Source organism: Xyrauchen texanus, chromosome 47 (genome assembly GCF_025860055.1).
Source record: "Xyrauchen texanus isolate HMW12.3.18 chromosome 47, RBS_HiC_50CHRs, whole genome shotgun sequence".
Lineage (NCBI taxonomy): Eukaryota > Metazoa > Chordata > Actinopteri > Cypriniformes > Catostomidae > Xyrauchen > Xyrauchen texanus.
The window spans coordinates 22307137-22379225 of record NC_068322.1 but is presented as its reverse complement, the minus strand read 5'-3'; the positions used below and the strand labels follow the sequence as shown (position 1 = coordinate 22379225).

At 41.6% G+C, this 72089-nt stretch overlaps 1 protein-coding gene across 1 annotated transcript; it reads left to right on the top strand.

The window, feature by feature from the left end:
* Nucleotides 1-18090: 18090 nt before the first annotated feature.
* Nucleotides 18091-43119, top strand: b4galnt3a (beta-1,4-N-acetyl-galactosaminyl transferase 3a). The gene is made up of 20 exons (XM_052121122.1): nt 18091-18263; nt 20144-20229; nt 20357-20398; nt 22605-22694; nt 22787-22877; nt 22966-23066; nt 25540-25607; nt 25723-25798; nt 25900-25966; nt 30485-30628; nt 30720-30826; nt 31347-31447; nt 37126-37181; nt 39377-39554; nt 39668-39903; nt 40245-40398; nt 40489-40561; nt 40701-40854; nt 41356-41482; nt 42725-43119. The coding sequence occupies exons 1-20, from the start codon at nt 18125-18127 to the stop codon at nt 42822-42824; spliced, it is 2190 nt and encodes a 729-aa protein (XP_051977082.1). The 5' UTR covers nt 18091-18124; the 3' UTR covers nt 42825-43119.
* The last annotated feature ends 28970 nt before the right edge of the window (nt 43120-72089 follow it).

The window sequence follows — 72089 nt, the reverse complement described above, 5'->3', positions numbered from 1 at the left end:
GTGCTTTTTGGAGCTTCAAAGTTCTGGTCTCCATTCACCTACACTGCATGGACCTAGAGAGCTGAAATATTCTTCTAAAACTCTTAATTTGTGTTCTGAAGAAAGAAAGTCATAGACGGATGGCATGAGGGTGAGTAAATGATAAGAGAATTTTCATTTTAGTGTGAATTATTTCTTTAAGTAGCACATTGTATTGAGATACAATTTTCTGCACTGATTTAGTTCTTGTATCTTTTCAGCCAAGAAATAGTTGTGTTCTCATTCTAATGCATGATGCACCATTTTATGAAGTTTGTGACTGGTGGAATGTTCTGCTGAATTATTGCTCTGCAAATGTTGATTCTTTTCTATCTTGGGGGCTGTGGCTCAGGTGGTAGAGCGGGTCGGCTGCTAACTGTAGGGTTGGTGGTTTGATTCCCGGCTCACATGACTCCACATGCCAAAGTGTCCTTGAGTAAGACACTGAACCCCAAGTTGCTCCCAATGGCAGGCTAGCACCTTCCATGGCAGCTCTGCAGTCATTGGTGTATGAGTGTGAGTGTGAATGGGTGATTGGGACACAGTGTAAAGCGCTTTGGTAACCTCTAAGGTTAAAAAAAAGTGCTATATAAGTACAGACCATCTTTATAAAGGCTGATCATAACTATAAATTATTTTATCATCTCTACTTTCCTGGTAATTTATTATACCAATTAACACTCTCTATATCAGGGGTCAGTATTATTAAAAAAATGAACAATATTTAAAAAATGTCACTGTTTTATTCTATTGCATTAATACTTTTAAAGCTACTCAAGTTATTCAGCTAAAAGTAGTGATTGGTTTTCTCATTTTCTTGTCAATGTTGTTTGATTACGGTTTTTCTCAGTCGCTTTGGTACATTTCTCGAATCATCCTCGACATTTGCAAAACAGTAAGTGCATTTCTCAAAACAATTCGTACATATAGCAAAACACCATGGATTACTGCAAAAGCCAGTCTCTTGCTCAAAATCCTTAGTTCATCTCTCAAAAGTAAATATCTGTGTCAATGAACATGTCAGTGCCATCAGAATGACAAGTCCTTGTGTCATTGTGTACGGATAAGACAGTAAAATTGCTTAGTCATGTTGTCAATATAACAGTGTACTCTGGAGGGATGTTCTGATGTAAACTATGGCTAAAGTTTTGATGACAATTATTGTAAATTGTAGGTTACACCTTAGTGTATGTGGGAGTTTGATTGCAAGAGACTGGACAAGATTCACATTTACGCTTTTACTCTTTGTACTGTAATTTGTTGACAGACCATGTCATTGTGATACAGAAAGGAAAAGACAGCAATGCTGTAGGAATTACAGTGCAGTCTTCCTACACCTCCTGACGTTCCTGTCTGTTGGGCCACAAATTCTCATCCCCATCACAACTAATATCTTCTCTTGCGATGCAGCATGGAAATGATCTTTTAGAGTGTCTTATCCAGCCTCTGCAGGCATCTGCTGTGATGTCATCACACGCTGCATCCATTGCAGCCAGAAGGGTCATCTGTGTATGTGGCTGGCGATCATATGCTTTCCATCTCCATGCTGAGAAAAATTCCTCAATGGGGTTAAGGAATGGGGAGTAGGGTGAGAGGAACTCCATCAGTGCCTGATGTTGGAGCGATGAAACTGACATTGTCCCAAACTATCACGTACTTTGGCAGGTCATCTCCAATCTGACCCCTCTCTTGTTCAGGGATGAAGATCCCTGTAGAGAGTGTCTAAAAAGGTGACAAGACGCTCTGTATTGTATGGCCCAATAATGGGAATATGCGTTAGCACACCATTCTCAGAGATAGCAGCACACATGGTTATGTTCCCGCCCCGTTGGCGGGCGCATCGACTGTAGCTCTGTGGCCGATGATATTTCGACCAGGCCTTCTGCGTTTCATTAGGTTGAAGCCAGCCTCATCCATGTAGATGAAGCTGTGCGGTGGATCACTTGCGGTGGTTGACACGTTCATGACACCGTAAAGTAATTGTTTTTTCACTTAGAAAAGCCCTTTCAGTTTGTGGCCGGTTATGTTCAACTCTAAACTGTGCTAGAGGCATTCTCCACATCCACTGAAGTTGGTGCCAGATATGCAGCTGCCCTTCAAGTTTTTTACATGTGATTTGAATTGATGGAATCACGAAACTCTCGTAACCAATCACGTTGATAGAAAAAAATTGAATCAGGACAGACAAGTAGTTAACACAGACGGTGGGAAAACAGCCCATTAAAAGTACTGTTACAACACTTAAAATATACTCAAGTAAAAGTAAAAGTATGACATTTTTAAACTACTTAAAGTAACATTTTTGGGGAAAAGTACTTAATTACAGTACCGTGAGTATTTGTAATTCATTCATTTACACCCCTGGTAACCGTGAGCACCAGCAATTAAAAGCATTATCCCGCTAAAGGTCTGTAGCCTATGCAATTATGTCCCATTATTTCAATGATTCATAATTCAATGCCAGAAATAGTTTTTTGAATGTCTGTGAATGTTTGTTAACTCTGTTTGATTAAATGAATAAAATGTAGGAACAAACACTTGAGTATTTATTAATAACACAAGTAACACCTCAGTTCCTATTTATGGTTTATAATGTGTTTTAACTTTAGAATAATGGTCCAGGTAACCTTAATCGTCCCAACCGTTCAACAGACGACGCCATCACCACCACCCTCCATCTGGTCCTCACCCACCTAGATAAAAAGGACTCATACATTCAAATGCTGTTCATAGACTTCACCTAAGCATTCAACACAATCATTCCCCAGCACCTGATTGGAAAGCTGAACCTGCTGGGCCTGGACACCTCCCTCTGCAACTGGATCCTGTACTTCCTGACTGGGAGACCTCAGTCAGTCCGGATCGGGAACAGCATCTCCACCACCACCACACTGAGCACTGGGGCCCCCCAGGGCTGTGTGCTCAGTCCACTGCTGTTCACTCTGCTGACTCACGACTGTGCAGCAATGCACAGCTCGAACCACATCATTAAGTTCGCCTATGACACGAACGACAAGTCAGCATACAGAGAGGAGGTGCAGCAGCTAACGGACTGATGTAGAGCCAACAACCTGTCTCTGAATGTGGACAAAATAAAAGAGATGGTTGTTGACTTTAGGAGAGCACAAAGTGACCGCTCTCTGCTGAACATCGACGGCTCCTCTGTGGAGATCGTCAAGAGCACCAAATTCCTTGTTGTTCACATGGCGGAGAACCTCACCTGGTCCCTCAACACCAGCTCTATTACCAAGAAAGCCCAGCAGCATCTCTACTTTCTTTGAAGGCTGCGGAAAGCACATCTCCCACCCCCCATCCTAACTACATTCTATAGAGGGACTATTGAGAGCATCCTGAGCAGCTGCATCACTGCCTGGTGTGGGACTTGCACCGTTTCGGACTGCAAAGCCCTGCAGAGGATAGTGAGGACAGCTGAGAAGATCATCGGGGTCTCTCTTCCCTCCATCAAAGACATTTACATAAAACATTGCATCCGCAAAGCAACCAGCATTCTGGATGACCCCACACACACCACTTCTTTTAACTATAAATCTTGCCAAATGCTGTCTTCTAGACGCAATCATGATTTGAAACTTGATTATTCTTCCTCGCAGTTGACGCATGTGCAGAGCGCTGTACAGATGTAGATGCACTCTGAGACTGCCTCAAGCATGGGTATGTGTTAATGAGCTTCAAATCATGACAGAGCCAAATCATGGAGCTTCAAATCATGACTCAGAAGATGTGGATTAAACCACATGAGATTACCTTAATGCTGCCTTTATGTCCATTTTGGAGCTTGAAAGGATTGGACCCTCTTGACTTGGATTTTCTGGACAAAACCACTTCATATATCCATTAAAACATCTTTGTTTGTGTTTGGCAGAAGAAAAAAAGTCATGCAAGTTTCAGGCGGCATACCAAACCTTCGAATGGCGAAATTCCGCAGGTAAAGGAGGCGTGAGCAGATGTTGAAATAAGCAAAAAAAATCGAATAACTGCCAAGCAGCCTCTTTTTGTGCTGCACTTTATACTCTCAGAGAGTGAAGTTAATAAGGAACTCACCGCTAAAATAATATCCTAGTCCATTGTGAATATTTAGTGCAGCAGTAGTAGACTTGTGATGGATCAAAATGGTTACACTTTGCATTATAATGTTCCGTTTGTTAAGTGTGTATAAAGGGGTCAATTAATGACCAGTAACTCATTTACAAATCATTATAAATCAACATGCATTGTAAATGCAAGTTAAAACAACATGAATAAAAAGGGCGTCTTTCATGCAATACCTGCCAAATAGTCTCAGTCTCACTTGGCTTTGTGTCCGATGATTAAATTTCAGTTTGAGCAATGGAGCTATTGTCCCATGGGATCTTGGCTATGGCGTTGAGAGACATACAATCCCTTTCATCTTCCCCTCTTTGACCTAAAGGCCTCAATCCTGATCAGCTCTGTCCTCAGGTCTACTTCCTGGATTAAGTTGCCCCAACTGTATCAGCAGTCACCACCTCCAATGTATCAATGCCTTTTGAGGTTAATTGAAGTGTAATTTGGTTTTTGTACAGTTTTGGAGTCTGCTTCTATTTCACTTTTCTCAGAGTAGAGCACCACTTTAGCTATTCTTATGTCTTCCATCCGGGATACATGTCCTGCAAAGTGTGCCTGCTGAATAAGAATGATAGACTCTGTGCTTGGGATCTCTGCTCTCTTCGGGATGGTGTTATTTGTAATACGGCCCTACCACACTACGCCCATAATATTCCAGAGGCAACATTGGTGGAAGCGCTCCAGTAGTCAAAGTTGTCTTTTGTACTGCACCCATGACTCAATACTATTCAAAAGGGGGTGGAGATCACGACTGTTCAGTAGGCCTTGATCTTGGTATATAAATGGAGTGAGTGATTTTGCCAGATCCATTTGTGTAAATGGGCAAAAGAACGGTTTGCCTTGGAAAGTCGGTTTTTGACAAAGGGTTGGCATCATGTCTAAAGCATTTGAGAAGCATAATGTGGACAGAAATACTGTGGTACCCACTGATGCAATTGGTGAGGTTTCTATTGCAGCCCCTGATGTCTTGTCGGATGCATTTGCACTGCATTTGTCTGTTAGACATACAAACTAATCACAACAGAGAAACTGTTAACAGATTTACCATACTTGGGCAGACTTTAAGCTGTAATGAGGTTTCTTGGCCACTAGATGGTGGCAAAAGATTTCCAGTAGTCATGCCTACTGGTGGTCTTCCCACACATTGCATCTGCTTCAACACTGACAGTGATATACTGTAACACAGAGCTGGATTCTGTCTGGTTACCAGTTAATATCACAGGAGTTTTCCTGTGATAATATCTATAAATTATAAAATGTTTATCAGGAAATGGCCATTGAGAAATATAATTCAGGTACATTTAATTGTCAGAAATTGTGATGGGGCACATTTGCATCCAAATGGATATTCATTTGCATGGCTTTACATTAATTTACGGAACCTAGACTGCAAATTGCAGAATGTAAATAAAAGCCTATATTGCTGATAAATAGGTTTATAGTGCATATTTAGTTTATAGTGCAGGTTTAGTGTATGTATGTAGAGGTCTTCATTCCCCATGGGGCCCGATCCGATTTTTTGGAGCACGGGATTACATTTCCGAGCTGAAGGTGGTAGTGGATGGACCGCCCATGAGTTGTGTATGGGAGCGGACAGTCAGAGAAAAGCATAAAAGAATCAGATGTGGATATCTATTTTATATTATTAAAGGAATAATTCACCCAAAAATTTACTTTTGCTGAGTAAATGTATCTTGAGTTTCTTTCTTCGTCAAAACAGAATTTTGAAACTTGCAGGAGCGGGATGGAAAAAAACCAGTCCTGTGCAAACTTCTTCTACATGGATGTGTAAATGAAGGCCTCAGACAGAGTCCACCCACAGACTGTTTACTGACTGTCTGATGCATATTGTTAAAAAAACAAAAATCCACTATTTTAAATATTTTGTTGTCCAGAACTACAAAAGTCATGGTGCAGTTTGGATTCAAATGAAGAACACATCATTTGCACATTATTTGATTTGGCTATGGGTAAACTTCTCTCGTCTATCATTTGCCTTAAAGAAATAATGCATGTATTTTTGTATATCATTCATCACATATTAAAACAATTGCAGTAAGAATCTCTAGTGTTAATGAAACAGTAGAAGAGTAAGGGATTGCAAAATGAATGAAAAGAAACAGGGTGAGGCTCTGTAGACAGAACAATTAAAACTCCTTGAGGAGTTCTTTGTAGCCATATCAGTTTGTGTTTGATAGTTTGGGGAAGGAACAAAGGCGGTATACTAAGGAGGTTCCTAATTATACATTCGCCTCCTGGCGTGTCGGTCAGAACACAGGATAGGATTCAAACAGTCAGGTTCCATTCAAAAGGGGTTTATTTTCACAGGCACATGACAGGTTTTATATTTAGGTAAGGTGGATATGAGGGTATAGCAGAGTATTCACACAGGTGTGTGTGTGTGTGTGTGTGTGTGTGTGTGTGTGTGTGTGTGTGTGTGTGTGTGTGTGTGTGTGTGTGTGTGTGTGTGTGTGTGTGTGGGGACCAAATGTGGGGACCAAATGTCCCCATAAGGATAGTAAAACCCGAAATGTTTGACCTTGTGGGGACATTTTGTCGGTCCCCATGAGGAAAACAGCTTATAAATCATACTAAATTATGTTTTTTGAAAATGTAAAAATGCAGAAAGTTTTCTGTGAGGGTTAGGTTTAGGGGTAGGGTTAGGTTTAGGGGATAGAATATAAAGTTTGTACAGTATAAAAACCATTATGTCTATGGAAAGTCCCCATAAAACATGGAAACACAACATGTGTGTGTGTGTGTGTGTGTGTGTGGTTCTACAACAGAAACAGAAAGAAAGAAATAGGTTAACATACCATCTCTGTACTGTTATACCTCTAACAAATAACAGGAGATTATGTAATTATCAATAACAATATACATAGCATAACATAATAATATCAACTTGTAATGCAATAACGCTTATCGCAACATGCTGATATGGCGTTAATATGTAAACAATAAAAAACACGAAAACGAAAGTAAACCGCTGATCGGCAATGAGCATCACTTAATTACCTCATTTATATGAACATAATAGATTCATTCCAGTCATCATCTACACAGTGACATGCACAACGACATATTCTGCAATATTATTGCCTCAGGAATCAGATATAATTGAACATTAAACATGTGAAACACGGCGCAGATGACACTAAAATAACGGGTAACACCAGATCCCAATACACTTAATATCAGCAGGTAAACAGCATGTTAACATTCATGAAATGATCTGTGGATTAATCAGAACATATAACAGGGAAATAATCACTTACAATCACTCATGGACGCACACTTTAACACCCACAACAAGCTATCTAGCACATATCACGGGCATGTATTTTGTCTGCCTCGTTCCGCTGTATAATGCCGTTGATTGACAGGCGCTCTAAGCCCCGCCTTTCCAACATTGCCGCCCCCAGATTTGTGTGCAAATATGTCCCTTTGGAGTACGGATACCCCCTTGCTATTTACTACTGGCCTGGGGATCGTCCTCCCCTTCGGGAATTTCAGGGAGAACTATTAGGCGTGCTATGGGCCGAGTGTACACCTTGTCCTTTATCTCTATCTCAGCTGTTCTGACATGACCATCTTTACCCGGGAAGACTCTCTTAACTTTCCCGATGTGCCACAGGGAACGGGGAAGTTGAGGGTCAGCTAACATGACTACAGTACCGGGTGTGATGTCAGGAGATAGTTGCTGCCATTTCCCTCTCGTTTGCATGTTTGGTAAGTAGTGCCTTATGAAGGAAGCCCAGAACCTGTCTGCTAGCACTTGGGAGTGCCTCCATCGGCGTCTCGATAGGAGCTCCGACTCAGGATACACTACTTGCGGCAAAGCTCCGTCAGGTCGCCCCATTAGGAGACAGTTAGGGGTGACAGCATCTAAGTCGGCCAGGACAGCCGATACATAACCTAGTGGCTTTGAGTTCAGAATAGCCTCAACCTCTGTCAGCACAGTCAGGAGCACCTCCTCAGTCACAGATCCTGCTCCCAAGGTCGATGCGAAGGGCAGCCTTGATGGACCGAATCTCCCTTTCCCACACCCCTCCAAAGTGTGGAGCTGCTGGAGGATTGAAGTGGAAACTGATCTGTCTCTTGGCTAACAGTCTCACGCAAGTCATGACTGAGTTGGTTGAAGGCTTCCCTGAGTTCGGTCTCCCGCCCTTGAAACTAGTGCCCTGATCAGAGTACAACTCTGCCGGCTGGCCCGGCGCTAATGAATCTCCTTAGTGCCATCAGGAAGGCATCAGTGTCCATGGACGTTAGCACCTCCAGGTGCACTGCTCTTGTGGTTAGGCACTTAAATAGGAGACCCCATCGCTTTTCTGTTCGCGGCCCACTTTGACTAGGAAGGGGCTGAAACAGTCCATTCGGTCGAATAGAACGCCCGGCTTGTACAGTCGGAGACGCGGCAGGGGCAGATCACTCATTTTCTGCTTTGCTGGCTTCGATCTCCACTTACAGCACTCAAGACAGTTCCTTTGATGCTTCCGAACTGCCTCTCTACCCCTCAGGATCCATACTCTCCTGCGGAGTTCAGCAAACACTCGCTCGGGTCCAGGATGGTGGAGTCGATTGTCGTAGCCCTTGATTAGGAGTTGAGTACTGGGATGTTTGGGATCCAGTACCACAGGATGTACAGTGGCAGGATCAAGGATTTCCACCCGTCTTAAGCGGCCTCCGACACGGATGAGCTGGTGGTCTGGGTCAAATTCTGGAGAGAGGCATAATAAAGGGCTGGTAGGGCGAACTGATTTACTGGCCTTCAGAGCCTGGTACTCTTCAGGAAAACTGCCCATCTGTGCCCTCCTTAGAACAACTGTTTCGGCTTCTCTGTAGGCACTCGCCGGGGGAGAGTCATCCTGCGCAGCCGCCCCATGCAGCTCTCGAGCGACAGATTCTACCATGTCCTCCCATCTATCGTACCTCCTCTCATCCGAAGCAGCTAGGGTCTCGGTCATGATTCCACAGAACAAGCTCCCTTTCAGCTCAGTGGTGTCCTCAGCTTTGGAAAGGTGCAGGGTTGGAGGAGAGGGCCACTCTGTTGGAGATCGTAGTAGGAATCCTGGGCCTTTTATCCATCGGTTAGGACTGGCGAAGTCTTTCAGGTTCCGGCCTCGAGTAAGATTGTCAGCAGGGTTATTTGCAGAGTCTACATATCGCCAGTTTTGTAGGTCAGTTAACTCCTGAATTTCCGCTACTCTGGTGCCTACGAAGACCTTATAGCGGCAGGACTCGGAATGCAGCCAATGAAGGACATTCATAGAATCTGTCCAGCAAGTAACTCGTCCAATTTCCAGATTGAGCTCCTCCGCGAGCAGTTTCGCCAGCTGTGCTCCTGTCAGGGCTGCACAGAGCTCCAACCTGGGAATCGATTGCTGCTTTCGTGGGGCGACCCTGGAACGGGCTAGTAAGAAGGCTACATGGAATCCTCCTTCGGGATTCTTTGAACATAAGTAGGTGACAGCCCCGTATGCCTTCTCCGAGGCATCACTAAAGATGTGAATCTCATGGTGGGTATCTGGCCAATCCATTGCGATAGGAGTGTAAAATCTAGGGAGTGTTATCTGTGGTAGGTATTGTAGCTCATCCTCCCAGGCTGTCCAGGCCCGCTGGAGCTCATTGGGTAGCTGCGGATCGTCCCAGTCCCGATGGCTGGCCCATAGCTGCTGCACTATAATCTTTGCCCGAGTGGTATAGGGAAGGATGAACCCGAGAGGGTCATACTGGCTCGCCAGTACCTGGTAGATATTCCGCATGGTCAAAGTCTTATACGTGATAGGTCGGTGCTTAAATCCCAGGCAGTCCAGCTTGCAGTGCCAACTCAGGCCTAAGGTAGACTCTTTTGGGTCAGCTCTGTCATGGGAGAGCCACAGCTCCAGCTCAGTGGACCGGGCCTCTTGGGGTAAGTGCTTAACGACCTCAGGTACATTGCTAGCCCACTGACGGATATCAAATCCTCCAGAGGCAAGAATCTTGCGCAACTTGTCCAATAACTGTTGCGCCTCTTGTGCTGAGGGTAGGCTCTGTAAACAGTTGTCTACGTAGAAGCATCGTTCTACTGAGGCTCTCACATCATCACCCGGGGCACTGTGCTTTACTACATGATGCTGGAGTGCGAATGATGCGCAGCAGGGGCTGCAAGTAGTCCCGAATGGCAGGACTCGCCATTCGTAGACATCAGGAGGGTCACCTCTTCGCATGTCACGCCATAGGAAGCGTAGTAGGGCCCGGTCCTCAGGTAGGAGTAGGACCTGGTGAAACATCCCACGGATGTCATCGCTTATTGCTACAGCATGCTCTCGGAACCGCAGGAGGACCCCTAGGAGTGAAGGACTCAACATAGGGCCAGGTAAGAGAGAGTCATTAAGGTTCAGACCCTCATATTGAAAGGAACAGTTAAATACTAAGCGGTCCTTATCATTGTGGTGAACCATGTGGTGCGGAATGTACCAGTTCTCACCTGAGGCCACATTCTCTGCCTCTGACAGTTTGACGGCCGCCCCATTGTCCTCCAACTTCTTGATCTCTGCCTTGTACACTTCCGCCATGGCAGGGATCTGGGCGAGCCGTCGCTCCATTCCTCGGAGATTAGGCATCACTGCCTCCTTAGGGGCATGGAAGAAAGCGAAAGTCTTTCCTGCGCAACAAGGGAGTAGCATAACGAAGTACACCATCCACCTCCACTCGGGTGATTGCTGCTTCCAGGAGGTGGATAGCCTCTTGATCCTCTTTAGATCTGACAACTTGTTTCTCGCAGTGGTAGGGTAGAACATCGACTTGCCACAGCCTTTCGACATCCTTCCGCAATGCAAGATCAGCGGGAGTGTAGGATAGGAAGAAGCAGTTCTGCGGGCCTATCTGACTCTTCACCAGTCTCGCAGGTCCTTGCAGAGTCCATCCGAGCCTAGTCTGAATAGCAGCAGGTCCTCCAGCTGGGCCTAGGCGGACAGGGGATATAGGTGTAATGAGGTGAGTATTATCGGCACCAATGAGCAGAAGTGGGTGCACTCTCTCAAAGGCTTGCAGTGACAGGTCCCTTAGGTGCTTGTACCTTTCCAGAACACTCTGAGGGTAAGAATGATTGGCCAGGTCTAAGCGCTCAGCTGTAAAGGCAGCAGTGATCTCGAATACATTCTGGGGCTTCATCAGAGGTGAGATATGGAAAGAGACTGAAGAGCCATTGACTATCTGCACATCCTGTCGGATGGTCCGTAGGGCTAAGTTCTCTGCCTGACCGCGGACCCCCAGCTCTTTAGCAGCAGGCGATAGAAGAATTGTCCTCTCCGAGCCGTCATCCAGAACGGCATAAGTGTCAAGGGTCTTGCCTTGGTAGCGGAGTAGGACTCTGACAACCTTCAAAAGTACCCGCTTGTCCGTAGCTGGTTTGTCTAGGTACAATGTGTCAGTAGCTGAACTAATTAAACAAGAACCCTCTGTCATAGGCTTGATGTTGACATCATGTAGGATCTGGAGATGCCGACCTTTACAGAGACTACAGGGTTTCTTAAGGGTGCACTTAGCTGCTTGATGGGCGAGTCCGCAGCGCCAGCAGCGATGATTCGCCATAATCCAGTCGGTGATCTGTTGCTTATTAAAGGATTTGAAAGTGGGGCATTGACTAAGGTAGTGATCTTCTGAATCACAGTAGGGACAGAAGGCTTTAGGTGCCGCTTTGGCGGCCCTCGAACTGACTATTGGAACTACAGGGCCTGTTGCGGCTGGTGGCTTAACAGGGCTAGCGTCTGTTCCATGGAGAACTGTGGCTGACCGTCTGGCAAGGACTCTGACCCTCCCACGGTCGGCCTGGGGCTCTGACTTTCGCCACCGTTCAAAGATGTGGGCCTCACTGCTCTGGCACCATGACTCATACTGCAGCCATTCTGAGAAGTCTAGAAAGTTGTAAACTGCCCCAGGATGGCGGAACATGTGTCGCCTGAATTCTGACCGCATCTCAGGGGGTAGCTTACTAAGCAGCCTCTCAACATGCGACCCGCACTTTAACTCTGATTTGCCCTCGGCACCCAATGTCTTTAGCATTCCTACGAGGGATCTAACTTGCAGGGCGAAACCATCAAAGGCTACAATATCCCCTCGTCGGATATCAGGGGCATCCATCACTTTGGCTATCCTCCTAAGAGCTAGTTTATATGGCTGTCCGAATCTCTCAGTAAGAGCTGCCATAGTGTCAGAATAGGGGAAAGGTGAATTGAGATAGGAATCAGCTACCAGCCTTGCCTCATCTAGCCTCAGATGATCCAGCAGTATTTGGTAACGGAAGAGCTCTGTAGCGTCAGGGGGTAGGAGGTTCTCTAGGGCGATTCTGAGTCTAGTGAACTCACTCGGGTCCCCTGTATTAAAGTCAGGAATTGTTGGTGTGGGACCACGATATGTGCTCTTTCTCCCCCTAGGATACTGATTAAGTGCTGTGTAAGCAGGCACAGGGCTCTTAGGCGGCTTATGGTCATAGCATGACCTTTCAGGAGGCAAACGTGTAACTCTAACAGGCTCAGGTGGCGGACCTGCATGATGGCTATGAGCAGGACCCCAACTACTGTAATCATTAGGTGGCAGACCTCCTCTATGGTAAGAATGACTGACAGTTTTACCTTCGTAACCTTTAGGCTGGAGGTCACGACGTGTAAGGCTTTACAGGTGAGCCTGCCTGTATCTGATCTTTTACTACTTGAATTTCACTGAGCATCTTGCCCAGTAAGTCTAGCACCTGCTCTTGGTGCGGCTCTACAGAGCCTTCAACTAGCTGATTAGGCACATTGTCACTTTCTCTCCTGTCTGCAGCCTGTTCTGAGGGAACTGTAGGGCTATAGCCTGCACTATAGGCTGGATGAGTGACTCTATTTGGTGTGACAGTGGGCACTACTAGTTGCGGTGTCCGCATGGGGCTCAGTAAGCGAGGCAAAAGCATTAATTGTGAGTTAACAGGGTCGGATATAGCACTGTGTGACTGCTGAGGATAATGTGGGGTAATTTGAGCACTCTGTGGCATGAACTGAGTCTGGTTCCCTTCCCAGGGTCGGTGATAAGAGGAAGACTGAGCTGTCGGAGCTGACTGTGTAGGAACTTGGAACTGTGACAACTCTCCGACTCGCTCTCTGTCATAATGGTGCCCTAGGTTGTAGGTAGGTGCAGACCACTCGTCCATAATGCTCCAAGAATACTGACTAATAGGGCTGGAGGCTCTGCCTAATAATGAAGGAACTCTCCCGACATCATCCAGCTGGTTACCCCCTCCTACCTCCTCATCATAAAGTGCCAAAGGCTGACTGGCCTGTTTCCGCCGTGTGGCTGTGAGCTCATAGTCCTCTAAGTATGCTGGAGGGTGAACATGCCGCTGAGGCCTCCCTCCATCTGCATATACCCCTTGTCGCTGCATATTAGGGCTTATGAATCCTCTTTATCCAGGGGAACGACTGAATCCGGCTCGAAGGACCACAATGTTTGATAGTTTGGGGAAGGAACAAAGGCGGTATACTAAGGAGGTTCCTAATTATACATTCGCCTCCTGGCGTGTCGGTCAGAACACAGGATAGGATTCAAACAGTCAGGTTCCATTCAAAAGGGGTTTATTTTCACAGGCACATGACAGGTTTTATATTTAGGTAAGGTGGATATGAGGGTATAGCAGAGTATTCACACAGGTGTGTGTGTGTGTGTGTGTGTGTGTGTGTGTGTGTGTGTGTGTGTGTGTGTGTGTGTGTGTGTGTGGTTCTACAACAGAAACAGAAAGAAAGAAATAGGTTAACATACCATCTCTGTACTGTTATACCTCTAACAAATAACAGGAGATTATGTAATTATCAATAACAATATACATAGCATAACATAATAATATCAACTTGTAATGCAATAACGCTTATCGCAACATGCTGATATGGCGTTAATATGTAAACAATAAAAAACACGAAAACGAAAGTAAACCGCTGATCGGCAATGAGCATCACTTAATTACCTCATTTATATGAACATAATAGATTCATTCCAGTCATCATCTACACAGTGACATGCACAACGACATATTCTGCAATATTATTGCCTCAGGAATCAGATATAATTGAACATTAAACATGTGAAACACGGCGCAGATGACACTAAAATAACGGGTAACACCAGATCCCAATACACTTAATATCAGCAGGTAAACATCACGTTAACATTCATGAAATGATCTGTGGATTAATCAGAACATATAACAGGGAAATAATCACTTACAGTCACTCATGGACGCACACTTTAACACCCACAACAAGCTATCTAGCACATATCACGGGCATGTATTTTGTCTGCCTCGTTCCGCTGTATAATGCCGTTGATTGACAGGTGCTCTAAGGCCCGCCTTTCCAACAGTTTGTCAATATTTGCAACAACACTATGTTCATCCTGCATGACTGCTATAGGAATTGAGCTATTATACTGAACACAATGAAGTCCTGGAAAAATGTAAATGAGTCCTAAAAACTCTGTTTGCCTTAAGGTCATTTATATGCTAGTGTACCTGAGAATGTTCTAGAAATGTGTGTGTGTGTGTGTGTGTGTGTGTGTGAGCGTGTATTTATCACTTTGTGGGGACCAAATGTCCCCATAAGGATAGTAAAACCCGAAATGTTTGACCTTGTGAGGACATTTTGTCGGTCCCCATGAGGAAAACAGCTTATAAATCACACTAAATTATGTTTTTTGAAAATGTAAAAATGCAGAAAGTTTTCTGTGAGGGTTAGGTTTAGGGGTAGGTTTAGGGGATAGAATATAAAGTTTGTACAGTATAAAAACCATTATGTCTATGGAAAGTCCCCATAAAACATGGAAACACAACGTGTGTGTGTGTGTGTGTGTGTGTGTGTGTGTGTGTGTGTGTACAGTGGTTTTCTCAGTCTGCCTCTTTTTGCCGATTAATTAATTGAATCAATCATAATTAATCGCTGATATCAATATTTGCTTTGAAAAGCCCTCAAATCAACATAATTGACAAGACATTAAATTGGGGGTACAGAAAAGCATTAAATATACATTACAGTGGCTTTAAAGTTAATATGTTGTTTGTTTAATTTCTATTTCATTGAACATACTATACACAGTTATGCAACTGTACATTTCGGCAGGAAGGGTTCAGTTATTTTAATTCTTTCTCATTTAATTAATAGACAAACCTCTTTTTGGATTAGTTGCTGCTTGTGATGTGGTTAATATTTGTGTGGAATGACAAGTGTGGTGTAGTCGGTTTAGTCATTTATTCTCGAATTTACATGCCTGCCACAAAGCACTGGTATATCGTTCAGAAAAGGAAAATGCAGTTTTGTTCCTCTTCTACTCCAATGACAGATTTCATTACAGTTGGTATCAGAGTTGAAAAGAGTTCAATTCTAAACCCAAATTGTTCTTGACTCTTGACTTTGTCCTTCTGCTAAAAGTTTTAGTTTAGTAAACATAGCTGATTCGTCAACATGTCATATGGGAGACACTCAGCAGTTGTCGATTCAACAAGATCTCCAGGAAAAAGGTTTTTTTACAATCCAAAATCTGGACAAGTGCCATTTGCAGCGAATTAAGTGTTGCATCCCTTTTGATATGCCGCTAGTGAGATTCTCTGTATGCAAAGAAGTAGAAGAAATAACACAGTTTTGCTCTCTTTAATGTTAGGGTTAGGAGTTTCATAATGTCATTACTAGTGAAAAATATGAATTGGAATGTTTGCTCATGTCTTGCGCTTGTGCAGTACGCCATTTTCATTCATTTTTAAAGATAAATTATGAACCGTTTAAAACAGCCCTACTTTGAGCTCTGAGGCTGTTAAGCGATGGCATTCTGTGTGCTTTAGTTCAAGCCATCAGTCTATGCTACTTCAATTTAGTTTCTTAGAAATCATGTTTAAAAGTGGAATTTCTGGTAGAAGAACTACATTACTAATTATCCCAATGATTGGGGTATTTACACTTGGTCACTTCATGCATTTTTACTGATCGGATGGCTATCTGATTATGAAAAGACAAGGTGTAAATGTCCTCCAAAATGGATAAGAGTCAGATGTTAATCCGATCACTCAAACCGCCTATGGGAAACACATTACAGATGCTATCTGCTGCATGCCTTCAGTCCATTTTCCAATGTAACAGCTCAAGAACGGGTTCTCGTAAGCAGAAGTGACAACAGTGATGAAGTAGAATGTATGGTGCATTGATGCCATTCTGTAAACATATCTTCAACAGGTTCAACAGGATTCTATGTTTATGTCCTGTTCTCTATTAGTCTCTATTAGTAATGTCAAAGTTACTTTTTATAGTACATAACGCAAATTTATAAGACATAGCAGCTTATACAAGTAAGAGACCAATGACACACATAGTGGATCAGCAATATTCATTCTCTGATATTTATCATGATGTATCAGTGATAATGTTTGTGAAACTTATATAATTTATGTTCTTGTAGTTGGATCTGAGTGCCCCGTTGGAGAATCGAGTCTCTTTGAGGTGGGTGTCAATCACTGTTTTCACTTTGGTCACTTTTTGCTTTAGACACATCTCTGGTGGTTTTGGTCAACCTGCACATTCCTGTGACCAATTGTCTGTGGTAATATAATGTGTACACTGGGTGGAGTAGTATCATAGCAAAACTGATTAAATCACAGTTCACTTTTCTGTTCACACATGATTAAACGTAGGGTGGAGTTTGCCTTTGAGGTGTGTAGTGTGCAAATGCTAGAGCCTGGGTGTCGTGCATGCTCCAGTAATTGGAGCTCTACATCAAATAGCCTATGTAAGAAAATGGGTTAGGGTTAAACTCTACCCCCTAACCCAAACCCCAACTCTAAACTAAACTAAAGGGTGTCTGTGGTATAAAGACAATTGTATGGCATGGTAGTAGTCCCTATACTGGTGCACCTGTCCCCATGACTTCATGCAATGCATAATACATATATGCAACTTGTGACAGCAAAATGGCAAAACAGACCATAGTTAGCTTAACAAGCACAGATCAAGTCTGTTTGATAATTGTATGCTTGTATTTGTATTTGTATTGTCCAGCATGTGCAGCAAAAATATAAGTAACTGTATTCCACTACAGTTACAATTTAAATCATTGGTAATTACAATACAGTTACATTCATAAAGTATTTTGATTACTGAAGAGATTAATTTGCATTTTATTGTCATTTGTTTCATTTAATATTTAGTCCTTTCAGATGGAAAACATTTCTACATATAAACGATGTGATCCAAAGTGCATTTGAACATCAGTGAAACACTTTCTGATGATGTGTTACATTCATACGAGCAGACAGAGAAGTACGTTTGGAGTAAGTTTGGAGCAGAAGAAATAGAAATAAACCTTGTGTAAATTGTTAGCTTTATGCTAAGCTAAAATGCTATTTCTAGCCATTTTACATGCACATGTTACCAGACACGATCATATTATTTAATCAAGAAAATTCACAATTTCACAAGATCATAATTTCTTTTTTTCTAGTAAGATCTTTGATATTAGAGCAAAAATCATATTCTTGATAGTAATTTTTTTATTGTTTTCCTGTAAAAATATCTAAAAATCCTTTAAACAAGATCAGTTTGATTGAACTTTTTTAGAAACAACACTACATAAGATATTTCTGTTTTTCAGAGAATGTATTTTTAACATGTGTATTTTGTGTTACTGTACTGACAGAGTTTATATAGTCAAATAATAATCCAAAGTATTTACAATATGTTACTGACCTTGAGTAGTCTAATAGAATATGTTAGAATACAGCATGTATTCTGTAATCAATAGTGGAATACATTTCAAAAGTAACCATCCCAACCCTGATTACTGTAAAACAAATTTTACCACTTACATTTAGAGTGCAGCCTGCTCATTTAACACGTCAGACAAAGTTGCTCCTATCTTGTTCGGCAGGTTTTTCTTTTCTTTTTTGTAGAAACATTGTATGTTTAACAAGCATAATAAAGGAGAAACAACATTCTGAGCTGAGCACTAAAGCAAAATGTTTGTCATGAGAGGTTTCAACCACCGCAAGGTGATGATGTATTCATTTTATGTACTTTTTCTTTGTTTTTTAATTTATGTTATCATAAGTTTGGGAGCATATTACAAGGACTTGAATTTCTTCCCCCCCCCTGCTGGTGAGTGCCTTTCATTTTCAAAGACTCGATAATTGTACTTATGTTTTATTCTCTGAAGTGTTATGCTATTTTATCTTTTCTTCAAACATGACATTTAGTGAAAGTAAATGAGTATTCAAAGTTTTGTGTGTGCGCTGTCCTAATTTGGAATTGGAGTGCCAGTTCATTTGAAAGAGTCTTTGACTGCCAAACTATTTGCTTGTTCATTTAGTCATTTATAAAAAGATTATAATGTGAATTGAGTGTAGGCACGATAACCTACAATTTATGCTTAGGTTTCCCCCGACACATAACCATGCAGCATATTAGAGTTTTCTGTCTTTATAACATCTATCAGATTACATATCATAGACTGATATAGTGGCATCTCTGTAATTTACTACTTTATTTTGTTCACACTTCTGATTCAAGCTGCTCTACTTGTCTTAGAAAGCAAATATTTTTAGTAGAAAATTTTGTAGAAAACACATTTTTTACAATCACAGAATATTATCAGTGCCTGTTTATCTGGTTTGGACACTTCTAAACTGGGATCTGGATTGTCTAACTTCTAAAGGGGATTATTTACTCACTCTCATGCACCTGTATGACTTTCTTACTTCTGTGAAAAACACGAAAAGAGATTTTTAGGGACAATTCTCAGTCTAAGTCAACATTCACTCCACATGCTGCTGTGTAGGTCTTGCCTACGAAAGTGGATATTAGCCAACAGGGCTTGGAAGGGTGTGCTGGCCTGGCTTTCTATCCCACTACAAGGAGGTGCATTAAAGGACTGGTACTGCATAATCTCACTGAAGCCTCTTTGCTTGGTGTGGTCAAGTGTAGTGAATACAGCTGCACCTGAAACATGTAGAGTAGGGCAAAGTCCACATTTTGACTATGAAAAATGTTACCAGAGAAAAATGGTCTACTCAGCATCAGAGACTTTCGTATGGTTTTCTTTCTAACGAAAAGCTTATTCTTTATCTCTTTATTGCATTGTTTTTGTGTTGTGTGTTTTTTTTCTTGTCTGTAGAGCATTTTGCTTAACGATTTATTTTTCTCTGTTGAGTTCGCCCATGATGATCTACGTCCCAGCATTGGTCCCAACGGCAAACGTAATAGCACCATATGCGCCAGTGGTGGGGCAAAGATCGTCATGGGCGAGCTCAGTGGAGAAAAAGATCTTGTTAAGCAAAAGGCTCTCTCTTGTGCTTTGCAGACAATAAAACACACAAAATAAACTCAATGCAATGGCATTTCAAATGCGGAAGATATAAAGGATAAGCTTTTCATTAGGGCACATGCAGGAAGGTAGTACATAATTGACTCGATGTTCAGATGAGTAGATTCAATGACGTAGCGTAGATTCGGCTGTCGAGAGATGAAATTGTGATCCTGAAGAGGAAAATTCTGATAAAATGGTTCTGCACTCCAGATTATATCCTCAAGGAGCATTAAGGGCCATGTGCCAATATATTTGAGGGATTTCAAAGGGCTTCAGAGATAGTTACTACTGGGAGGAATTTCCCATGGCATCAGCTACTGATGCAGCGTCGAAGTAACTGATTTTGAGCCTTGGTTTCCACCAAAAAAAAAAACATGGTTACTACAGTCTACAATATTGCTATAGTATAACTATAGTTTTCACGCATAAATATGTTTACTACAGTTATGGTTACTACTAAACAACAATGGTTACATTACTATAATATAACCATAGTTCTTTTTTGCGATGAAACCCAAAATAATAACTAGGATATGCAAAACTATTCCAGAAATTTGAGAATGAGAACAAACCATTCAAATTTATATTAATATTTGGCAAGAGGTGAGCATTTGCATACTTTTGCATTTTATGTTTGACTTGAACACCTACTTTTATTTCCTCATCATTTAAGGGCCTGCAGAAATACATTTAAAGGAAGACAACAAAATAGAATATAAGATACTAGATTCTAAACCTCCTGGTGCTGTGGTGATCAAGGTAAGATAGTTGACCTGTCATTTTCTTGCATTTTGTAAAATATGCTTTAATAAAAATAGATGAGAAAATATCCCTCCCATTTTGCTGATTTTAAATAAACAATTGTTGTTCTTGTTTCTTTCCTAAGAACAAGAGTGCCAACAAAAAACCACCAGCCAAAAATCATGAGGTGTGTACAAAGATTACTTTTATTAAATGAATGTACATTTTAAAAAGAGTATTAAATGTTTTTATGAGTGAATATTCAAACACTTTGAAAAAATCTAGTTTTATCCTGAAAAAGTAAATTGCATCAACCAATAATTTTTTTTTTTCACAGATCAGATATTTTTGCATGTGTGTAAACAGTAAACACACTTTTGTAATCTTGTTGTTTTTGTATTCAGTTTGGGTCAAAGACCAGATCCACAGAAGGGGACTGTTTGGACCACAACCACTCATTATGAGCTTGGTCCACTCTTGCAAAATTTGATTGACTGTCCCACCCGCAGTGTTCTCTAGCCCACCATACACTTAGAGCAGATACTGTTTGAGTGACTTTCAAAATTCAATCTTTGATAACACTTCACAAAAAACTTTAATTTATTAGCATTAGGTATCATGAACAAACAATGAACAATATATTTTGTGCAGCATATCAAAATATTTGTTAATGTTAGTTAATAAAAACACAGTTGTTCATTGTTAGTTCATAGTGTATTAACAAATGTTAACAAATACAACATTAGATTTTAAAAATGTATTAGTATATGCTGAAATTAACATTAACCATAATTAATAAATGTTTTATCCATACTGTTCATAGTTAGTTCATGTTAGCTAATGTTGTTAACTAATGTTAACGTATTGAACCTTCATTTTCCTAACAGTGTCTGTATGAAAAGGTGGTCTGGGGTGATTTCATTGTAAATTCTGCGGAGCTCCTTTGATGACAGAGCAGGATTTTTTTTTTTTTTCTGAAATAGTTTTGCTTTCCCTCGCAATAAGTTTTGCATTCCCTTGCAATACATTTACCATGGTATTAAAACCAAAGTAATAATAGGCCTTCTGTATAAGTAAAACTATGGTAATAAAAATCATAATTTTGTCGTTCGTCCATAATTATGGTTTTACTACAAATACCATGGAAGGCTTAAAAATGAATTAAAGTAAAACAATTAATACATTTAAGAGAATGTTTAAAATTGAGGTGTTTAAAAGGTATAAAATAATGGGTGTATAGGAACATTGTAATATGTATATATGTTTACAGTATCTGTTTGTATAAATGTACTGTATACATATATGTCATGTATATACTGTAGAAATTAAGCAGGTAAATCAAACAGTACATTTTGTTAAGTTTAATTCAAATAATTTATAAAACTAGAGAGGTAAAAACGGTAGGCAAAACAAGCTTTGACCTCAGCCTATTCCTTCCAAAAAAGATGATATTGGATGGGTTGAACTGTCATGAACTCTACAAATACCAAATTAAATAAATCAATGAAAAAAAATGAAACTTATACAGTATACTGCCTTAAAACTATCAAAACTATTGCGAGGGCATGCAAAACTATTTCCGGAAAAAAAAATCATTCAGCGACAATAGATCAAAAGTTCTTCAGGTCTCTCTATCAGTAGCGCCACGAGAAAAAGTAAACAAATTTGAATTTATGCAAAGATGTCTGATGGGAGATAACATTTGACAATACCGAATGGGGCCAATGTCAGGGTACTGGAACATTCATTTCCACCTCCTGAGTAATCATGTTGCTGGGGTCATTTCTAAGGGGAAAAATGGTACAGTTTCAATACCTTGTGTTAAAATGTATAACTCATTTTGCGTACATAATTGTACCCTAAAGACCTAATGTGTATCTTTAAAGGGACAGTTAAGTGTTTTGTTCCTTTTTGTCTCCTTAAGGGTAGAAATGTGTACCCAAAACAAGGGTACGACCCCAGTGACGCCTTGTACAGTTCACAGTTACAATACCATCAGTATCTAAACTAAGAGATTTGAGACCAACAAAAAGTATTTCCGATTTGACCTCTAAAACACTTTTTGCATAAAACTCTAAATGTCACACTTCTAAAAGGATCTTGATGTCACTAAAATGAACTGTTCTGAAAGTCTTCCTCAGCTAGTTAACTATGGGAAGCTGCTTTTTTCGGATGTCTGTATAGTTCAAAAAAGTTTTTATATTTACCAAATATCTGTTATCTTGGACCGTGGCAGCAGACTCCTTTTAAAGCTTTACTTTCTCAGAATAGGAGATGACAATTCAATATGTATTCCTCTTAAAACTACAAAACCTGCAATCATTTCTTGAAATCAATGCTTATTGAAGATAACAGTTTGATTGCTGTATCATGCAGGGTTTTTATCTTTTCAGGGTCGTGTGAACATGCACGTTTTTGAAGACTTCTGCGGTGGATCCGTTGATCAATTTAGGAATAACTTTCTCTATCCGTTATTTCCCAATGTTAGTTCTGTAACTATTTATTTACTATTCATTCTATTTCTTAACAATAATGGTCTCAGTGTATCATATGCTATCGTTTTACTTATTTACAGAGGCGTACTACAGTGAGCAGGCTTGCTGTGTCTCCGAAATCAAACTATTATGGTCTGAGAATCTTTGGCTATCTTCACCCTGCAGTAACTGGTAGGTCCTGCATTGAAAATGTATTTATCGAATTGAATAAACTGCCCAGAAGTGGCAGTTAACAACAGTAATATTGTCTTGTTCACAGATGAATATATTTTTGCTATTGCCTCTGATGACAACTCTGAGTTTTGGCTCAGTTTAGACGAAAGTCCTCAAAATCTTCAAAGGCTCGTTTATGTTGGAGAGGTAATGTCTGGAGTGAATGTGAATGTATATGAAGTTCCATTGGGTGAGATTAAAATGATCAATTAGAAAATGTTAATTGTAGGGCTGTCAATTTAAAGGGGTGATGAAATGCCCCCTTATAATTGTATTATCTTCCCTGAGGTCCACTGATAATCTCAGTAAAGTTTTTTGCACCAAAACTGTCGTAGTTTAGTAATTAATGATAATTTTCCACCCTGTCTCTGGCCCTCTGACTAAAACACTCAGTTTTGGCCTCAGCGTCGCCATAAAACCATTTAGATTGTTTTGTACAATGTAAACAGCCGCTGTTCTGATTGGCTATCATCGTGCAGCTCCTCCAATTCAGCATTATTTGAAATTCAATCAGAAAAGAATAAACAAGATCTCCACAACATTATAAAACTACATTTCAGGTTTTACCCATAACGCACATCCAATACATTGCATCTGAATATATTAAGCTTCACTCAACTGTTAACATTCAGCGCCATAAACTATCAGTCTATGACATATGAAATATTCATGAATGAAACTGTTTACTAACGGTTTTGCTGTCAAGTCCAAGTGTTTTTAACTGCCCTTTCATCAATTACAGTTCCTTTTCAAAGCTTGAATTGTACTACGACTGGTTCACAAGCAGTCCACGCTGATATGAGCCACACATACACAGTCCATAGCACGGTGAAACATGATGCACACACATAGGTGCACTGAGGCGTAGATCAGCAGAAATGCATCCAAACGGTCAAAGTCGTCCAGCTAGTGCTTGTTTACATACACCAACAATCCAAAATAGAGCAGATGGGCGCAAGAACAGCAAGACGCAAAGCAGCTGAATGAAGTCGAACAAGAGTCTCCTTTATGAGTTGTAACAGCTTTGTTTTAACGCAAGAATGTGTTCTCATCTTGTGCTGTCTGCTGTGGGTAAATGTGGTTTGTTCTCTGTATAAGGATGCATGTTGCCTATACAGCAGGCATTTTTACTGTCCCCTGGAGAAAACAGGTGGTTCTTCAAGCTTGAATTGCATGAATTCCTTATTATAGTCTGGGCACATGATTTATTGCATTAAGTATATTAACCCGTCATGCTTTATTTATACAACAGTTAGTTCTATTCCTTGAATCTGATTGGACAAGAAATGTTCCGTAAGTACTGATTTCTCAGAACATCAGCACTCGGATGCTTCATTGTTTGTATCCCTCCGCTTGTGTTCCTGTCATTCTAAACTGAAGTGTAAGAGCAGCGCAGATGTGTAAAAGAGCTAGATGTGTCTTTTGTATTTTCCCTGTGATATTTAGGATTTTAGCCAGCAGGTGGCAACAAAACACCACTGTGACAGGGCGGAGGGCGGGGCCGGGTCATGATTCTCTTATCAGGCTAATCAAGCCTCCGAGAGGGATAAAGGCAGACTGCGGTCGGTGGTGTGACAGAGAGAGAACGTTTACGGGCAGCTGTCCATCCTATGTGTGTTTGTGTCTTTTGGTTTCAGTTTCACATTAAAATGTTATTTATATTGTGAAGCTGGTCCTCACCTCCTCCTTTCCATTGATCCCTTTACAACCAGTTTTATGTGTTTTGAGCCAGTTATGTTTGACGTACATTGTGTCAGAGCACATCAGTCAGCAAGCTGTTTCTTTGAAGTCATTGGTATTGTCTATAACTCCATGATCACTCGGATTACTACTGCTACATTACAGGAAATACAGTTAAACTGACAGCTTCAGCATTAAGGCTTATCACAGCTAAGAGGCACAACAGACGGAGTAATCGAAAACATTCTCAAGGTGCTTACCTTTTACCAGATTTTCCGCATTGTGAGGAGATATAAATATTCAATATGGCGGAGGAGAGAACGGTTTCTATAGTGAATTACTCTTGCGAACCGGCTATGCGAAATACTCGGGGGGGGTGCCCGATCAGACAGCTATTTTTACACAGAGAAAACATGATGTATTTGACCAGAATTCCCATTATCTTCAGCAAGCTGACTAACACTACACTACTGTTTGGGAGTCACGGGTAATTGCACAAACTCAACCTCTCTCTCTCTCTCTCTCTCTCTCTCTCTCTCTCTCTCTCTCTCTCTCTCTCTCTCTACAGCCCAAGCTGTCAATACTGGTTCTAAGGTGACGTTTTTGAATTAGTAATGGAGACTTGTACGCATCTTTTGTATTATCAACAGCAGATGCTGATCTGTGGTGTAAGAATGTAGTTCCATTCACAAATGCCTCGTGCCTGCAGCCGAATCACAGCCGTGCTGATGTAGGGCCATACAGCACTCTTTCTCGTGTGATATTTCTTTAATAATTAATGGCACTGAATTAACGTGTTAAATTGACAGCCCTAATAAAAAAAAAATGCTTTATTTAAGATTATAAAAACATATTATGAATCAGATATTCATAATAATCAGATGAATAAACTGCTATTACTGCCAAAGGAAAATTTAGGAAAACTTCTCTTTTAAATCAGACAGGAGATGAATGGGCTGCACCAGGCGAGTATTGGAAATTTTCAAACCAGATATCCAAACCCATCTTGTAAGGAAAACTTATTTTTGGAGTCTAACTTTTAAAAACATACTCACATATGTTTTAAAGATTGTTGGTCCCAACACATCCCGCAATTTAGTCTTTTCACGTCTCTTTCATTTAGGCTAGTGAAAGGCATGAAGTATTTTTTCGAAGCAATTCTAAAACAGAATGGTGGAATGGATCATCTTGAAATAGCGGTATGTGTTTGTGTTACAATGCCAAATTTGACTTGTACAGTGAACTTAATATAGAATATTTAAATAATCTCAGATTATGTTTGTTTGTTTCTTCTTTTCAGTGGTGCTTAAACCATGACAACAGCAGTTTTTCAGTGATAAGCTCTGAGTTTTTATCACTATATGAAGGTATGTTTGAAAATGAGTCAAATGGCTTAACAGGGTGCCCAAAAAGAGGGGGTGGAAACAATTATGTGTCTTGTATGTAAATGTCTTGTGCACTCTCTGACATTTCCATACCTGACACATTTACAAAGAATTGGGCTGTGAAACAGGTTTTTAAATGCTTTACAACAGTTTGAAGAGAAAGAAGTTTCAATATAAGTAAGCGTTACAGAATGTAGTTTAACAACTCAAACAGTTTGAAGGGGTGTAGGCCTTGGTAGGTTGTTGCTAAGTTTTTCTGAATCATTGCTAGGCAGCTATTAAGGTGTTTTGGCTGGTTGCTAGGGTGACTGTGTTCACTTGACTTTGTGTCAGTACCAACATCTACCAATAGATTTGCCAATGTAAAGTAAACAATTTCGTTTTCAAGTTTGCAAGTTTAAGCAAAGTTCAGTAAATGTTGTAAAAAAAAAATTGGGTTTTGTGTACATTAGATTGGCAGTTGTTGAATTGTATTATGTATATCGGCATTTTTATTGGCCATCTGCCTTAATGATTCCAAAGATTTGGCATCTGCCAATGAAAATCCCATATTGGTTGACCACTGGTTGCTAGGGTATTATTGAATAATATAAAGAGACAGACAAATTGATTGACTTGTGAGTAAAAATACATTCAAATGAAAACTTTTTTAAATTAGAAATATTTGGTAACACTTTATTTTACGTAGTCCTTGATACAGAGTAATTACTTAGTTAATTACTTAGTAATAAATGTTGTAATTACATGTACCAAAATGTAATTAACATGTAACTAAGTTATGGTACAGCCTGTACTTACAGATTGTAATTACACACATGTAATAGGCAGCTACTGTTACACATATGTCTGTTACATACGTGTTACAAATATGTAACAAGCCGAGTCTGTTACATACGTGTTACAAACTTGGTACACTGTAATTACGTAAGAAAGTACTTAGTACCACACAATGTAACAAGAAGTACTTAAATATATTAGGCTACTAAGGTCTGCAGTTACATATGGCAAATGTGTACGTTTTGTAGCATTACATGTATGTAACATAAAATAAAGTGTATCAAGATTGTACTTAAGTGGACTTCATGTGTATCTACATACCTTATCCATCTTAAATAACCCACTAGTTCACCGCTAAAATACATGCATTAGCTTCTTCATTACATTAAAATTACAGAAAATTACACAGGTATAAGCTACGTAAAATAAAGTGTATCAAGACTGTACTTAAGTGGACTTCATGTGTATCTACATACCTTGTCCATATGTACCTTAGTTTGAATTAACTCACTAGTTTACAGCTTAAATACATGCATTAGCTTTAGGGCTGGGACAACGCGATGACGTAGACGCAAAAAATACGTCGACGCAAAATATGCGCGTCGATTCGTCAGACCCAAAACAAAGATGGCGGCGCCGGAGCGTAGTAGCAACACGAGTAGCTCCTCAGACTATCAGCAGTGCAAGGCGGCACGCACTCGCTCCTCAAAAGTATGGGAATACTTTCATTTAAAAGGAAACAATTCCGTGATATGTCGTCTTTGCAAAATGGAGATGGCCTTCCATTCTAGCACCACGGCAATGCACCAGCATCTGAAGAGGCGCCATCCGGCGCGCGCGCGCATGCACACACACACACACACACACACTATTCTTAAGGTGAAAGGAAAGTGTAAGTTGTTATTTGCATGTGATGCTTTTGTTCAGTAAGCTAGGCCCATAAATGTTGAATTCTGAATGTTTATTTTCATTATTTATTTTTTGTTGGAAAAGCACTTTCTGTATTAGCTTAAAGCCCTCAAGTTTACATTGGTTACTGTATTCTTTCAATTGCTCTAAACAAGTATTTTGGGTGACCTTTATTTTTTTATTGAATGCTAGACATTAAGTTGTTATTTTAATCTGAAAGAAGAATTACAAGATGCACTTTTTCAGTAAGCTAGGCCTATGTGTTTTCAAGGCTTCAAGGTTTTATTGAATGCTAACTCTGACTAAGAATGCATTACTTTGCACTTGTATAGTCTTTAATTTTGGAATTTTAAGAGCAATAAACATATATTGCAATGTTAAGGAATTAATGTTTGTTTTCATTCAGATATGTAAATCAACATGTATAAATTGCTATTAGTCAATTCATGGGTAGATAATCGAATCGAAATCGAATCGGACTGGAAAAATGAATCGTTAGATTAATCGATGCATCGGAAAAATAATCGCTAGATTAATTGTTTAAAAAATAATCGTTTATCCCAGCCCTAATTAGCTTCTTTATTACATTACAATTACAGAAAATTACACAGGTATAAGCTACGTAAAATAAAGTGTATCAAGACTGTACTTAAGTGGACTTCATGTGTATCTACATACCTTGTCCATATGTACCTTAGTTTGAATTAACTCTCTAGTTCACAGCTTAAATACATGCATTAGCTTCCTAATTACATTGCTAATTATATGTTGTATTTGAAGGGGAAAATAAATTTACAATTTGACTTGTCATTTTGATAATGTCACCTTTTGTGTGCAGGCAGGTGGATGGAAAGGGTAACCACATCAATTCAACTCTACACTATTGAGTTAAAATACAGTATTCTGTAATTGTAATGTAGTTGGGAAGCTACTGCTTGTATTTATGCTGTGAACTAGTGAGTTTACCCAAACTAAGGTACATATGGACAAGGTATGTAGATACACATGAAGTCCACTTAAGTACAGTCTTGATACACTTTATTTTACGTAGCTTATACCTGTGTAATATTCTGTAGTTGCAATGTAATTAAGAAGCTAATGCATGTATTTATGCTGTGAACTAGTGAGTTTACCCAAACTAAGGTACATATGGACAAGGTATGTAGATACACATGAAGTCCACTTAAGTACAGTCTTGATACACTTTATTTTACGTAGCTTATACCTGTGTAATATTCTGTAGTTGCAATGTAATTAAGAAGCTAATGCATGTATTTATGCTGTGAACTAGTGAGTTTACCCAAACTAAGGTACATATGGACAAGGTATGTAGATACACATGAAGTCCACTTAAGTACAGTCTTGATACACTTTATTTTACGTAGCTTATACCTGTGTAATATTCTGTAGTTGCAATGTAATTAAGAAGCTAATGCATGTATTTATGCTGTGAACTAGTGAGTTTACCCAAACTAAGGCACATATGAATAAGGTAAGATAGAAATGAAGTCCACTTAAGTACAGTCTTGATACACTTTATTTTACGTAGCTTATACCTGTGTAATTTTCTGTAGTTGCAAAGTAATTAGGAAGCTAATGCATGTATTTAAGCTGTGAACTAGAGAGTTAATTCAAACTAAGTTACATATGGACAAGGTATGTAGATACACATGAAGTCCACTTAAGTACAGTCTTGATACACTTTATTTTACGTAGCTTATACCTGTGTAATTTTCTGTAATTTTAATGTAATTAAGAAGCTAATGCATGTATTTTAGCGGTGAACTAGTGGGTTATTTAAGATGGATAAGGTATGTAGATACACATGAAGTCCACTTAAGTACAATCTTGATACACTTTATTTTATGTTACATACATGTAATGCTACAAAACGTACACATTTGCCATATGTAACTGCAGACCTTAGTAGCCTAATATATTTAAGTACTTCTTGTTACATTGTGTGGTACTAAGTACTTTCTTACATAATTACAGTGTACCAAGTTTGTAACACGTATGTAACAGACTCGGCTTGTTACATATTTGTAACACGTATGTAACAGACTCGGCTTGTTACATATGTGTAACAGTAGCTGCCTATTACATGTGTGTAATTACAATCTGTAAGTACAGGCTGTACCATAACTTAGTTACATGTTAATTACATTTTGGTACATGTAATTACAACGTTTATTACTAAGTAATTAACTAAGTAATTACTCTGTATCAAGGACTACGTAAAATAAAGTGTTACCAAATATTTCTTGTGTTCTTGTTAATGTGTAATTACGATTATGAGGAGATTCTACTCGGAGCTGTTCAAATCCTTGGATCTCAAAAGTATTTGTTTCCATGGCAACACTCATAACCCCAAAAAGGAAATATGCACAAAATTGATTACAACAAAATAATTAATTACTAAAATTAATTCACCTCTATATATTCTTGCAAGATATTTAATAACAAAGAAAGTGCTCCAAGATACAGTGGATATAATAAAATGGCATATCTGTTGAAGCCCTGCCATATTGGTTCTTTTTACATGATGTCAGAACTGTCAATTCTGTATTTTTGTAGAACCACGAGTTTACAACTTGTAATTAAGAGTTCAAAGAAGATGTGGATGGTTTCAACAAGTAGGAATCTAGTTGTAGTCATTCCAACATGACGTGAACTCACCGTGATTCATTTCATGGTTTGGTTTCTTGCCATGTTTTTGGATAAAAGATTTACAAGATGTCCATCTGTGGTCCCATAAGCGTGATTTTCCAAATAAGACTTGTTGATACTATGTGTACTTTTTTACTTGTTCAGATGAATCCTCTCTAAAAATGGGAGACATTGATCACATACCTCAAACAGAAGCCAGCTATGATAGATTCCTTAAGCCGTTCACCAAGTCGACCAAACCTACAGGAGATATGGTCAAAGAAGACCCAAGAGACCACATCTATAAAAGTGAGTATTATCTCCATTTGAAAAAATGAAATAATACAATTGGTTTCCTGAAGCGCACTTATAATTTTTCATTGTCTTTCTGCTTCACCAGTTACATTGATGGATGAATCCTACTTGAAAGACTTGTTTGCCGAATGCCATTACAAACCAAGTTACCTACTTGAAAGAAATATTGCACGATATGAAGGCGTAAATTTAGTGAGTTACATTTTTGAACTATGCATATATCTTCTACAGTGCCCCCTTCAATCCCTTACTTACATTCCCTTACTTCAGTACCTTACTTACAATATAGGGTATCCCTGTCACTGTACTGGGGCATTAGGACCCACAAAATGAGCACCCACTGCCTGCCTCACTAACAACTCTTCAGCAGCAACATTTTTTTCCCCAGGAAGTCCCCCATCCAGGCACTAACTAGGCTGAACTCTACTTAACTTCACTGGGCAACCAGTATAGAACTACAGGGTGATATATCTGCTAAATCACATTTACAAAAATGCACTTACAATGGAAGTGTATTGAACGAGGCATTGCATTAACAATTAAGTGTATTAACATGCACACCAATTTTCTGATAACTACCAAAAATCTGTGAAATACTTGACAATAAAATGCCAAACAACTCCAGGGTGAAATCTGTTTAATTGTATTCCCAAGCCATTCTCGAGTCATTCAGTCATGAAAATTAATTCATTCATGTTTCCTGTTCTTGTAGATCTACTTTTCTTCAGTCTACCCAAATGACTTCACAAGACAAACCCATGAGCACAGTGAACAAATGTGCTTCTACAAACAGGATCCATCATTTCAGGAAAAGTAATGAATCATGTTAATGTTTGACTCAGTATACACAATGTTCCCCCATTTTTAGAGAACTGTAATGTTTACATTAGTTGATTATTATATTTAATGCTTTTAACTAGGCATGTGACGGTATTCGGTTCCCCTTCTGTCACTCACTCAACGTTGTGTAGTGACACAAGGGGTCTTCCTTGAGAGCCTTGCATACCTCTGAACTTGAGAAAAGGCCAATGTGAAATTGTCCCATGTCCCTCCATACGGCATACGGGTATAAAGGGAGCGGACGTGCGTCTGTCAATCAGATTTTTTCTTCGGAGCGAGCGGTTGTGTGATCAGCGAGCTGTGTTCATGACTGTTTTACCCACCTCTGCAAGAGAGCTTCTGTTGGATCTGATGGCGCATTCCAGCGGCTTTCTCCTCTCTGCATGCTGTGCAGCCTCTGCCCCTGGGCGCTTCGACAGCGCTTCTCTCAGAAAAGAGTGATTTTCTCTGAAAGATTATATATCCTCTAAAAGAGATTATTTCTGGTAAAAGAGCAACATACACAAGCAAGCGTTGAACGTCCTTTTCAGTACGCGTCATTATAAAGATGCCCTTCCGCTGCTGTGTAGTTCCTGGATGTGGTAGATATCTCTCCAGATCCGACGGTCATAGACGCTGCCCCCCCCCGCATCGCTCCTTCACACAGGATTGAGGACAACCAGGCTGGCAATGGAGGCGATTTGGGGATGGCAACGGGCTCAGTTTTGCCAGGCACAGCCCCACAAACCACCCGCCCCCCAGCATGCTTGTTTGCTTCCTTCCACGCTCTGGACGATGGTGGCTTGCCTCACGGCCAGTTTGCTTCCTCCCTAGAGCCAGATCTGGATGATGACATCGCTGCAGCATCAGAGAGCGCTCAGGCGTTTGACACTGAAGATTCGACTGGGCTGCCGCCCTCGGGCCAGCCCGCCAAGTCTGAGTCTGACGTGCAAATGGCCGCTGTGAGTGTTGGGCTGGACTGGAACCCTCTGTCTTCCCCCCAACGCAGCTTGACGATTGGTACCTGTGCTCCGGGCACCGCTACCAGTCACCTGCATTCGGCATCAAGATTGGTTCACAGCGGTAGACCTGAAGGACGCGTACTTACACGTCTCCATTCTGCCTTCACACCGACCCTTTCTACAGTTCGCATTCGACGGCCAGGCATGTCAGTACAAGGTCCTCCATTCTACCTGTCCCTGTCCCCTTGCGTCTTCACCAAGGTCTTAGAGGCAGCCCTTGCCCCGCTATGGGAGTGGGCATCCGCATACTGAATTATCTCGACGACTGGCTCATCCTAGCACACTCTCGAGAGTTACTATGCGCCCACAGGGACGCACCTTAGCAGTTTGGGGCTTCAGGTCAACTGGGAAAAGAGCAAGCTCTCTCTGGTTCAGAGCATCTCTTTTCTTGGCTTGGAGTTAGACTCAGTGTCAATGTCAGCGCACCTCACAACCGAGTGTGTGCAGTGCTCAGGTGCCTCGCTCGCTTCAAGCCAGGCACAGTGGTTCCTCTCAAATAGTTCCAGAGGGCACATACCATGTGTTAATCACCCCTTCCTGCCATCAGGCTTTCAACCCTTGGACAAACCTCTTTTTTCTGCAGACAGGAGTCTCCCTACAGAAGGTGTCCAGACCTGTCGGGGTCACCACAGATGCCTCTCAACTGGGTTGAGGTGCCATGTGCAACGGGCACGCAGCCACTGGCTCCTGGACGGGTCCCCGCCTGCGTTGGCACATCAACTGCCTTGAGTTGTTGGCTGTATTCCTTGCCCTGCAGAGGTTTCTCCCACTAGTTCGGGCAAGCACGTCTTGATCCGTTCAGACAGCACCGCGACGGTAGCATACATAAATAGCCAAGGCAGTGTGCGCTCTCGTCATATGTCACAACTCGCCCGCCATCTCCTCCTTTGGAGTCAGTTGCGACTCAGGTTGCTACACAGCACTCACATCCCGGGTGACCACAACACGATGGCAGACATACTGTCGCGTCAGGTTACGCTCAGCGGAGAGTGGAGGCTTCACCCCCAGGCGGTCCAACTGGTCTGGGACCAGTTCGGCATGGCTCAGATAGATCTCTTTGCCTCCAGGACAACTCCCATTGCCTGCACTGGTACTCCCTAACAGAGGCCCCTCTCGGCACAGACGCGTTGACACACACCTGGCCCCGGGGGCAAGTACGCATTCCCCCCAGTGAGCCTTCTTGCACTGGTGTTGTGCAAGGTCAGGCAGGATGAGGAACAGGTCACCTTAGTGGTTCTTTACCGGCCCACTCGGAGGGGACAGGGACCACTCTGGAACCTCTATGTCTGGTCCCTGGACGGGATGCAGAAAACTTCAGCAGTCTACCACCTGCAGTTGTAGACATTGATCAACCAAGCCAGAGCTCCCACTACCAGGCAGCTTTACGCCCTCAAGTGGCGTATGTTCGCAAATTGGTGCTCTTCCAGATCTGAAGACCCGCAGTGATGGGCAGTTCTGTCAGTGTTTTCATTCCTGCAGGAGAGATTGGAGGGGTGGCTGTTCCCCTCCACCTTAAAGGTGTATGTTGCTGCTATCGCAGCCCACCACGAAACAGTGGACGGCAAGTCCCTTGGTAAGCACAACCTAATTATCAGGTTCCTTAGTGGCGCCCGGATATTGAACCCTTCCCGGCCAAGCCTGTTCCCCTCCTGGGATCTCTCAGTGTCCTCTCAGTCCTTCAGAGACCCCCCTTCAAGCTGCTTGATTCAGTCGAGCTCAAAGCCCTCTCCTTGAAAATGGCCCTTTTGATCGCGCTCACTTCCATCAAGAGGATTGGGGACCTGCAAGCGTTCTCTGTCAGCGACACTTGCCTGGATTTCGGTCCGGCAGATGCTCAAGTAATCCTAAGACCATGACCAGGCTACATGCCCAAGCTTCCTACGACCCCATTCAGGGACCATGTCGTGAATCTGCAATCGCTGCCCTGGGAGGAGGCAGACCCAGCCTCTTCAGTGCTGTGTCCGGTACATGATTTGCATATCTATGTGGACTTCATGCAGGGCTTTAGATGTTCTGAGCAGCTCTTTGTCTGCTTTGGCAGATGCCGAAAAGGGAACGCCGTCTCCAAACTGAGGTAGACTCATTAGGTCGTTGATGCTATCTCCCTAGCTTATCACACCTAGGCCGTGCCCACCCCCTTGCGGGTTTGAGCATACTCTACAAGGAGTGTGGCATCCTCGCGGGCACTGTCCCACAGCACCTCCCTAGCAGATATCTGCTGAGCAGTAGGCTGGTCAAGCTGCTTCTAGCATGCAACAGCCTGCTTACACCGTCTTAGCAGTTCACGTAACAGTTTAGTGCATGGTGTTTTTAAATGGGACCTCTTGTAACACTACAATCACACAACATCGAGTGAGTGACAGAAGGGGAACGTCATGGTTACTGTTGTAACCTCCGTTCCCTGATGGAGGGAACGAGACATTGTGTCCCCCTTGCCATGGCACTATTCCTACCACTGTAACGTGCCATACATTATTCTCGGCTCCTCAGTGCAAAAACCTGACTGACAGATGCCTGTCCACTCCCGGGGGTGGGATATGCAAATTCTGTATGCCAATTTCACATTGGCCTTTTCTCAAGTTCAGAGGTACGCAAGACTCTCAAGAAAGACCCCTTGTGTCACTACATTCGATAGGGAACGGAGGTTACAACAGTAACCATGACGTTTTATGGTATATCACGGTAAATAACACGCACAATATTGTTATCATGGGCACTTAAAAATACCGTAAATACTGTAGTTCGAGATAACCTTTTATAAACTTTATATTTTTCGAATAGCATTGTAGTTTTTATTCCATCAAGATTTACAACACATTTACAGATTTACAACACTTCGTGTTTGCACTCTGATGTAAAAAAATAAAATAGGCGTGGACTAGAAGCATGGCTGAAGTTGGAATACAGTTTACCCTTTATCCACATTCTAATAGGGTTAAGTCAGGAGTGTGAAAATAGTTTGAGTCCCAGAAAAATGCAGAGGTAGTGATGGTTTCCCTTTGTGTTAAGCATGTGGCAGACAAGTGTCAGCGAAACAGTCAGGAACACCTCCAATGTGATCGCTCATTTGCGTGACAATCATTCTGTTCAAATTCAGCAAGATAAAGGTAAGTTGTGACAATTCTGCTCATTTTTCCAAACTGTTTTTGGAAACAGTTAGCTAAGTGACAACTAAGATGACAATCAAAGTGAACCGTTGTTGCCATTTGCAGATGTGTAGCTTGCTTTCAAATGGACAAAGAGTAATTTACTAAAACTCAGCTAAATACACAGTAACTTTTGCATCTCGTAGTAACAACTAAAATACAGTTGGATCAGATTATACGTCCTGTAATCAGCAATGGCAATGTGGCATAATGATGATTTCAATATGAATTTCAAGTTAGAATGCAATGCAAACGTACGTTGTCATACAGTGTGTGAACGTGTGGTTATTAAATTCGTAGCTAGTGCCTAGTGATATATTAGCAACTGGATAATCCTGAAAAAAAAACATGCATAATTGTTGTAGCCTAGTAGCTGGCTTGATCAAATTATTATAGCCTTACTTTAACATTAGCCTCAACAAAACAATGTCTGTACCAAGTGTGCCGCACAAGCCCTCAAAAGTGAAGCCAAAACGTCTCGATCACCCCCCCGGTGACTGGTCCTAGTATAGGTCATAAGCTGTGCCTCCCCATGTTATACAACGGGACGTGAGACCAACTAAACAATTAAATTTCACTTCACATATCTTTTTTCCAAAGATAGTTTCTGTCATTTACTGTAGTTTCTATCACGTTGATGTAATTTCAAGTGTTTGTTTTCAAAATAAGTTTGTTTTTAGTTAGTTATTTGATGCTATAAAAACGGTGCTGTGACATCATGATTGACAGCTGTGATTTGACAGGTTCTCTGAGCGAAGTAGACACTGAAGCACCAACTAACTTTTTTCGGGATCTTCGGAGGACTGAGGAGATTGGAGCTTTAAATTTAATATCTAAATTTCTATAACTAATTATTTCACACCGTCAAAAGTGCAGGGGCATGTGCTTGCGATTGATTCAGCGAGAGTGAGGGCGGGGCTTTGATTTCGTGGCTTTACTTCCTGCATAATACTGCACAGGTCTGGTCTCGAAATCGCAACTGCGCAGACTCAAGTCCCAAGATGTCAGCGCCATATCGGTACACTGGCGGCTTCAGTTCTCACCAATGGAAAAGAGCGAAGGGACGTCGTCCATCTTTTTTTACAGTCTATGGTCTGTACTGATCTGTAATGATTGGTGGCAATTTGGGATATGACCATTTAAATATTGAAACATCAACTAATTGTTATTTTTGGCTATGTATCTTTGGTGTTGATGGTAGTTTTTTAACGTTCAGGGTTCTTTTCAAAGTTCTTCGTTATCTGTTCATTTAAAGGCCAGTTTGTTCATGAAAAAGTAATAAAACTTGTTATTAAGAGAACAACATTTATCTTTAAACCCATTTTGTAATGTAATTCAATACCGTGATAATACCGTACACCATGATAAAAGCTTCCGCAATTATCGTGACATGAAAATGTTATACCATCACATGCCTACTTACAACAAACTGTATGTTATTTGTGTGGTTGTACAAGTGTATGTATGGTATGATATATGTATGATTTCATCTTTCCTGTTCAAGTCAAGGGTTTGCACCTTATCTCAAAGAGGTTGAGGATCTGGACATACAAAAAAGAGGTAAGGGTAAAATTCTTATTATAGAGGTTTCCTTATTATTACTTATGCTGTCATTAAAGGGTTACACTTTCAGCTGGTTTAACTGGTTTTGGGTATTCTGGTTTAACTGTTTCTTCCAGTCTGACCAAGACAGTGTTTGGCTGATTAGCTCCCACATTAGCCATGCTGGTGTTCAGCTGGTTTAGCTGGTCTCCCAAGTCAGAGTGTGTTCATGAGGCAAACTGTAAATGCAAGCATTGAACTTGTATATTATTCCTTATTTCACTTGATGTCTCCTAACAGTGAAAAATCAGGCCAGGTGGATCATACAGTTTATCAGGGAAATGAAGCTAAATAACAAACCAAGTAAAAACATGAATAACCAACCCTCGTGGACACATAAACTACTTGATGTACAAAAGAATCGGAAAAAATAAAAAATATTTCTATAGCTTGAAATTATTAAAACAAATTAGTTTATTTTAGGACAACTATTTGCTCTAAAAAAAAGAAGAAAAAATATATACTGTATATATATTTTTTGCTTGTTTATTAGGTGCTACTTGCACACAGCAGTCACATGGGGTCTCAGTAGGATCAAATAAAGGCTCCAAAAAGGATTTTAGGAAAACCTTTTCTTGTTGCAATGATGTAATATGATAGCCTTTTAAAATGTAACAAAGCTTAGGGCTATTAATTAGGATTATAAAAAGAAGTGTTACCAATGGAAAACATCGATTTGCTCTTAAAGGGAAACTTGAAAAGTGGGGCCCAGCTGTGTTTCAAGAGTGGAGTAGATTTTCACAATCCACAGCAAATTTACATTCAGCTATGGCTCCATTTTGGTTTGGAAAGACGTCTTATCTCAATTAAATGTATTCCCAATGGATGCCCTACATTTTTGTCTTGATGAATAACCTCACAAATATGTCACAGTACAGAAGTAAAATGTGTTCTGAATGTTCCTTATAATGATTTTTTTCCTGACATTTATATAGCACTTTTCTAGGCACTTTAAATAGTATAAGGGGACCACCAGAGGATGAGAATGTTGACTTCTTTCAGAACACATTTCCTGTTGACCTCTAAATTCTATGGTTCTTTAGAGTACAATTGTATGTACTGGTCTTTCAAAGGACCCAGGAGTCCTGGGATGATACCTAGAACCATTACATTTATCAGCAGAACCTAGAATGTTACAATTTTGTTAATCTCCAATTACATAAAGTATTAAGTCAATTCAAAGAGCCAATACTACAGCACACAAAAAAAGGTTCTTGACAAGAAGAGGGTTCTTTGCTGGACCAAAAATACTTGAGGCACCTTTACTCAAATGCCAAACTGGCAAAAACCTTCTGGCAAACCTCCAGGCATCCTTTAAAGGTCCTCAAATATCATATTTATTAGGATATTTTACAGAGCCTCAAAGCCTTTTCCTTAAGATGGAGTTACTGAAGGAACCATCGGCAACCCTTAGATTTAGAGTTCTTGCAGGAACTAAAGGTGCTTTCTTTTTTGGTTGCTTGGTCAAAACTGGGGTTTGTTTCTTCCTCCCTACCCCCTGCCCCCACTGATCTCTGTTCTCATCATGTTTTTTGGTTCCAAACCACAGTCCGATTGTGTTATAAATGTAAGTACAAGCGGCAGCTGTTAACCACTGTAACCAGGTAACAACTGGAGAAGATGTCAGCTTCACCACTAAAACTTTACATGCACAGAACGACACTTGCGTTTGTCTGACACAGATGCATTGAAAGTGCAATGATGTGAGTTTAAGTGTTTCTCTACCACGATGCTTTGCAAGAGATGTGAAGAATGTTAGCTGTTCTTTGAAGGTGGTTTATTTGATAGCCAAATAGTTTTGAAAAATGCATTCAACCATAATAATTGTGATCAAGATCATACAAATACTGAAGTTGCGTTTCACAGTGTTCACAACCAAGCTTTGTCATCAAACAAATGTGTGTGCCAACCAAATGTGCTAGTGTGAAAGTTTCTCAGAGAACTAAAAGGTGACTGGAGGATCTCCAGAGGGTTCCAGTGGTGTGGCATATGCCTCAAGATGCCTTTAATATTTATAGTGATGGGGTGCTTCTAAGAATTCTTGAAGAACATTTATGTTTAAGAGTGGATGCTAGAACTAAATACTGAATATAGTGCTTATACAATACTTACTGAATTCAGTACTCTAAATTATTTTACAAAACCCAAACTAGGTGGAGGTTCTTCTTGGCAGCGTGTCTTCAACGTGAAACCCTTAGAAGTTGCTTCAAAGCAAAATGCTGCTTCGTCAAGTTCATGCAAAAAAGCAGGAAACATTGTGATGACCCGAAATGATGTCACGCCCATTGTTAGAGCCTTTATGAAAGAATTGCTTTCAAAACAGCCGACACGGTAAGCTCTAAGAGTATTTTAATGTCTCTCTTTCTCCCTCTTTGTGTTTAGCTAAAATGGTTTGTCTTTTAAGAGGTAGATAAACAAAAACAAATGACTTTCCATCTCTACAGTGGGTTCTCTCTGTTGCGAGTGTTGAATGTAGTGAGGCGTGAGGACAATAAAGTGGGCAGCCGGTATCTGTTGGAACTAGAACTTGTAGGCCCTCAGGGTCAGAAAGTTTTGGTTTCACGTTACGTTTATGCACTGCATATGGAATCAGCCCAGGATGCAAAAACAGAACCAGTTCTCTGCAGTCCAAAAGATTTCAGCTGGAACCCATCTGCTACTGTCCATATAATTGTGGCAGGTGATTACCCAATATTTTTCTTGAATTACTAAATAAATGTAATAGTACTTGTTCCATTTTGCATCCTTAGATTTAATCCACCCTGTTGGAAAGACCAGTTTAAACAAACCTGAAGTGTTTTGCTGGTGTTAGCTGGTTTAACTGGTTTTGGGTATTCTGGTTTAACTGTTTCTCCCAATGTGACCAAGACAGTGTTTGGCTGATTAGCTCCCACATTAGCCATGCTGGTGTTCAGCTGGTTTAGCTGGTCTCCCAAGTCAGAGTGTGTTCATGAGGCAAACTGTAAATGCAAGCATTGAACTTGTATATTATTCCTTATTTCACTTGATGTCTCCTAACAGTGAAAAATCAGGCCAGGTGGATCATACAGTTTATCAGGGAAATGGAGAAAATTTACAGAGAAACTGGGGACAAAAACTTTAATGTAATCATTATAGACTACAATAGTTCTGATATGGATATAGAGGAAAGACTCAAGAAAGCTAAATTACCAAGGTAAAGCACTTTGTTTTTAAAGTTTATGTACATATGAGTGTGTTATGCTAATGCTAACATTATCAACATGCACAATGCATATATTTGCAGTTACCAGTATCGGAATATGGAGGGTAATTTTCAAAGATCGGGGGGTCTTCAAGCTGGAATAGATCTCATAAAAGTCAGTAACCGTGTTTCAACAATTAATGCTCATATTTCTGCTTCCTGTAATGTTACAATTATGGATGAAGGAAAGCATTATACAGAATGGATGAAATGTTGCTGAATTCTATATTTTAATTTTGGTCCTATCTCCTCAGGATGAACATAGTATTTTGTTCCTGTGCGACCTGCACCTCTACTATCCTGTGAATATAGTAAATTATATACGTAAACACACTATCGAGGGAAAGATGGTCTATGCTCCAGTTGTGATGAGACTGGACTGTGGTGCTTCTCCAAGAGACCCAACTGGTACTGGTCTCCAATAAGTTCAGTGCTAGCAAGGCAGCAGTGTATTGAAATTCCTCTTCTTTTCGTTTGCTATTACTATATTTGTGTTTGATATTAAAGGTTTTATTCAGATTTAATTCAGCCAAGCCGATAGATATAGAAGCCTATCACTACAGAACACCATAAAAACCACATAGTGATTATGTTACACTATTACCATTATAATATGTACTTACTGACTTGCAAATGGTCTTCTTTTTTGCAATTATTTTGCACTTTGTGTTGATTCTCATGCAGAGCCAACAGTAAATCACTTGACATGGTGGTTCTGATTTGGCATTTAATTGAACCAAAGTTTAAAACCTAAGCCATATCTAAAACATTAAAAAGATTATTTTGCTGCCTTGCAAACATTGATATTTCAATCTGGGAAAATAAACAAAGTTATAAAATACCATGATAATAATCTTGATGTGTTCTTTTATTGGTTGACTGAGGTCAAATATTTTTACTGTTCCATAGGTTTTTGGGAGACTTTTGGTTATGGTCTGATGGGAATCTACAAGTCAGACATGGTCCGAATTGGTGGAATGAACACACAAGAATTCAAAGAAAAATGGGGAGGTGAAGACTGGGAGTTGTTAGACAGGTAACAAGAGGACATCACTAATGCAATTATACAAATTCTGTAGTTTTTGGAAAATTGTTAACCCCAAAATTGTAATTTGTTCAATATTAAATGACTTTCATGTTATCTGTAAATCTGGATGCCGTTTCCCTCTTCTGTGGAACACAAAAGTAGAATTTTCTGAAGAATTTTTATGCAGCTTTTGCCATATATCGACAGTTCATAGTGACCAGGGGCTGCCACCATAACCGCATCATTAAGCCGTTGCTACACTATCAGACACCAAACAATTCCATTTTTGCCGAAGGTGTCAAACAAACAGTATACAGACAGTTTTGCTGAAATTTCTCTCTCTCTCCAGTCAGAGGAATAAAACACTTGCAGTTACAAAATGGCAGAGAGGTGACAAACATGCCAACTCATCGCAACTCTCTCTCTAATTCCCTTTCACGTGGAGCTCCTCAGAAAAACAACAGGAGTACCATGAGAGCATAAATAATTGTAAAACTCTGATTTAGGATGTGAGTCAAGGAGAAACTTTACCTTGTGAAAGTTTGTGATTGTGTATGTGTCCCCTCGAAACTTGCCATAGGACGTGTTTGTCCATATGAAGCTTTCAGTGAGTGAAGAAATTCTGTTCAATAAAAATAGACTGTTGTGCCTCCACATTCTGATTTCATTAGACATTATAGTTTAGGAGAAAATGCATGAAGACACATGGTGATAGAATCACTTAGGATTACAACCAGCATTTGTGATATGCAGTGTAGTGCGATTGCAGATGAAAACTTTCAGATCAACTTTTCAATACTTCAGAAGAGGAGGTGGTCATTGGTCACTTCAAGAGTACACAAGAGGCCGTGCCAGTGACAAAGATTTTTTCTGTGATGTTGGATCCTTTTCTTCCATTGCTGGAACCATTAACTCAGCACAGAGTCCTGATGGTCAAGTGATTAACGACCTCCGGCTGGCAGATGCTAATGCGTGCTCCGTCTCTCACCTACTGGCCGGCTATTATGTAAATTAACCTTAACCTTAAATTATGCTTAAAGTTATTGAGTAGTAATCCTCACCTCCTCCCAAAGTTCATGTCTGCCCCACGTGCAGATTAAAATGATGTCATTTATACCAAAACTAAAAACACCATTTGACAGGAGGGTGATTGATTAAATAATGACAGGATTTTTGTTTTTAGGTGAACCTTACCTTGAAATGTTTTAGATAAAAAATGTTTCTTAAACATCTTATTTTTCCATCTTTTAGAGTCTTAGGAAATGGACTGGAGGTGGAGCGACTCATTGTGAGAAATTTTCTGCATCATTTTCACACCAAACACGGAATGTGGGACGACAGTCCGGCTTAACAGGGGATGCTTGTTTTCATGCTCCAATTGCCGTTTTCTACACTAGCTGCAAATATTTTGCACTCAAAACCGTCATAACCTGTACCAGTTTGTCAGTGGCCTTTACATGATGTTGTTGAATGACTGAGCTTTTAAGTTGATTGTTTTTGTCAAATTGTGGTGTAAATGGTCAAAAGTGTTCATATATTCATTATGAATTTGCGTTTATACAGTTTGTAAATTGTTTTTTTTTACCTTTTTTGGTCAAAATATTTTACACTAATGTATTTGTATGTTGTGAAATTTCATACAGAAATGATGGTAATCCTTTACAAAAAATAAAATAATATATATATAATATACATATTTAAAAAATCTATATATTCTCCAACGAAATTGTGATTTATCAATATATAGGTATAAAATAATGATAATATAAATTAACAGCATTTATTATGTTACAAACCACATGTGGATAAAAAATATAATTTATTTTAAAGTCAAAGTAACATCCAACGTATGTAATAAGAAAAATAAATTAAAAGAACAATAAATCATGGAAACCCAAGGCAAACAACTCAAAGTGCTGGTGAAGAAAGGCAAACACACTGGGAAGAAGGACCTTTTTATGGGCTACTCATTCCAGTTCTCATGTCCGGTAATTCAGAACTCCTGCTCCCAAACTCCACCCTGGAAAAGACAACGCAATCTGGTGGACAACATTTTTTTTAAATAGCACCATACCCAGGGTTGTAACACCTACAACGGAGGCTCCTCAAAGAGGGATTCCGTAACCTTGGATACATACCAAAAATAAATAAATAAATTTATACATTCAATAAGGCTACTTATCCAATAAAAATATTGAAGATATTTGTATAGTCACCAGGACACACTGACGTCAACTCAGTCTGCTCCAACAGCTCGCCAATCGACAGCCCCATCCTCCAGTAATTTTCTGGCACCTTGAAAAGTACCGAACAAATAGGACATTGGAAAGCAAGCGAGAGAAGACTGTAAAACTGGCAACATCATTCAGTCAGGGAACGGGACAACGTATTGGCCATAACATTCTCGACCTCCGAATATGATGGATCTCCGGACTGTTTGGCTGTAAGGACAATGCCCAGAGTGTAAGACGCTGATTTCAGCTACGAAAACAGTGTAAGTGGAGTTTGAGTGGATTGTGGTTAGAAACCACCACAGGTACAGAACCTCCACCCACATACACGTCAAAATGATGAAGTGCCCAAATCAATTTCTATTGTGGAGTAGTTCAACTGGTATGAATTAAATTAATTTGAAAGGAAACTTACTGTTTTTTTAATGCCATTGTCCTCTTTCTGTAGCAACACAGCACCTGCACACAACTGGCTGTCATCTACTTGAATTTGAAAGGGCCGATCCCACCTAGGTTCAGCCAGAAAAGGTGTAGTGCTTAACAGAAGCTTTGCATTTTCAAATGCATGCTGACTATTTTGAGACCACGTAAATTAGTTTTTGGCTTTCAGAAGATCAGTTAACAGAGCTACCACTGTTGAAACGTTAGCACAAAAATTGTGATAGTAACCTACCATTCCTTAAAATCACATTAGTTCTTTTTTAGCAGGAGAAAAGCTGTCAATGGCAAAACTTTGGCCCGCACAGAGTTTGACACACTTGTCCTACTACCTTCCACAATTAGAGTACTATGGCACTAGCAAACTCACACTTCACCAGGTTAACAGTCAGGTTTGCTTCTGCCAGACTCGCAAATATTGCATGTAAATGGCAAAGATCATCCTCCCACCTTTGACTGTATATTACCACATCGTCTAGATAAACAGCACATCCTTCCAGCCCTGAGACTTCTCCGTTCATCAAGCGCTGGAAGGTTGCAGGCGCATTCCGAAGACCGAAACACATAACGGTAAAGGAATATAATCCTGATGGTGTTATAAAGGCAGAAGAGTGGAGGCGACGTGATGCAGCTGAGCTAGAAGGACGCAATCCTGGATGCTCTCCGAAATGTTATTCTTAAAAACACTCTTAACCCTTCAAAAAGAAAAACTACTCTTTTATTATGATTTATATGCCGAGTAATGGATCTGAGATCTAGAAATAAACAAACTAACTCGACGAGTGTACATACTTCATCGTATGAAAAGGAAGACCAGCAACAAGAAGATAGCATTAGCAAAATGGCGCACGGACAAGCACATCCTACCGGGGACAACGCTCTGATACTTCAAGAGATACGAAATGGGAACCTAGCCTTTTCCAATAAATTGGATACCAAAACGGCAGAGATTAACGAATCCATATCGGGTTTAAAGTCTATGCTTGATAATCTGACATCCCGCGTCACTGAAGCGGAAGATCGCATAGGAGCAGCGCAGGATCATGTCACTGAGCTGGATTCGTGGGTGATCAAGTTGACTAAGGACAATGAATATTTCCATCCATCCATCGTCAACCGCTTATCCTGTGTACAGGGTCGCGGGGGGCTGGAGCCTATCCCAGCTAACATTGGGCGAAAGGCGGGGGACACCCTGGACAGGTCGCCAGTCCATCGCAGGGCCACACATAGACAGACATACACTCACACTCACCTCCACATCCACATCCACATCCACATCCACATCCACACCTAGGGCAATTTTTTTGGAGACACCAATTAACCTAGCCTGCATGTCTTTTGGATGGTGGGAGGAAGCCGAGTACCCGGAGAGAACCCACGCAGACACGGGGAGAACATGCAAACTCCACACAGAAAGGCCAGGGCAACCAGGGTTTGAACCCACGACCTTCTTGCTGTGAGGCGACAGTGCTAACCGCAGCACCACCGTGCCGCCCTACAATGAATATTTGATGGAGAAAATTGAGTCACTTGAGAACTATAGCAGACGTAACAATATCCGCGTTCTTAACGTGCGTGAAGGGTGTGAGGGGAGTGACCCGGTCACCTTTTTCGCTAATTGGCTTCCGACTGTATTGGGTCAAGAGCACTTTCCCGAGCCCCTAATAATAGAGCGAGCACATCGGACGCCCGCGCCAAGACCATCCGCGGAGGAAAGGCCGAGGGCTGTGTTGATACGTCTGCTGAAATATCAGGACCGGGAGAAGATACTCCGTACGGCAGCAAAATTGTCCAGGGAAGGCAACGGTCCCATAGTGTATGAGAACTCACCGGTGATGTTTTTTCCTGATCTGAGTGCCAATTTGGTGAAGCGCCGAAAGGAATATGATCGGGTAAAGAAAGAGATGAAGACCAAAGGTATCCAGTTTGCTTTACTTTATCCCGCTACCTTGAGGGTAACGCTCTCAGATGGGAAAAAGAAAACATTTAAAACGCCAAGAGAAGCAGCAGTGTTTGTGAGAGAGTACAATTGAAAGTGGAAGAGAAGTGTAAACAAATGGCCTGACGCACCTTCTCAATTTCAGACATTGTGCAAACTGTAAGACGCCACAATTTTACGATATTGTTCACCTATCTGAGTGGTTATCTTATTGCAGTCAGTTCTATGTTAGAGTGTTTCATATAATACTTTATATTATATAGCGGAGAGCCCCTGGGGGGCAGAAGGCCATAGATTTAAGTTAGAATAGTTGTTCACGGATACAAGACCTTTCTAGAGGAAGGGAAGTGTGCCACACTTTTTGGAGATGGCACTAGGGGGTTCTTTATGTGGTTTTTGGGGTAATTTTCTTTTTTGTTTGGGTGCTCCATTTATTTGTTACTTACAAGCTTACATATACTCTGCTTATGGTAATATTGTGAGAGGTCGAATGAAACTCATAAATAAGAAGGAACTTAGTGGATAGAGTATTGAAATTTGTCAGTTTTAATGTTAAAGGATTGAATGGGCCGATTAAAAGGAAAAGGGTTTTGGCATATCTTAAAAAGTTAAAATCAGATTTAGTTTTCCTACAAGAAACTCACCTCACTGCGCAGGAACACAAAAAATTAAAGAGAGAATGGGTGGGGCAAGTAGTGTCATCCTCATTCAATTCAAGAGCCAGAGGAGTAGCCATCTTAATAAATAAAAATACACCTTTGGAAATACTTGATACTGATATTGACCCCTCAGGACGATATGTTTTTGTTAATTGTGGAATATTCTCAGAACAATGGTCACTCCTAAATTTATATGCACCGAATCATGATGATGAATTGTTCATGCAAAATATGTTTCTAAAGGCTGCGGGGGGGCAACAAAATATACTTATAGGAGGGGACTTTAACTTTTGCTTAGATCCTATAATGGACAAATCGACAAAGACCATTTCAAATTCAAAAGCAGCCAAGACCACTCAAAAATATATGAAAGATTAATGGACATTTGGAGGCGGATGCACCCTCAGACCCGGGATTATTCCTTTTATACATGCCCTCATAAATCCCATACTAGAATTGATTTATTTCTATTATCCGTCCAATTATTCCATAGAGTATTAGACTCTGATTATTTACCCAGAACGTTATCGGATCATTCGCCACTGACTTTGTCCATCTTGTTTCCAGATAAACCTAAAACAATATATAGGTGGCGCCTTAATCCCACTCTCCTACAAAGAACTGACTTTTGCACATTCATAAGAGACCAGATTAAGTTGTTTTGTGAAACAAACTGTGCTTCCTCCCCCGATAGCTTTATCTTATGGGACACGCTGAAAGCCTATCTGAGAGGGCAAATAATCTCCTATACAAAAGGCCTGAAAAAGCAATATACAGAAGATATTGACAAATTAGAAAAATAAATCTTATTCCTAGAAAAAGATTATCAAAGAAATGGTTCTTCTGACATATATCAATCCTTAGTTCAGAAAAAAACTCCAATACAATACATTAGACACTTACAAAATTGAAAGAGCCATTTTAAGAACTAGACAGAGGTATTATGAATTGGGAGAGAAAGCACATAAAATATTATCCTGGCAACTGAATACAGAGGAAAACACTAGAAGTATTAATGCTATTCAAACTGAAACAGGCTCAATCTCATATAGTCCAACAGAAATTAATGATACATTTAAACACTTTTATTCAAATTTGTACAAATCAGAGCTACCTAAAGATTTTACCCATATAGACAATTTTCTATCTAGAATCGAATTACAAAAAATTAGCGAAGAAGATAAAAAATTTTTGGACCTCCCCTTCACACAGGCAGAAATAATAAAAGCCTCAATTCACTTCAATCTAATAAATCCCCAGGAGAGGATGGCTTCCCACCTGAATTCTATAAGGAATTTAAAGATTTACTCACCCCGCTAATTATGGATGTAATAAACCTTTCATCTAAGACGCATAGACTTCCCGAATCATCCACAACTGCTATAATCACAGTTATATTAAAAAAAGATAAAGATCCACTAAAATGTGCCTCTTACAGGCCTACTTCATTACTGAACTCAGATTATAAATTGATCTCTAAAGTGTTAGCAAACAGGCTTATTTTAGTATTACCAAAAATAATTAATCCAGATCAGAGCGGCTTTATCCAAAAACGACTATCTGCCAATAACTTAAGTAGGATCTTCAATATAATTCATTTAGCAAAATCAATGCCGGACCACACAGTGGCTGTGGTGTTAGATGCCGAAAAAGCCTTTGATAGGCTGGAATGGCCCTACTTATTTAAGGTATTAGCTCAATTTGGTTTTGGACATACATTTATTAACTGGGTGAGAACCCTATATTATAACCCCAAAGCAAAGATTACTACTAATGGACAAATGTCATCCCCATTTTCATTACATAGATCCAGTAGACAGGGATGCCCGCTGTCTCCGAGTCTGTTTGCCTTAGCCATTGAACCTTTGGCGGAAGCAATTAGAAGGGACCCTGATATAAAGGGCTTCAAGGTCGGACAGACAACCCATAAAATTAATTTATTAGCTGATGATGTTCTTTTATATTTAACAGACCCTTTTCACTCTCTCACTCGATTACAGGATTTATTAGACACCTATAGTATTGTTTCAGGATACAAAGTAAATTATGATAAAAATGAAATATTCCCCTTAACAACATTTCCCCTTCTGTCGCTCTCTAAACGTTGTGTCGGAGAAGCGACACTAGGGGTCTCTCTTGAGCGCCAATATTCACCTCTGACCTATTGAAAAGGGCAAATGAGAGTTGGCAGTCAGTATTTGCATACCCCGCCCCCGCATACGGGTATTTAAGCGGGGCAAATACGGAAGTTTAGTCAGAAAATTTCTTTGGAGCCGATGGTCTGTCTGCAGTTTGCTGCGAGTTACACGCCATTAAAACGTTCCTGTTTCCTCTGACGATCTGCATGCTGTTGGATCTTGACGGCGCACAACAGAGGCTTTCTCCTTTACATTGTACGGTGTGCATTGTTGCCCCTGAGCGCTTCGACAGCGCAGACACACACACACACACTGTGTATTAAAAGAGTAAATTCCTATTAAAAGAGTAATTTCTCTAAAAGAGCAAAACACAGCGGCGTTGAACATTCTTTTCAGAACGCGTCTTTTTCAAGATGCCCTTCCGCCCCTGTGTTGTTCCTGGATGCGGTAGAGTGCTCAGCCCCAGCGTCGAGCACCCCGCAGGCGGCGCACGCCTCCTGTCTCACGAACTCTCTCTAGGACCCGGAAGGATCCCAAGCGTTCCTGAGACAGCCGACCCAGAGCCGAAGACGTTAGCTCAGGAGGTGGTAAGACCGCTCAGTCCCCCGGTGGAGGGCCGGGAGGAGAATACTTTGTTTTTTCATTTGCCACACCCCCTGACGGGGGCTGTGGTACCCACATTCTCAATAAAAGAGCTATTTCCTTTGCCTCTGGGTCACCTGGCCTGCAAATGCCGTTCTCACGCCAATCTGCTTTCAGATTACGACAGTCCCTGTACACCGGACGCGGCGATCCCGCCTTCCGCCTGCCCACGACTGTCCCCCGGCAGGCCGGTTCAGACGAGTCCAGAGGACGCCAGCATCAGACCTCCTCCTCAGTCACGAACCCGCCCCCTGCCGGGTGCGCGGAGCAAGGAAAGTGCTTTGAGTCTATTCTCAGCACCTCAGCCTCAGGCCGCGACGAAGCCGCCCGACGCTGCATTACCTGTTCCGCCCCGCTTCGAGGCCCCGCCGGGTACGTCCAAAATACTCGTCCCTTTGGTGCCCCTAGCGCAGAGCTGGGAAGCGTGGCTTTCGCTTCCCAAAGCATCACGCTGGCTGCACCAGACCATTCGACTCGGTTACGCAATTCAGTTTGCCCGGCTCCCGCCCCCCTTCAGGGGCGTCCGCTTTTCCGCAGTACACGGCAAGCATGCAAGTTCCCTGCGCACGGATATCGCGACCCCCTTAGCCAAGGGCGTGGTAGAGCCCGTCCCTCCAACCGAAATGAGGAAGGGTTTCTACAGCCCTTACTTCATTGTACCCAAGAAAGGCAGCGGCTTACGACCAATCCTGGACCTACGAGTTTTCAATCAGGCCTTGTTAAAACTCCCGTTCAAAATGCTCACGCAGAGAAATATTCTGGCTGGCGTTCAGCATCTAGATTGGTTTGCAGCGGTAGACCTGAAGGACGCGTACTTCCACGTCTCAATTCTGCCACGACACCGACCCTTCTTACAGTTCGCGTTCGACGGCCAGGCGTATCAGTACAAAGTCCTCCCCTTCAGCCTGTCTCTGTCCCCTCGCGCCTTCACGAAGTTCGCAGAGGCGGCCCTTGCCCCGCTATGAGTAGCCGGCATCCGCATTCTCAACTACCTCGACGACTGGCTTATCCTAGCACACTCTCGAGAGTTACTATGCACACACAGAGACCAGGTGCTCCGGCACCTCAGCCGCTTGGGGCTTCAGGTCAACTGGGAAAAGAGCAAGCTCACTCCGGTTCAGAGCATCTCTTTTCTCGGGTTGGAGTTAGACTCAATCTCAATGACAACACGTCTCACGAGCGAGCGTGCTCAGTCAGTGCTGGATTGCCTCGCTTCCTTCAAGCCAGGCACGGTGGTCCCTCTAAAACTTTTCCAGAGGCTCCTGGGGCATATGGCGTCCTCCGCGCCGGTCGCGCCGCTGGGGTTCATGCATATGAGACCACTCCAGCACTGGCTCCAGACTCGAGTCCCGAGACAAGCATGGCACCACGGCACGCATCGGGTAAGGATCACCCCCGCCTGCCTCAAAACACTCCGACCCTGGACAGACCTCTGCTTTTTACGGGCAGGAGTGCCCCTGCAGCAGGTGTCCCGACGCGTTCTGGTCACAACCGATGCCTCCCGGTCTGGGTGGGGTGCCGTGTGCAGTGGGCACGCAGCAGCGGGCCATTGGAAAGGGGCCCCGCTGCGTTGGCACATTAACTGCCTGGAGTTGCTGACCATCCTTCTCGCCCTCAGGAAGTTCCTCCCGTTAGTTCGGGACAAACACGTCCTCGTGAGATCGGACAGCACCACGGTGGTGGCGTACATAAATCGCCAAGGCGGCGTACGCTCCCGCCACATGTCACAACTCGCCCGCCGTCTCCTCCTATGGAGCCAGCAGCGACTCAGGTTGCTGCGTGCCACTCACATCCCCAGCAAGCTCAACGTCGTAGCGGACGCGCTATCATGGCAACGCCTGCCCGGCGGGGAGTGGAGGCTTCACCCCCAGTCGGTCCAGCTGATTTGGGAACGGTTTGGCAAGGCCCAGGTAGACCTGTTTGCCTCCCAGGAAACCTCCCACTGCCCGCTCTGGTACGCCCTAACAGAGGCTCCCCTTGGGACAGACGCGCTGGCACACAGCTGGCCCTCGGGGCTGCGCAAGTACGCATTTCCCCCAGTGAGCCTTCTTGCACCGGTGCTGTGCAAGGTCAGGGAGAACGAGGAGCGAGTCACGTTAGTGGCCCCCTACTGGCCCACTCGGACTTGGTTCTCGGAACTCAGACTTCTCGCGACAGCTCCTCCCTGGCGAATTCCCCTGAGAAAGGACCTCCTCTCTCAGGGACGGGGCACGCTCTGGCACCCGCGCCCAGACCTCTGGATCCTCCACGTCTGGTCCCTGGACAGGATGCGGAAGAGCTAGCCGGCTTACCGGCGACCATTGTGAATACAATTAACCAAGCCAGAGTCCCCTCTACCAGGCACCTTTACGCCCTAAAGTGGCGCTTGTTCGCAGATTGGTGTTCTTCCCGAACTGAAGACCCGCAGAGATGCGCTATTAGGTCAGTTCTCCTGTTCCTACAGGAGAGGCTGGACAGGAGGCTGTCCCCGTCCACCCTCAAGGTGTATGTTGCCGCCATTGCCGCCCACCACGATCCTGTAGACGGCAAGTCTTTGGGTAAGCACGACCTGATCCTCAGGTTCCTGAGAGGCGCCCAGAGGTTGAATCCCTCCCAGCCAGGCCTAGTTCCCTCCTGGGATCTCTCGTTAGTCTTGGCAGGAATCCAGAGACCCCCCTTCGAGCCGCTTGAATCAATTGGACTCAGGGCCCTCTCTCTTAAGACGGCCCTGCTGATCGCGCTCGCCTCTATCAAGAGGGTCGGGGACCTGCAAGCGTTCTCTGTCAGCGACACTTGCCTGGAGTTCGGTCCGGCAGATACATCTGTGATCCTAAGACTGCGACTGGGCTATGTGCCCAAGGTTCCTACCACACCATTCTGAGATCAGGTAGTGAACCTGCAAGCGCTGCCCCGGGAGGAGGCAGACCCAGCCCTTTCGTTGCTGTGTCCAGTGCGCGCCCTGCGCATTTACCTGGACCGCACACAGAGCACCAGACGCTCTGAGCAGCTCTTTGTCTGCTTTGGGGGACGGCAGAAAGGGAATGCCGTCTCCAAACAGAGGCTCGCCCACTGGGTTGTCGATGCCATCACACTGGCTTATCACACCCAGGCCCTGCCCCTACCGGGTCCGAGCTCACTCAACAAGGGGTGTTGCGTCCTCGTGGGCACTGGCCAAGGGCACCTCCCTAGCAGACATCTGTAGAGCCGCGGGTTGGGCAACACCCAACACCTTTGCGAGGTTTTACAACCTCCGCGTTGAGTCGGTTGCGTCTCGTGTTTTGTCAGGTCAGAGCCCGTAGAACTCGGTAACACGTAGACTGACCGGCCGGGTGGATCGCTTGCGCCCAGCGCCCTTTTCCTGACGTCAAGGTTAAGTAGTGCGCCTTTTTTCCCAGGGCGCCCCACTCCGAGTCGGAACCCTGGTCGATTACTCCCCAGTAACGGAGGAACTCGCCGACCCAAGCCACTGCGGGTACCCTGATGGCTACCCTGTACTGGTATAGGTGCTCTGTAGGTAAGGCCTCCTGCTCGGACTCCCCGTGTGTATTTCCACAGTTCTGTCCCCTTACGAGCGGACCCCCGTGTCTCCCTTAGGCAGTTACAGCTGCCCCGGTTGCCGTGCTGTAGCAACTCCCCCCTTTCGAGGCTGGATCTATCACCGCACCATACTTTCCACACGAGCCCTAAGACGGCCCAAGAAAAAGGGCAGGTGTGGTCTCCGCAGGGTCTGGGTAAGACCCCCTTCCCTATATGCGTGTAAGGGCCCCGGCCGTGATTGCTCTATGCGAGAAACATAGAGAGAAAAGAGGCCCAGCCAGGCTGGCCCGTTCCCATGTTGGCAAACATCGCCTTGTTCCCCTCTCAGGGTAACTAGAAGGATCCCGATGTTCGTATGGGGCATTGGGGAAGGGTACGTGCAGCCAGGTACAGACGATGCGCGGCACTGGATGAATCCCTGCCCGCCTCTGTATCGGCAGTTCACGTACACGGTTCACCACATGGCAAGATTGGAATGGGTCCCCTAATGTCGCTTCTCCGACACAGCGTGGAGAAAGCGACAGAAGGGGAACGTTTGGTTACGTATGTAACCTCCGTTCCCCGATTGAGGGAACGACACGTTGTGTCTTTCCTCCACCATGTCGCTGAACCGAGCCACTGTTGTGGCCGGACCATTTCCGGCTCCTCAGAAAAATCCTGACTAAACTTCCGTATTTGCCCCGCTTAAATACCCGTATGCAGGGGCGGGGTATGCAAATACTGACTGCCAACTCTCATTGGCCCTTTTCAATAGGTCAGAGGTGAATATCGGCGCTCAAGAGAGACCCCTAGTGTCGCTTCTCCAACACAACGTGTCGTTCCCTCCCTCGGGGAACGGAGGTTACATACGTAACCAAACGTTAATTATCATGCGTATCAAGGTGCATCCGCATTCAAATGGGCCCCAACTGGAATAAAATATCTTGGTGTAGTTGTGGATAATAACTTAAAAAATCTTTATAGATTGAATTATTGTCCACTACTTAAAAAAATTGAGGAAGATCTACACAGATGGATTAGTCTCCCCATCACCTTGATCGGGAGAATTAATTGCATTAAAATGAACATTCTACCAAGATTGCAGTATCTTTTCCAATCATTACCTATTCCATTACCCCAAAACTTTTTCAAAACGCTTAATAAAAATGTAAGACAGTTCATTTGGAGCAACAAAGTACCAAGGATATCTTTGGAGAAATTAACTTGGAAATTTGAAAACAGTCAGGGGGACTTGAAAACAGTCAGGGGGACTATAATTACCCAATTTTAGAAAATATTATTTTGCTGCCCAAATGAGATTTCTTTGGTCTATGTCTGAGAAAGGCACAATTCCATCCTGGGTTTATATTGCATTTCACTCCTTGAAGGATAACTCCTTTAGCAAATTTGTGTACAAATACAACTACCGAATTTTATCAAGGAAAACTGATAACCCAATTCTGTTACACCTTATTAAACTTTGGTATGATGTACATAAGACCATCAGCAAGGAGATAAGACTGTCGCCAAAGTCACCTTTAAAACAAAACCAGCTTATCCCGATGGCGGTAAATAACAAGATCCTGGAGGCGTGGCATCACAGTGGAATTCATACTTTGGAGGATTGTTATGAGAATGGACTTTTCATGTCCTTTGAACAATTAAGGAGGAAATATAACCTGCCCAGCAATACTTTTTTTGTTACCTTCAATTGCGATCTTTTTTGAGGAGCACTTTGAACAACAGCATGACTCTGCCCATGCTCACGGAAATGGAGAAATTGATGCAAGAAAGTGGACAATGTAAGCTTATCTCTGAAGTGTACTCTTTGCTGATATCGGAATGTCCTAAACTTGGTTTGTATAGGTCTAAGGGGAAGTGGGAATCAGACTTAAATACCACAATTGAAGACCAACTTTGGTCAGAGTTGTGTAAAGACAGTTTATCTGCCACTATTAATGCACGGTATAGACTTATCCACTATAATTTCCTCCATCAGTTGTATTTAACTCCGGAGAAGATTCATAAGTTCAAACCTGAGCTATCTGATGCATGCTTCCGCTGTACGATAGAGGTGGGCACCTTCCTACATTGTACTTGGTCGTGTGTAAAGGTACGAGATTTCTGGATTGACTTTTGTAGTGTCTTGACTAAGATTACACAAATTTCATTACCAGTTGACCCAGAGTTTTGTTTGCTGGGGAACTTCATGAAAATGTATAAAATATTAAACAGGTTTCAGAAACATTTTCTGGAGATAGCTCTGGCAGTGGCTAGAAAATGCATTGCTGTCTCATGGAAGTCTGATTCCCCTCTATCTATAACTAGGTGGTATTTAGAAATGAATAGATGTGTGCCATTAGAAAAAATAACATATAGCATTAAAAAGGGATACAATACTTTTATTAAAATCTGGCAACCCTATCTAGATTATGTGGATAATGTGATATTAGAATGTGATTGACTTCGAAGACATTGTTACATTACATATCTACTGTAGAATATTGGAGCACCTTTTTGGGGAGGGGGGTTGTTGTTTTTTTTTTTTTTTTAATTTTACTGTTTTTGTTTGTCGTTTTTTTAAACTGAAAAACTGAAAATAAAGTATTCCAAAAAACAAATAAAGGCAGAAGAGTGTAAGGGAACCTGATAATATCCTTTGAGATAGACCTTTGTTACAGACATATCTGAACCTATGCCATCCACACAATCTTACATGCAAGGAAGCGGAAAGGAATCAGGCTTTGTAACGTCATTCATCTTTCTGTACACTGTACAAAATCTAAAAATGTATTATTCGGTATCATTACTAGGTGATGCTCAACTCGAATGGGAAGGTTTCGCGAAGCCATTATCCAAAAGCTATCCAAATTCAGGCTCAAGGATATTTCGTTTTTCCGGCGATATGTGATCAAATTTCTGGCAATTAGGAAAAGAATCTTCAACCTCTATATCGTGCTCTATTAAAGCAGTATGCAAGGGCGTATCTGAAAAGCGTGAATGCAACTCAGACATAAGAGACTGTTAGAAATAAAAGTTCTTCTAAACCAGCAGTGCCTTTTCTCTCCGTCTTTTATTGAGTCGTGAATGAATCAGTACAAAGCATCCAAGGTTGGGGAGCGAACAAAAAGTAGCCCAGCTCAGCTCGTGTAGCGTACAAATATATATATTGCAATAGTGAAGGGGGAGTTCACAGCACTAACCAATAAAAGCAGACATTACCTCATACAGATATCACAAATAACAATTCCATATGGCAAAGGCTCCCTTATTCCTTGAGAGCCTTCGAACCTATATGGTAAATACTCCAAATTCCAGGGGAGCCGATCGGACCCTTGCCATATACACTCATACAATACACACAAACAGAGTATAGACAGAGAAAGAAAAGGAGGGGGCTCCTTACAACTCCAAGTTAATATGAAACAGATGTTCGATAATGCACACACAGCATTCTTTCTCTTAGACAGAACTGAGATAGAAATAACATTCTTACAGTGCCCCCTTTGATAATGACAGTTATACTATAACATAATTATCACATTACATTATTCTCAGCATGTCCATTATTACAGAATAATACATGAAGCATATTTCAATCAAAAATTTCTTTCAAAGTCATTAGTACTTGATAGTTCTGTTTGCTAACTTGTAATCCAATCTCCAAACCCACAATCTATCATTCATTTGTCTTCTCTGTAATTCATCAACAATTTTTGTCATATTATTTATACCATCAGCTATGCTATGACCATCTTCATCATTTTCTGGTATATATGTACAAACATAACAGTCACTCTTTTGCATTAGTAATTGTAGCACACATGGGCCAAATAATAACATAAGTAGAATGCATACAGCAATCGATATAATGGAAGACATCCAGGGTGCGAACCACCCACACACATTGAAAAATGTCCCCATATTCCCTGATGTTATCAGCTAATTCCTTATTCAACTTATCCATTTCCTTTCATACCTTCATGAATTCACCATCATCATCAATGTGACCCAGGATGTATGTATAGCATTTGTTACCAAATATTTTACATATTCCCCCATCTTTAGCCAAGATTTAATCCAAACATTTAATACCTCTTGGCTGTCCAACACTGTCTAGATATACTTCAGGGTCACTTGAGGCATCACATTCTATGTACCTTTGTTTCTGGGTGTTTACCCATACCTTCATAACAAAAACATCTTCCTTTAACATTACCATAAAACATAAACCATCATACATTATCTCTAGGAATTGGAATTACACTTGTGACTCCTTGCTGTTGTGCTGATACTGAACAGGCATAGGCAAGCACGAACACCTGCCATATCCAGAATGTCAGTAGGAATGTTTTCATGTTGACTGTTCCGGGTCCCTCCTCAGGTCCTCCTAATTCAAAGATTCCGGTTGGGCACTGGCGCTGCGTGTTCAGCTCCTCCAGTGCTTTCACCGTTCACCTTGAATTAGTAAGGCCTTCCTCTCGAGCAAGCTTCGCGTGGCTTGCGTAGATCCACTGTGGTTGAAGATCAGTCAGAACACCTGTCCTTGTCACAGCGATCACAGTGGCAGGCCCCAGATAATTCGGTTCTCCACGTTTCGTAGGTTTCAGACACCTAATCAACACCGATTGTCCTGGAACGAAAGGATGAGTTGGCCCTTCTGATGGAAGAGGGAGAGAGAGAGAGACATCACCATTTATGCCATTTAACGTTCTAACTAGGGAATCCACATAATCCACGATGATCACCTCCGTGTCACCTGTGGAAAGATTGCCAGCGCTACCTCTGACCCAAGGGGTCGGGAAAGGTCTACCCATGAGAATTTCAAAGGGAGACATTTTTGTAGTGGCTGACGGAGACATTCTCATTTCAGTCAGTACGGCAGGCAATAAATCAACCCAATTTCTACCCGTATCTAGACACGCTTTATTAAGACGTTCTTTTATCGTTTTGTTCAAACGTTCCACGTTTGATGAAGACTGAGGATGATACGGGATATGAAAATGCCAATTAATACTTAGTTCTTTAGCTAATAATTGTGTTACTTTAGAAGCAAATGGAGTTCCATTGTCGCTTACTATAACAGTTGGAATACCGAAACGCGGTATAATTTCTTTGGCAAGAACCTTCACTACCTTCTTTGCGTCTTCTTTTCCACACGGAAAAGCCTCAGGCCACTTAGTAAATCGATCAATAATCACGAGCAAATACTTGTTATTTCCACATGGAGGCATGTGTGTAAAATCGATCTGTAAATATTGGAAAGGAAGTTCAGGATGCGGTAAAGCATTATGGCTGATTGCCTTGTGCCTGTTTGTTTGCGCACACACCAGGCAAGCATCCAATATCAACAAAGTATTTCTTCGAACGTTTGCAATGCAGTATGATTGATTCAAATTTTGTATCACTTTCTCTTTTGACACATGTGATACATCATGATAATGCCTACACAGCATTACAACAGTAGCTGCTGGTAGCGCGATTCTACCAACTTGATCTGGTTTTACTTCATTGGCTGCCCAATGAGTCAAATCATCTTGAGTAGGATTCGCTTGTAAGATTTTAACATCCAAGTCATTAATCAACAATGAATTCATCATCGGCACTTCATTGTTTTGTTCATTTACATGCGGACTACATATTGCTTCTTTTGCTGCCCATTTCGCTACTTCATCCGCAAATCTGTTTGTTTTGGCCTCGTCAGATTCACCTGTTTTATGACCAGCTACTTTAATTACAGCAAGCTTCAATGGTTGCTGTGCTGCACTAATCAGTTTTATGACCAGCTACTTTAATTACAGCAAGCTTCAATGGTTGCTGTGCTGCACTAATCAGCTCGGCCACAATGTTGTGATGCGAAATTGGTTTTCCTTCGGAGGTTTTGAAATTTCTTTCCTCCCACAATTTAGCAAAATCATGGACTACGCCATATGCATATTTGGAGTCAGTATATATGTTGATACACTGACCTTTTGCCAATTGACAAGCTCTTGTTAAAGCAATCAGTCCTGCGACTTGTGCTGATTTATGTGGCAGTGAATACGCTTCAATTACTTTATTAGGCAATTCAACAATAGCATAACCACACAAATATGTACTGTCGTTTGGCTTAAAGCAGGATCCATCAATATACCAATGGATTCCCTCCTCCAGGACAGACGTGGAAACGTCTGGCCTGCAAGCAGTCGAAATTTGGATCCTGTTCAGGCAGTCGTGATCGTCGCTCTCAAATTCACCTTGTGTCAGCAACCTATGCAAATGTACAGTAGGGCCATGAATAACAGAAGTTACTTTCAACGTTACATTAGCAGTAGCTAACAATATAGCCTCATAGCCGGAACGGCGTTGGGCAGTCATGTGTTGAGTCGAAATATTATGCATAATGGCTCCTACCTGATGAGAAACATGTACAATGAGAGGATGTGACAAAACAACATTTTCAGCATCCTGTATCATGATTGCTGTAGCAGCCACTGCACGCAAACAAGCCGGAAGTCCCTTAGCCACCGAATCAAGGGTCTTAGATAAATAAGCTATTGGACGGAAAGTGCCCCCATGCTCTTGGGCCAGGATTGCTGCGGCTGTGCCACCACTTTCGTACACGTATAGATGAAAGTCTTGTGTGTAACAGGGTAGGACAAGGGCAGGTGGCCTTAAGAGTGATGATTGCAAATGTCTGAATGCTTGATTCATCTCACTTGTCCAAGTAATATCTTCTTTGTCACCCAGCGTAGCTTCTCGCAGGATTTTGTCATACATGGAGCAATTAGGCACCCACAGGCGGCAGTAATTGACCAGTCCCATGAAGCTTTGCATTTGCTTCCGTGTGGATGGAGGCTTAAATGTAGCGATGGCTTTGATCCTGTCCGCAGACAGACGAACTTGGCCTTGTGACAGTTCATGTCCAAGGTAATTGACTTTTCTCTGCACTCATTGAAGTTTGTCTCTAGATGCCTTGAAACCAGCCTCAGCAAGAACATTGCAAACAATCTTTGAGGCAGCAGCACACATGTCCTCAGAGGCACCAGTGACCAGAATGTCATCAGCATATTGGAGCAGGCAGGGTCTGGAGGGAGTTTGACATCTTTCAGTGTATCGTGCACTACAGCTGAGAAAACAGCCGGAGAATCTCTGAACCCTTGAGGGAGACGCGTCCAACTTTATTGACAATTCTGAAAACAAAATGCAAACAATGGCTGAGTCTCATAATCAACAGGAAAACTGAAAAATGTGGATCTTAAATCAATAACAGAATAAAATGTATGTTCTGAAGGAATGGAATTAATTATAGCCTGAACTTCTGGTACAATAGGAGCAAGTGGTTTGATCAAATCATTAATTTTTCTCAGGTCTTGCGTTAAACGGCAAGTACCATTAGCTTTCTTAATTGGATTGATTGGTGTATTATAAGGTGAATGAGTTCGAACCAGAATGCCTTTTTCCAAAAATCGAGCAATGAGAGGTTTAAGCCCCTCCTCTTTTTCCTTTGAAAGCGGGTATTGTTTCTGAAACACAGGCCTAGTATTTATCAAATTCGCCCTGTAGGGCTGGATATCTATTAACCCTACGTCATCTTTGTGTTCCGCCCACAATTGAGGGTTGACTCCCGAAATTTCTGGTAACAGCACAGTTGCAGACGAATCTTCAACAAGAGCACTTCCTGTGTCGGTTGTAATGGAAAAAACTGAAGGAAACAGAAGTGTCAAAGAGTTAGAATCAAAATTAAATTTCATACCAAGTTTATGCATCAAGTCTCTACCTAACAGGCAGAATGGAGAATTCAGTATGATTGCAAAAGCATGCATTTTAAACAATGTCGGTACATCCTTAGACGTAATTGGTAAGGCGGGCGTCAATTCGCATTGCACAGGAACATTATTAATCCCTACAGAACTAATTTTCTTTCCCGTGATGGAGCCTGAGTACACATCGGAAGCTAACGAGGACACCGAAGCGCCGCCATCGATTAAAAACATGTATGGTTTATGGTCCACATTTAATTCAAGGAATGGCAAAACATTTGTTTTATTTGGATATTGCAACGAAAGTAGTGAAAACTCAGACTCTTTACTCTCGCACGTCAGGCGCGATTCCATTCAGTTGGATATCTCTCTGAATGTGTTACACTCTCTGGTTAGGAGAAAACGAAGGAGGGTATTTTTTCTCATAGTCAGTAGAGCGCTGACGCATCTGGCTTCTATTAGGCTGCTGCTCAGTTCTTTGTCTGCAAAACTTTGCAACATGTCCTGAACGACCACAACAATAACATTTAACAGGCTTTGTTTTGTGAAGGAACGGACGTTTTTGAGCCGCAGCATCAAAATGTAACATTATTGGAGTTTTCCCTTTGGAGGAAGCAAAGGCTCCAGCAGAGGAAAGCTCACGTAAACGCTTGCCAAGATCATCAATCGACATCGTTAAAAAATTATTCGTGGTAATACGAATCAATTGTGCAGTCTCATCATGCATGTTATTTAGAAACGTGTTCACAAACAACTGACAATTATCATCATCAACCGGAATCGCCGATTCTTCAATCCACGCACGTTTAAATCTGTTGAAAAAAGCAACTGGACTCTCGCCAGCTTTTTGTTTTGCGTTAGCTGCATGTGAGATGTCTTGTTTAGCTGATGACAACTTCAGCAAAAATGCTGTTAGTTGTTTGAAGAAAAGTTTAAGCTTACCCGAATTGGCCCAAACCCAATCAACATCATCGTCATCATGATCATCCATAACCCTAACGCCACGGAAAGTTCTGGACAAATCAATAGGCTCTGCTGCATGTCTTGTCAAAATATTACGAGCCAATGGTGTATCTTAAGTCGGGCTTAACAAATCAATTTCTTCAATTAGTTCTTCCTCCGTGATTTCAGGAGGGAGTGTTTTAGTTAGTATGAAACGATAATCACGCCCTGTCAACTGACTATAAGCTGTCAATCGCTTCAAAACCGAAACATACTGATGAGGTGTTTTAGACGGATCAGGAAGCTCTTTAGCAATAGCTATAACATCAGCAAGAGGCAACGGGTGAACCTTAAATCCTTCTGCAGTTTCCACGAACGGAAATGCAGTCGCAGCTTTCAAATCAGGATACAGTTTATTTTTCACGGGCTCACACGCTAACGGAGCCGGAAGATGTTCATAGCTTGGAGGAAGAGCAGTGTGTGAGAAAGTGTCCTCTTTTTTTCTCAGGCTGTGAGACTGACTGAGGAACACTCAGCACTCTGTTAGACTGTACACTGTGATCAGCCCGCGGGGTAGAAAATTTGCGATCTTTATTTATTCCAGCAGTTTTATCTATGTCTGGTCCGCGATCCCAGTACTTTTTCATCATTTCCCAAGTTTTATAGGACTGTTTCATATAATCGAAGTCCCATTCTGGATCACCCCAATTTTCGAAAATCATGTCTTTTGCTGCAGACATATCTCTATCTTTAAAAGATCCTTCACGCGGAAACGGGTCTAATTGTATTTTGTCCTCTGACCAGCCAGCTAAATTTGATAGATATGGTTCCGTAAAAAAAGCTTGATTATTTCTGTCCATAAAATCTTTCGGAGATTCATTAAATAAAGGTGGACTTATTTTATTTCCCATATTTGAAACCACACAAAAATATTGTTCTCTAATTCAGAATAAACACAATTCAAATAATCAAATAGAAAACAAAGAAGAAAAATTCTGCAGTGTCAATTGTTAGTAAAGCATTTTAGTCAAGGAAGCAAAGAAATAAGAAGAATAGAGAAAGAGGGGAAAAAAAATCAAAAAATCAAAATAAACTGTGCATTGATTCACTCACAAACCCCCAAAAAAACGACGGAGATTTTTTATGAAATATCTCACAACAATCCTTCTTACAAAAGTAAGGATATCACACAACGAAGAAAATTGATCACGTTTTCTTTACGTTCGTCCCGTAGTTTATCAAAAACTTACGAGGTACTCGTAATTACAAAAGAGGAAGCTCATGTCTCTTTTGTGTTCTTCCCGCATCTCATTAGAAACACGAGGAAAACCTTCCTGCATTTATCAAAAATACGAGGAGACCGTACACCCCCCAACGATAAATAAACTTGATCATGTCCTTTATCGCCCTTCCCGCATTAATTAAAACATGAGGAGTCACCAATCTCTGATGACCTATACGGTCTTTCAATAAAGCAATACGGCACTATCATAACATTATAATCATATACTTTAAAATTATTTCTCAGCAAACAGTAAGAATCAACCCTGAAAATTAGATTCTTACCGTTTGGAGAATCCCGGACGAAGCCCCCAATTGTTAGAAATAAAAGTTCTTCTAAACCAGCAATGCCTTTTCTCTCCGTCTTTTATTGAGTCGTGAATGAATCAGTACAAAGCATCCAACGTTGGGAAGCGAACAAAAAGTAGCCCAGCTCAGCTCGTATAGCGTACAAATATATATATTGCAATAGTGAAGGGGGAGTTCACAGCACTAACCAATAAAAGCAGACATTACCTCATAAAGATATCACAAATAACAATTCCATATGGCAAAGGCTCCCTTATTCCTTGAGAGCCTTCGAACTTATATGGTAAATACTCCAAGTTCCAGGGGAGCCGATCGGACCCTTGCCATATACACTCATACAATACACACAAACAGAGTATAGACAGAGAAAGAAAAGGAGGGGGCTCCTTACAACTCCAAGTTAATATGAAACAGATGTTCGATAATGCACACACAGCATTCTTTCTCTTAGACAGAGCTGAGATAGAAATAACATTCTTACAGTGACTTAAACTGAATGCAATTTTCCTCCAGCAAATGCCCAAACATAGTTTCCATTTTCTCTGAATTACGAAGCCTAGGTTGTACACAGTTATTGGGAACACTCTCCTCCTCAACACAAGCTGCCACCATAGGTGAGAAAGTGATGGACTCAATTCCTGTCACCAACAAAACTGACTTCACTTTAGGCCCATGGACAGCGGCATCTGACCTGGACACCCGGCTTTATTAAGGTTTCAACAGATTTACGTGACAGTTGTCGACTTTTTATGGTCAGAGCTCGAAACTACATAATCTTGTTCAGAGACCTGACGAATGATGATATACTGACCTGCAAACTTTGCTAAAAATGGTGAACCTGTAACAGGGAGCAATGCAAGCACTGGATCACCAGGGCTAAATTCCCAGTGCTCAGCCGTATGATCAAACCAGGCTTTCATTTTTGATTGGGCCTTGCTCAAATTTTTACTGCCATCCTACCTACCTAAAAGTAACTTGCGTTAAAACCCATTAACATACTCTAACAGGTTCACAGGTGACTCGATCTTGCAAAGTTGCTAAAGGACTTCTCACTCTATGCCCAAACACCAAGTCATTGGAGCTAAAGCCTATGCTGTCCTGGGTAACTTCTCACACAGCCAACATCAACCACGGAAGTCCCTCTTCCCTTTGTTAAGATCAATGCAATAAACCCTCAATAGCTGCTTCAGGGTTTGGTGAAGACCCCCTATCACTTTGGATTATTTTTGGAATTCCAAAAGTTGAAATTAATTGGGTTAACAGTTTCACAACTGACTTGGTGTAAATGGATCGTAATGGATACGCAGCTGGATAACATGTCGACTGGCACATGACAGTAAAAATGTACGTGGAACCCGACTTAGATGGACTCAGTGGATCAACACAATCAATAATCAAATGTTCAAAAGGATTGCTCATGTTGGGAAAAGGAAAAAATGGTGTAGGCACGATGACCAGTTTAGATTCGCCAGTTAGTTGACAGCTATGACACCTTTTAAGAAAACTAGCCACATCTCTCTTCAAGTGAGCCCAAAATAAATAACACATCACTCCATCATAGGTTTTCTTAACCCCTAAATGTCCGGCTACATCACCATGAGCGGTTTGTAACACCCAGTCACGCAAGTCAACTGGTATGAAAATCTGAAACACAAGTTCATTATATGGTGACAATTTATGAACCAACACACCATCTTGCATGAAATAGCCACTAGAAACACTCTAGATCTTTGTTGGACCTAATTTCAGCAAACAACTTTGCCAAACCTGCGTCTTTTTTCTGACCCAAAATTACCTCACTATCGGAGATTGGCGGAAGAGCTGGCATGCTCACTGGTTTAACAAGAGACTTTTCTTTTTTGCCTCTCATGATGCACGGTTCATGGCACAAATTACAGCACAAGCTACAAACACGTCTGGAAATTCTAGCACACTCTTCTCAGACTTGGAGTTGAGAGAAATATGGTCATTTTGATAACAGGAGGTGGTGGGACACCACACCACATGCATCATCTGTCCAAATAATTTCCCAAAATAAAGTCTACACATTCTAAAGGTAAATAGGTTCGTAGAGAAATCAACTTCTCCCTGCATGAAATCTGATTCTAATTGAATTTTATGAATGGGTGCAGAAAATATTTGTAACCCTATCCCTTGGATCAAAACACTACTCCCTGCAATCAATTCAGCAGAGAAAAGTAATTTCGACTCCAATATAAAGGATTCTGAAGACCCCGTATCACGCAATATTCTAACAGGTATTTTGTTTAAACAATTCACCATGGAAACAAACCCAGTAGTGATGAAAGGACTATAGTCTCGATCTGTCACTGATTGGTCAGCACTAAACCGACACTCCGCCACAACAGCTGAAGATTTTTTAAAATATTTTTAAGAATGTGAAATTTCAGAATAGTAGTAGAGAGAATATTTATTTCAGCTTTTGTTTCTTTCATCACATACACTGTTAGTATTCGGTAGCATTGCCTTTAAATTGTTTCATTTGGGTCAAACATTTTGGGTGCCCTTCCACAAGCTTCTCACAATAAGTTGCTGTAATTATGACCCATTCCTCTAGACAGAACTGGTGAAACTGAGTCAGATTTGAAGGCCTCCTTGCTTGCACGCTCTTTCAGTTCTGCCCAAAAAATGTCTATTGGATTGAGGTCAGGGCTTTGTGATGGCCACTCCAATACCTTGACTTTGTTGTCCTTGAGCCATTTTGCCACAAATTTGGTGGTATGCTCAGGGTCATTGTCCATTTGGAAGACCCATTTGCAAACAAGCTTTAACTTCCTGGCTGAGGTCTTGAGATGTTGCTTCAATATATCCTCATAATTTTCTTTCCTCACGGTGCCATCTATTTTGTGAAGAGTACCAGTACCTCCTGCAGCAAAGCACACCCAAAACATGATGCTACCACCCCCATGCTTCATGGTCGGGATGGTGTTCTTCAGCTTGCAAGCCTCACCCTTTTTCCTCCAAACATAACAATGGTCATTATGGCCAAACAGTTCTATTGTGGATTCATTAGACCAGAGGACATCTCTCCAAATAGTAAGATCTTCCTCCCCATGTGCACTTGCAAACTGTTGTCTGGCTTTTTTTTAATGGAGATTTTGTAGCAGTGACTTTTTCCTTGCTGAGCAGCCTTTAAGGTTATGTCGAATTAGGACTTGTTTTACTGTGGATAAAGATACTTGTCTACCTGTTTCCTCCAGCATCTTCACAAGGTCCTTTGTTGTTGTTCTGGTATTGTTTTGCACTTTGCACCAAAGCGTGTTCACCTAAAAGACAGAATGAGTCTCCTTCCTGAGTGGTATGATGGCTGCATGGTCCAATGATGTTTATACTTGTGTACTATTGTTTGTACAGATGAACGTGGTACCTTCAGGCATTTGTAAACTGCTCCCAAGGATGAACCAGCCTTGTGGAGGTCCACATTTTTGGTTGATTTCTTTTTATTTTCCCCATGATGTCAAGCAAATATGAACATAGTTTGAAGGTAGGCCTTAAAATACATTCACAAGTACATCTCCAATTCAGTACACCTCCTATCAGAAGCTAACTGGCTAATTGTCAAAAGGCTTGACATCATTTTCTGGAATTTTCCAAGCTGCGTAAATGGCATAGTTAACTTAGTATGCAATTTATGACCCACTGAAATTGTGATAGTCAATTAAAAGTGAAACAATTTCTGGAACAATTACTTGTTTTGCACAAAGTAGATGTCCTAAACAACTCACCAAAACTAGTTTACTAATTTTACATCTTTCGAGTGGTTAAAAAAAATAGTTTTTATGACTTCAACCCAAGTATATGTAAACTTCTGACTTCACCTGTACTTACGTGACTGCAAACAGGCCGGGAAACAAGAACTACTGGTGTCGCGGTAGCAGACTTGAGCTTACCATTAAGCACTGGACAGTCTTTCTTCCAGTGCCCCTTTCCCAGACAGTAGTTACAAGTAGAGTTTGGATTTTTTTTTAAACTCTGGTATAACTTTGGTGAAGTTTACCTACTCCTGCCCTCATATTTGTAATATTCCCTACGATTGCAGTCACTATTACCTCTGTGAGTCAACATGAACTCATACGTGAGAACTGCAGCTTCAGATACTGCTTTTACCTTGCATTTGTTAACATGTGGCAATTTGGTCAGGGACAATGTTTTTAAATCAGATTGCAAAGGCACTCAAAATAATTTTCACCAATAGGCGTACACCAATGGGAAAAAAGTTTGTTTTTCCCCTTTTCCAACTTCTAAAACGCTGTCGACAAGCTTCAGGGATGAGCTCATGCTTTTAAACAGCATCTTTTATGGTCTTCAACCCCTTTCTATCTGCTACTGACAGTGTAATAAAAGCCTTGTGTGCTTTACCCTCAAAAACACTTGCAAGAAAACACTGCGCTTGGCATAATCCCATGCTGTTCTCAAACAAAGAAAACACATCTGGATCTTTTTAAATTTGGGCAACAATTTAACCATACTTTTGATATTCGATTATTGGACAACATTTGAACTTGACTGGTCACCCAAGGAATCAGCACCCCCACTTGGCATCTTTCCCTAAGCAATCAATCTCAAACATTCTGCTTCATGTGCCAATTTAGTTTCTTCATTTCTTTGCTGAGATTTAAACTTTTCAAACTCTAGATCACGCTCTCATTACCTTGTCTAACTGGCCATCACGTTCCTGACTTCGAAGTTCTCAATCTCAAGGACAGCGCGCAGTTTGTGCTGAACTGCCTGAGAACGTCCAGACCGGGCACAGCGTTTCCAATGAAACAATTTCAGAGGCTTCTAGGGCATATGGCATCCTAAGCGACATTCGAGCCACTCGGGTTGATGCGTATGAGACCACTTCAGCACTGGCTTCAGACTCGAGTCCTGAGATGGGCATGGCACCACGTCACATACCGTGTGACCCTCACCCCTTCCTGCCATCACTTATTCAGCTCTTGGCAGACCTCTGTTTTCTACAGGCAGGAGTCCCCCTACAGCATGTGTTCCGACGCATCATAGTTACTACAAATGCTTCCCAGTCGGGCTGGGCCACCGTGTGTAATGGGCACGCAGCCGCTGGCTCCTGAATAGAGCCGCGACTGGGTTGACACATCAACTACCTAGAGTTGCTGGCTGTATTTCTTGCCCTGCACAGATTTCTGCTGCTAATCCAGCACGTGTTGATCCGCTCAGACAACACAGTGACAGTAGCGTATATAAATCGCCAAGACGGCGTTCACTCTCGTCACATGTTGCAACTCACCTGCCATCTCCTCCTTTGGAGTCAACAGCGGCTGAGGTCGCTGCATGCCACTCATTTCCCACGAAACCTAAACACTACAGCGGATGCGCTGTCGTGGCAGGTAATGCTCAGTGGAGAGTGGAGACTCCACCCGAAGTGGGAAATGTTGTTGAAGATATGGGCACTTGTGAACTCCCATTTACATACATGTAAACTCAGCAAAAAAAGAAACGTCCTCTCAATTTCAACTGCTTTTATTTTCAGCAAACTTAACCTGTGTAAATATTTGTATGAACATAAAAAGATTAAACAACTAAAACATAAACTGAACGAGTTTCACAGACATGTGATTGACAGAAATGGTATAATGTGTCCCTGAACAAAGGGAGGTTCAAAATCAAAAAGTAGCAGTCTGTATCTGGTGTATCCACCAGGTGCATTAAGTACTGCAGTGCATCTCCTCCTCATGGATTTGCCAGTTCTTGCTGTGAGAAGTTACCCCACTCTTCCACCAAGGCACTTGCAAGTTCCCGAACTTTTCTGGGGGGGAATAGCCCTAGCCCTCACCCTCCGATCCAACAGGTCCCAGACGTGCTCAATGGGATTGAGATCTGGGCTCTTTGCTGGCCATGGCAGCACACTGATATTCCTGTCTTGCAGGAAATCATGCACAGAATGAGCAGTATGGCTGGTGGTATTGTCATGCTGGAGGGTCATGTCAGGATGGGCCTGCAGGAAGGGTACCACATGAGGGAGGAGGATGTCCTCCCTGCAACGTACAGCGTTGAGATTGCCAGCAATGACAACAAGCTCAGTCCGATTATGCTGACACACTGCCCCAGACCATGATGGACCCTACACCTTCAAATCAAACCCGCTCCAGAGTACAGGCCTCGGTGTAACGCTCATTCCTTCTACGATAAACGCGAATCCGATCATCACCCCTGGTGAGACAAAACCATGACTCGTCAGTGAAGAGCACTTTTTGCCAGTCCTGTCTGGCCCAGCGAAGGTGGGTTTGTGCCCACAGGCAAGGTTGTTGCTGGTGATGTCTGGTAAGGACCTGCCTTACAACAGGCCTACAAGCTCTCAGTCCAGCCTCTCTCAGCCTATTGCAGAGTGTCTGTGCAGTGATGGAGGGATTGTACTGTACATTCCTAGTGTAACTCAGGCAGATGTTGTTGCCATCCTGTACCTGTCCCACAGGTGTGATATTCAGATGTACCTATCCTGTCCAGGTGTTGTTACACGTGGTCTGCTACTGCGAGGATGATTATGTCTCCCTGTACAGTACGGACATTGCAATTTATTGCCCTAGCCACATCTTCAGTCCTCATGCCTCCATGCAGCATGCCGAAGGCACATTCACACAGATGTGATGGGACCCCTGGGCATCTTTCTTTTGGTGTTTTTCAGAGTCAGTGGAAAGGTCTCTTTAGTGTCCTAAGTTTTTATAAATGTGACCTTAATTGCCTACCATCTGTAAGCTGTTAGTGTCTTAACGACCTTTCCACAGGTGTATGTTCATTAATTGTTTATGGTTCATTGAACAAGCATGGAAAGCATTGTTTAAACCCTTTACAATAAAGATCTGTAAAGTTATTTGGATTTTTACAAAATTATCTTTAAAATACAATTTCCTGAAAAAGTGAAGTTTCTTTTTTGAGTTTATGCGTTAACATGATTTTAGTGTGATAAGAATTTGCTTACTTGTAATGAATTATTCAATAATATGATTACAGGGTTTTGTTTTCATGGCAATGAAGTCATAATATGGGATTTAACTTTACACAGATAAGGTTAGTGTCATGTTTAAATGTGTTTTTGTTCATGTTTTGTTTTCAGGTCTTTTTATTTTGAAAATGTAGTTCCTTGTTCCTATTTCTTCTTTCTGGTCATGTGATATCTTGTTTCCCTCCATGTTTATGTGTCTCATTCTCATTGGTTTATTGTCTTGTTGTCTTATTATCAGTTATGTTTTATTATTGGTTCCTTTTTATTAGTCTGTTGTCATGTTCATTAGTTTAGTCCCGTCAATGGTTGTCTATGTTATGTGGTCCCATGTCCATGTATTTAAGCCCTCATGTTTACCATTGTCTTTTGTGGACTTGACTGTGACTTGAGTATTGATGGAGTACTGATAGTACCGGAAGTGATCCGTAGATGGAGGAATCTTTTTTTAATAAAATAAAATACAAATATCAGCAGGAATAGTGGAGTAGTTGATTGGGAGTAAAATTGTCAAACGTAAAAGAAAGAAAACTTGTAGACATGAATCGGGAATTGATAGTGAAAAAGAAAGGGTACCAGACAGGACAAACAAGGAGGAATATAAGGTACTGATGAAATTTGCAGAAAATAATATGGTCAATCAAGTAGAAATTGCTTTGTAAAACTATATGTATAAAATTATATGTAAAACAACAGAAAGTAGCACAAGTCATAAAATCAATGCTTGGCCAATAAGTAGCACAGTTCCGTGTAAGAGAGCTTGGTTAAGGGAGTAAACTCTGGAATTCCAACTGATGTATCAATAGATACAGTAAAGGGCAATTTAAAGGGGGCTAAGGTGATTGAAGCAAAAAGATTGAAATGTGTACAATATAAAGAGAAGGTAGATAATCTTTCTGTAAAACGCATACAGGTATGTACCACTACCAATCAGATGTTTTAAATGTCAAAAATATGGTCATGTTGCTGCAGTCTGTAGGGGAAATATGGAAGCAAATCTGTCTCACCAGATTTTGAAATGAAAAAGCCATTGAATTTCTAGCACTGAATTTTTCAGCATTGAAACTATGCATGTGAATTTGGCTTCTGAATTCAACTCTTCAAAATTTCAATAACTCATTTTCACTTTTATTTTTCAATGTTCACAAATTCAGAAACAAAAATTCACGTTTTAAAATTCTAATTATTTATATTCACGTTGCTCAAATTCAGATGCCAAAATTCGGTGTTAAATTCAGATTAGACATCCGGGACACTGAGGATAAGCAATCGAAACTGTATGAAATCGAACCATGTCCCTACTCGAGACAGCGACAGACACCGTTGCTTGAAATTACAGGAATGGTGTCAGCTATGACAACAAACCCAAACGATGGTGCTTTGGTGAGTGTATCAACTGTTTTATTTGCCTTTTGTAAGATTCAGTAACAGGTATGACCTAACACGTTGCACATTAACAGAATTTATTGGACAATATCTACGTGGAACTTTTAATGAGGTGCCATTTGATAACATTTTGTTAGCGGAGACATGCAGGGATGGCCAATATTGTAACTGTAACCAAACCCTTAATATTATGCTTATTAAAGTTTAGTAACGTTAAGCCGTTTAAAACTTCATCTTTGTGCTACTGATTTGTAATATCCTTGTAGCCTATACCTGGTCAGCCTATACCTCTTTTCAATGCAGGTACTTCAGCAATGTATCTCTAAGCTGCGTGAGGATGATAACTGTAACATTTACCTTGTACCTTGCGATATTCTGATTCCCCGGCTTCGACCTTACGCTCCCCTTAACTACTCTTCTGTGGATATGCCCCTT

Coding starts and splice junctions, on each gene's coding strand:
- b4galnt3a (XM_052121122.1), top strand. CDS start 18,125: ATGTTTGTCATGAGAGGTTTCAACCACCGCAAGGTGATGATGTATTCA. Junction 31,448..37,125: donor GATCCATCATTTCAGGAAAA/GTAATGAATCAT, acceptor TTCCTGTTCAAG/TCAAGGGTTTGCACCTTATC. Junction 39,904..40,244: donor TGTCCATATAATTGTGGCAG/GTGATTACCCAA, acceptor GTCTCCTAACAG/TGAAAAATCAGGCCAGGTGG.